Source organism: Cenococcum geophilum (assembly GCF_001692895.1).
Source record: "Cenococcum geophilum 1.58 unplaced genomic scaffold K441scaffold_32, whole genome shotgun sequence".
NCBI classification, from domain to species: domain Eukaryota; kingdom Fungi; phylum Ascomycota; class Dothideomycetes; order Gloniales; family Gloniaceae; genus Cenococcum; species Cenococcum geophilum.
The window spans coordinates 628,115-692,491 of NW_027137590.1; the positions used below are offsets into that span (position 1 = coordinate 628,115).

The 64,377-nt window shown below is 46.8% G+C and overlaps 22 protein-coding genes across 22 annotated transcripts in view; 6 read left to right on the forward strand and 16 right to left on the reverse strand.

Moving 5' to 3' along the window:
- The window catches only part of K441DRAFT_706704 (acyl-CoA dehydrogenase/oxidase C-terminal), a gene marked incomplete at its 3' end in the record, with an annotated part of 6,029 nt that extends 1,726 nt beyond the window's left edge, over positions 1–4,303 (forward strand). Inside the window, exons 2-3 of the mRNA XM_067653680.1 lie at positions 1–583; positions 4,231–4,303. The exon at positions 1–583 is cut by the window's left edge and continues 1,230 nt beyond it. Coding sequence (XP_067501903.1) covers positions 1–583; positions 4,231–4,303 — 656 coding nt within the window. The remainder of the gene's footprint in view (positions 584–4,230) is intronic.
- Positions 4,304–10,104: 5,801 nt separating this feature from the next.
- Positions 10,105–10,511, reverse strand: K441DRAFT_663038 (uncharacterized protein; the record flags this gene model as incomplete). The annotated part of the gene is made up of 2 exons (XM_067649136.1): positions 10,105–10,368; positions 10,409–10,511. A coding segment is annotated over one exon (195 nt), but the record flags the coding sequence as incomplete, so codon positions are not given.
- A 2,336-nt stretch (positions 10,512–12,847) lies between these two features.
- On the reverse strand, positions 12,848–13,848 carry K441DRAFT_663039 (uncharacterized protein). The gene is made up of 2 exons (XM_067649137.1): positions 12,981–13,848; positions 12,848–12,936 (listed from the first exon to the last, which is right to left on the reverse strand). The coding sequence occupies exon 1, from the start codon at positions 13,628–13,630 to the stop codon at positions 13,337–13,339; it is 294 nt and encodes a 97-aa protein (XP_067501905.1). The 5' UTR covers positions 13,631–13,848; the 3' UTR covers positions 12,848–12,936; positions 12,981–13,336.
- A 708-nt stretch (positions 13,849–14,556) lies between these two features.
- Positions 14,557–18,239, reverse strand: K441DRAFT_639978 (kinesin-domain-containing protein). The gene is made up of 4 exons (XM_067646598.1): positions 17,956–18,239; positions 17,665–17,901; positions 17,380–17,614; positions 14,557–17,330 (listed from the first exon to the last, which is right to left on the reverse strand). Exons 1-4 carry the CDS (start codon positions 18,153–18,155, stop codon positions 15,009–15,011), a joined length of 2,994 nt encoding a protein of 997 aa, XP_067501906.1. The 5' UTR covers positions 18,156–18,239; the 3' UTR covers positions 14,557–15,008.
- Positions 18,240–19,077: 838 nt separating this feature from the next.
- Positions 19,078–20,185, forward strand: K441DRAFT_726782 (uncharacterized protein; the record flags this gene model as incomplete). The annotated part of the gene is made up of 1 exon (XM_067654150.1): positions 19,078–20,185. One exon carries the CDS (start codon positions 19,078–19,080, stop codon positions 19,810–19,812), a length of 735 nt encoding a protein of 244 aa, XP_067501907.1. The 3' UTR covers positions 19,813–20,185.
- A 1,289-nt stretch (positions 20,186–21,474) lies between these two features.
- On the reverse strand, positions 21,475–22,066 carry K441DRAFT_663041 (uncharacterized protein). The gene is made up of 3 exons (XM_067649138.1): positions 21,933–22,066; positions 21,672–21,896; positions 21,475–21,603 (listed from the first exon to the last, which is right to left on the reverse strand). Exons 1-2 carry the CDS (start codon positions 22,045–22,047, stop codon positions 21,805–21,807), a joined length of 207 nt encoding a protein of 68 aa, XP_067501908.1. The 5' UTR covers positions 22,048–22,066; the 3' UTR covers positions 21,475–21,603; positions 21,672–21,804.
- Positions 22,067–22,546: 480 nt separating this feature from the next.
- On the reverse strand, positions 22,547–22,762 carry K441DRAFT_463819 (ankyrin; the record flags this gene model as incomplete). The annotated part of the gene is made up of 1 exon (XM_067641801.1): positions 22,547–22,762. A coding segment is annotated over one exon (216 nt), but the record flags the coding sequence as incomplete, so codon positions are not given.
- A 459-nt stretch (positions 22,763–23,221) lies between these two features.
- K441DRAFT_463459 (ankyrin) lies at positions 23,222–23,431 on the reverse strand (the record flags this gene model as incomplete). The annotated part of the gene is made up of 1 exon (XM_067641796.1): positions 23,222–23,431. A coding segment is annotated over one exon (210 nt), but the record flags the coding sequence as incomplete, so codon positions are not given.
- A 581-nt stretch (positions 23,432–24,012) lies between these two features.
- On the reverse strand, positions 24,013–24,253 carry K441DRAFT_639984 (ankyrin repeat protein; the record flags this gene model as incomplete). The annotated part of the gene is made up of 1 exon (XM_067646599.1): positions 24,013–24,253. A coding segment is annotated over one exon (240 nt), but the record flags the coding sequence as incomplete, so codon positions are not given.
- An 897-nt stretch (positions 24,254–25,150) lies between these two features.
- Positions 25,151–25,483, reverse strand: K441DRAFT_678946 (uncharacterized protein; the record flags this gene model as incomplete). The annotated part of the gene is made up of 1 exon (XM_067651209.1): positions 25,151–25,483. One exon carries the CDS (start codon positions 25,481–25,483, stop codon positions 25,151–25,153), a length of 333 nt encoding a protein of 110 aa, XP_067501912.1.
- Positions 25,484–25,585: 102 nt separating this feature from the next.
- On the reverse strand, positions 25,586–27,646 carry K441DRAFT_639987 (HET-domain-containing protein; the record flags this gene model as incomplete). The annotated part of the gene is made up of 2 exons (XM_067646600.1): positions 25,586–26,448; positions 26,497–27,646. 2 exons carry the CDS (start codon positions 27,644–27,646, stop codon positions 25,700–25,702), a joined length of 1,899 nt encoding a protein of 632 aa, XP_067501913.1. The 3' UTR covers positions 25,586–25,699.
- Positions 27,647–34,283: 6,637 nt separating this feature from the next.
- K441DRAFT_639990 (PMSR-domain-containing protein) lies at positions 34,284–35,591 on the forward strand. The gene is made up of 3 exons (XM_067646601.1): positions 34,284–34,834; positions 34,899–35,189; positions 35,244–35,591. Exons 1-3 carry the CDS (start codon positions 34,588–34,590, stop codon positions 35,303–35,305), a joined length of 600 nt encoding a protein of 199 aa, XP_067501914.1. The 5' UTR covers positions 34,284–34,587; the 3' UTR covers positions 35,306–35,591.
- Positions 35,490–36,322, reverse strand: K441DRAFT_726804 (uncharacterized protein). The gene is made up of 3 exons (XM_067654151.1): positions 36,237–36,322; positions 36,015–36,142; positions 35,490–35,893 (listed from the first exon to the last, which is right to left on the reverse strand). The coding sequence occupies exons 2-3, from the start codon at positions 36,024–36,026 to the stop codon at positions 35,675–35,677; spliced, it is 231 nt and encodes a 76-aa protein (XP_067501915.1). The 5' UTR covers positions 36,027–36,142; positions 36,237–36,322; the 3' UTR covers positions 35,490–35,674.
- Positions 36,323–37,571: 1,249 nt separating this feature from the next.
- On the reverse strand, positions 37,572–39,409 carry K441DRAFT_688354 (amidase signature enzyme; the record flags this gene model as incomplete). The annotated part of the gene is made up of 4 exons (XM_067652177.1): positions 37,572–37,838; positions 37,885–38,870; positions 38,920–39,323; positions 39,372–39,409. The coding sequence occupies 4 exons, from the start codon at positions 39,407–39,409 to the stop codon at positions 37,572–37,574; spliced, it is 1,695 nt and encodes a 564-aa protein (XP_067501916.1).
- Positions 39,410–40,356: 947 nt separating this feature from the next.
- On the forward strand, positions 40,357–41,392 carry K441DRAFT_181460 (uncharacterized protein). Its single transcript, XM_067640375.1, has 3 exons — positions 40,357–40,787; positions 40,841–41,178; positions 41,237–41,392. Exons 1-3 carry the CDS (start codon positions 40,617–40,619, stop codon positions 41,322–41,324), a joined length of 597 nt encoding a protein of 198 aa, XP_067501917.1. The 5' UTR covers positions 40,357–40,616; the 3' UTR covers positions 41,325–41,392.
- Positions 41,393–42,041: 649 nt separating this feature from the next.
- On the forward strand, positions 42,042–43,928 carry K441DRAFT_688356 (MFS general substrate transporter; the record flags this gene model as incomplete). Its single annotated transcript, XM_067652178.1, has 4 exons — positions 42,042–42,216; positions 42,269–42,431; positions 42,492–43,538; positions 43,607–43,928. The coding sequence occupies 4 exons, from the start codon at positions 42,042–42,044 to the stop codon at positions 43,926–43,928; spliced, it is 1,707 nt and encodes a 568-aa protein (XP_067501918.1).
- Positions 43,929–44,404: 476 nt separating this feature from the next.
- K441DRAFT_663047 (uncharacterized protein) lies at positions 44,405–45,982 on the reverse strand. The gene is made up of 3 exons (XM_067649139.1): positions 45,655–45,982; positions 45,248–45,600; positions 44,405–45,162 (listed from the first exon to the last, which is right to left on the reverse strand). The coding sequence occupies exons 1-3, from the start codon at positions 45,726–45,728 to the stop codon at positions 44,483–44,485; spliced, it is 1,107 nt and encodes a 368-aa protein (XP_067501919.1). The 5' UTR covers positions 45,729–45,982; the 3' UTR covers positions 44,405–44,482.
- An 89-nt stretch (positions 45,983–46,071) lies between these two features.
- Positions 46,072–48,310, reverse strand: K441DRAFT_181518 (inosine-5'-monophosphate dehydrogenase-like protein). Its single transcript, XM_067640376.1, has 3 exons — positions 47,969–48,310; positions 47,599–47,907; positions 46,072–47,387 (listed from the first exon to the last, which is right to left on the reverse strand). The coding sequence occupies exons 1-3, from the start codon at positions 48,153–48,155 to the stop codon at positions 46,246–46,248; spliced, it is 1,638 nt and encodes a 545-aa protein (XP_067501920.1). The 5' UTR covers positions 48,156–48,310; the 3' UTR covers positions 46,072–46,245.
- Positions 48,311–48,413: 103 nt separating this feature from the next.
- On the forward strand, positions 48,414–54,413 carry K441DRAFT_640001 (ras GTPase activating protein-like protein). Its single transcript, XM_067646602.1, has 4 exons — positions 48,414–51,486; positions 51,539–52,681; positions 52,732–53,010; positions 53,069–54,413. Exons 1-4 carry the CDS (start codon positions 48,726–48,728, stop codon positions 54,010–54,012), a joined length of 5,127 nt encoding a protein of 1,708 aa, XP_067501921.1. The 5' UTR covers positions 48,414–48,725; the 3' UTR covers positions 54,013–54,413.
- Positions 54,261–55,887, reverse strand: K441DRAFT_181536 (uncharacterized protein). Its single transcript, XM_067640377.1, has 5 exons — positions 55,667–55,887; positions 55,318–55,518; positions 54,831–55,265; positions 54,522–54,758; positions 54,261–54,467 (listed from the first exon to the last, which is right to left on the reverse strand). Exons 1-4 carry the CDS (start codon positions 55,715–55,717, stop codon positions 54,564–54,566), a joined length of 882 nt encoding a protein of 293 aa, XP_067501922.1. The 5' UTR covers positions 55,718–55,887; the 3' UTR covers positions 54,261–54,467; positions 54,522–54,563.
- Positions 55,888–57,980: 2,093 nt separating this feature from the next.
- On the reverse strand, positions 57,981–58,705 carry K441DRAFT_181544 (uncharacterized protein). The gene has a single exon (XM_067640378.1). The coding sequence runs from the start codon at positions 58,515–58,517 to the stop codon at positions 58,107–58,109; it is 411 nt and encodes a 136-aa protein (XP_067501923.1). The 5' UTR covers positions 58,518–58,705; the 3' UTR covers positions 57,981–58,106.
- A 3,599-nt stretch (positions 58,706–62,304) lies between these two features.
- On the reverse strand, positions 62,305–64,333 carry K441DRAFT_570615 (uncharacterized protein; the record flags this gene model as incomplete). Its single annotated transcript, XM_067643931.1, has 3 exons — positions 62,305–63,610; positions 63,665–63,812; positions 63,880–64,333. 3 exons carry the CDS (start codon positions 64,331–64,333, stop codon positions 62,305–62,307), a joined length of 1,908 nt encoding a protein of 635 aa, XP_067501924.1.
- Positions 64,334–64,377: the final 44 nt, after the last annotated feature.

Here is a 64,377-nt window from a genome sequence, read left to right on the forward strand (position 1 = left end):
AAGCCCTCACCGCGCGCGCCGCCATCGCCGGGCTCGCCGAGTGCATGGAGGCGCTCGGGGGCGTCGGCTATCTGGAGAGCGAGGACGCGGCGTGGAATGTCGCGCGGCTGTTCCGCGACGCGAACGTGCTGAGTATCTGGGAGGGCACGACGAACGTGATGGCCGAGGACGTGGTGCGGGTTCTCACGGGGCGGGAGGGCGGGGCGGTGATGGGGGCGGTGGAGGGGTGGGTTGGGGCTGTGGTGAGGGAGTGGCGTGGGGAGTGGAGGGCTAGGAGGGAGACGGTGGAAAGGGTGTGGGAGGGGGTTAGAGGGATGGTTGGGGAGAAGGGGGCGGAGGAGTTGAAGGTTGGGGGGAGGGAGTTGGTGGGGGAGTTGGGGTGGCTTGTTGTGGCTGTTTTGACGGGGAGGGATGCGCGGCGGGATGGGGATGAGGTGGCGGGGGAGGTGGCGAGGAGGTGGTTTGAGAGGAGGGAGGCGGGAGCGGGGTTGGGTGGGGAGAAGAAGGATTGGAGGGTAGATGTGGAGTGGGATCGCAGGATCGTGTTTGGGGATTTCCTGGAGAAAGTGGAGAAAGCGAGGCTGTGAGCCTGGTAGAAGAATATTTACGCCGCTTTGATTAAGATATCTAATTCATGCACTATCTCTGCTATCCCTCTCGTCTTAAGTATGCTCACTATACACCAACACTTCTCGAAGCCTCAACTGTCGCTTCTCCTCTCCCATACCCATTCCTCCATATATCTGGCGGGGATCTGCTCCTAGCTACTCCCTCTGCCTAAGGGTGCGTTCGGTTGCAACTCCATATTCAATATGGAGGCTCCATATCGTAACCGAAATGGAGCTCAAATCTGAATGAGGTGAGTGTTCGGTAAATCTGACGACTTTTGAATATGGAGCTCCTCCATATCGGTAAGCGCGTCAAATTTGCAAGCTATACTGTATACAGTAGTTAAAATAAGGTTCTTGGCACCTTTTTAATATTGTCGATCGGTAGTCCGTGCACCGATTGTAAGGTAAGATTGAGGACTCTGTCTATTTAAACTATGAAGGAAAAAAACTATATATACATGAGGTAGTACCCCCCACAGGGGTCCCTAGAGAATCGGTGAAACTAGATTAAAACCAGGTCAAGACAAATCTAAAGCTGATGTCTGACAGTACCCGTCACGGTCAACACACCCCCCCAGCTTTGAGCTGTCCTGTAGGTTAAAGCTATATCACAAGTCTTGGTATGGTGTTAAGTTAAATTTACCTTTATTAATTTAGATCCTCTCCTTAATATTAACNAGGTTTAATTAATNAANAAATNTCTTATGCTTCTGCCTTAGCAGAGCTTTAGTTAGGCCGTCTGCTACCATTGCTATAGTAGGCGTCCAATTAATCTTAATTCAATCATCACGTACCTCTTAACGTAACCAGTAGTGGTGTATATCGATATATTAGAGCTTTGTAGATAGCTCTAGTCCGTCTTTTATAAGCAGTTAAATCGTCTATAGATTGTCGCAGTTAATCGTCTACCTGTTATCTAAGGTTAATCCGATTTCTTTAAAGAAGCAACTCTACTAGATTAATTCCGTGCCTATATATAATAGAGCTATAAGCTCTGCCTTAGTACTTAACTTTATTACTAATATCTGCTTAGTAGAGCGCCAGTTAATTAGTCCCCTAAATAGGGTAAATAGATATCCTTCCGTACTACATCTACTTATTAAGTTGTCTCCAAATACTATATTACTTACTCCCGTAAAGACTTAACTCCCTATACTATATCCTAAGTATTTAATCGCAAAAGTCCTTGTCTAATAGAGGTAGGCGATTACTTAATAAGCTACGGCGTTATAGAGGGGTAAGGGATTTCGTAGAAATTCCGATAGCTTGCTTAAAGCTTAAGCTATATTAGGTCTCGTAATATAGGTCGTATAGAGGAGTAATCTAATTATCCTTTAGTAGATATAGGTGTCTTAATTTAAAGCTTCCTCTAGGTTCGGTAAAAGCCTATTAGTGCTTATAGGTGTACTAACTAAGCGTATATTAGTTAAATAAAAGTCATTAGCGATCTTCTTAATATAGGAGTCTTAATAGAGCTATAGCTTCCTCTAACTCCTATCTCTTAGGACTTAAATTCCTAGGAACCAGAACAGTTCTCCTAGGTCCTTTATCTCGTATTTCTTTATAAGCGCAGTCTTAAAGCTTAGAAGCTCTAACTAGTTCCCCTTAGTACTTATAGCACAGATATTATCTATATAGAAGAACACAATCAGCCGATCGTTATAGTAGAGATATAGCTCTCCGCTAATAGGCTTTAACCCTAATTTAGTTAGTTCCTAACTTAAGTCGTTATACTAAAGGCGCGGCGATTATTAAAGTCTATAGAGAGCTCTACGTAGTAGTAGACATTTGCCCTTAATAGTGAATCCATCTAGACACTTAATATAGACTATTTCATTAATTAAGCTGTTCGCGAACGCGTTAACAGCGTCGCCCTGCTAAACGTCCAAATTAAATGCTGTAATAACTGCTGTAAGAGCCCTAAAGACCTTAGCTGCTAGAGTTGCTATATAGGTGTCCTTATATATTAACTCTTATAGATCGCCTCTTATATAAAGTCGTGCCTTAAACTTTATTAGATATCTATTAGTATCCATTTTATAGGTAAATCTCTAGGTAGTAGGCACTATTTTAACTAATAGAGTCTTATCTACAACCTTAAATGTTCTATAACCCTCTAGGTCAGTGTACTCTTTTATAGCAATAGTAAGGAAATCTTCCCTATACTAGTGTCTTATAAGCTCCTTCTAGTTCTTAGGCGGAGGTAGTAGCTTATCGCGATGGATTTTCTTATAATATTTTAGGCCTACGTAAAAGGCTGCCTAAAGCGCTTTAAAGCTATCTATCTCCTTAAGGTAAGTTAAATAAGCCATATATCGTTTAGGTAGCCTCTTTAATTATTTACCTTTTATAATATTATCTTCCTTAATAGCTGCGCCGTCTTTATCCTTTAAGTTATCCTCTATAGGTACGTATTTATAATACGGTTATTAACGGGTAAAGGGAGCTAAGGAGCTTAAGGATTCTTTAATAGGAATTAACTAAGGTTCTAGCGTCTCATCTAGGGTAGGAAGGGTAGGTAGAAAATCATCCTTTAAGGTTTATAAGCTTGCTATATCATTATCTTAATTAGTTACTTAGTCTTAATTTCTACTAGAATCTACTTATTAATTTCCACCGTTTTTTACTTAAATCTTATCTAAAATCTCGTCGTCCTTATCTAATGTTTTATTAAGCTCTTCCTAAAGCGTCCTATTAATATGCGACACATTAATTACCTCCAAAATTTAATTAGCGCGTTTTTGGAGCAGATTTACAAGATCTAGCTAACCGTCGTTATAGAGCAACTGCTTATTAAATGTCACGTCTCTTGTTTAAATTACCTTCTTTTCGCTAGGTATATAGACCCTAAAGATATTCGTTAACTAGTACCCAACTAGGTATCTAATATAAGCTCTTAGCTTAAGCTTTCAAGTGTATAGGAGGTTGTATTTAAGTAGGTAAGCTCTATAGCCATATATATATAGATAAGCTATATTTAGCTTTAATGGCGAGAGCCCTAGTACTAACTAAAGCTTCTTAAAAGGTATTATCTAGCTAAGCTAGGCGTTCGGTATCCGATTAATTAAATACGCTATAGCTCTAATAATCTCTAGCTAGAGCTCTTCTAGTAATTAAGCTTCAATTTACATATAACAAGACTTAATAATAATTACCCCCCTAGAACGTTTAGTAGAACTGTTTTAAGACTTTATATATAGAGCCAATTACTTTACTATAATTCCTTCTTAGTTTATCTATCACAGCGACTTAGTTAATCGAGGCACGAGCGCCGTAAAACGTATATAAGCCTGTATAATTGGTAGTCTATTGACCCGGATATTAAGATGAGGAGAAGAAGAAGGTCGTGGAAAGGACACGTCTATATATATAGAGCTAAGACGTAAGCGAACCCCCCTAACTAGGCCCTATCTAGGTTACGCGCGTTAGTGCTGTAATATTACCCCCCCCTTCAAAAAAGCTTGCCCTTAAGCTTTATTCTTAGGTGCTTATCTTCTACCTCTTATATAGTTGTAGTTATTTGCTGCAGGTGGGGCAGCAATAGTCGATGAGATGCTGTAGGCAGAGCAGCGAGTGTTAGTTAGAATGCTGCAGGCAGAGCAGCGAGGGTCGATTGTAGTGCTGCGGGCGTAGCAGTAGAAGTCAATTATGGTACTGCAGGCAGGAGCAGTAGTGGTCGAATTAAGGTTTAGCTGCAGGTAGGAGCAGCTGTGTTTGGGTAGTAGTACGGTACTAGCGGCGGTAACAATAGTGGTCGAGCATAGAGCTTATCTATCGGTTGTCTTGTAATAGTAGGTCGAACGTAAAGCTCGGGCTATCGATTGGTCTCGTTAACTGTGGCAGGGCAGTCATTTATTGTAGCAGTACAATGTAAGCGGAAGTCGTGGATCGCAGGTATAACGGTACGATCGTATAGTTAGAAGCAGAGTAATGCCAGCGTTAATAGTCCTGGTGATTTCATTCCTCGCAGCTCGTACAACTCAGTATTAGTCGGGGTCGTTCTTCGCAGCCAGTGTATAGCACTAGTCTTAGTATTAACCGATTTCGTTCCTCACAGTATACGTAGCTCAGTATCCATCAAAAAGGACTATTTAGGTAGTAGTATGGTGCAAGCGTCCGATAGAGACGTACGGTGGTCATTTAAAGGGTCGTCGTTCGATCGATCGACTGGTCGGTAGGTATACGCGTTTGGTTAACAGATATACGCGTTGCTCGGTCGGTTGACGAGATTGTATGGTCGGAAAGAGGTTACCGCTCAGCACGTGCTTCCCCATAGCATAGGCGGCCGTTTAGTAGAGAGAAAAGAAAAAAAGAAGAGAATATAAGGGAGGGTACCTATAAGTATAGGGATTCCATACCCAGCCACCACAGGACCACGGTAAGTGTGTCTACAATTATAGAACTTTAATAATTCCTACAATTGTAGGGCTTTAATAATAATAACAATGATTCCTACTTTGTCTCAGAGTATATATCTCCTGCCTTCTTTATTATAGGAGTTAGGCTCTCCTTTCTTCCTTTGCCTACTAGTATATAGGGCTCCGTTACCTATTAACTACCCTAGGCTATAGGGCTTCTTTAACCTAGGATATAACAGCCTGCGATCGGTTAAGGGATCTTAATATAATATTACAGCGACTTAGTTAATTGAGGCACAAGCGCCGTAGAATATATGCAAGCCTGTATAATTAGTAGTCTATTGACCCAGATATTAAGATAAGGAGAAGAAGAAGGTTGTGGAAAGGACACGTCTATATATATGGAGCTAAGACGTAAGCGAACCCCCCTAACTAGGCCCTATCTAGGTTACGCGCGTCAGTGCTGTAATATTATCTAACTATAGAAGTCGCCACCAAGGGAGGTCTCGCTATTAACTTAGATAACTACAATCTTCTAATTATATTAACGCTTCACCCTATTTAAATATCGTATAATTACTTATATTAACAATAACTTTCGGGCAAAGGTCTCTACCTTGTTTATTTGCAGAAATTCGTTATAGAAATATATCGTCCATTTATAACCGTTATACGCCACGATCTCCTAGAATAAGTCGATATGCACTTAGTAAAAGGGCCTCATTACCTTATTGGTAGGTACTCTTCTTAATACAATTTCGTGAGCCTTACTAACAGCACAGGATTTATATTCGATTATCGCTAGTCCTTAAAGCTTCGCACTACCTACCTCCTAAGGTAGATACTTAATCGCGTCGGGTCCTGTATGACCTAGTCTCTTATACTAGAGCCTTCCTACTACTTCTTAATTAGAAAGGGGGTCTTACAATTAGATTATAAATAAGGCTTTTGGCTTATTATATTTAACCGTGTTTTAGTTACAATATCGCCCGCAATAGGTGAATGTCTTATAATCGTCTTTATAATATAGTAGGTTCTTTTTATTATCCCACTATATATTCTTATTGTTAAACCTATTTAAATAGGCTAAATTCGTATAGAACGCTGGTACATATACTACATTAGCTAGTAGAATCCTCTTAAGGCCTACTGGCGTCTAGATTGTAACTGCTACTATCCCTATACCCTTAACTAGATCTAGGCCCGTTCCGGCGTATATAAAGTTATTACTTAGTTAGAGCTCGTCAACAAATCTTAATTAATTATTAATAACGTATATTATAGTTCCGTTATTAAGAATAACGCTATTATATAGCTTATAGTTAGAACCTGCGTTATAGGCGCCTACTTAGTATACGGCAAAGATACTATAGTTATCTTCCTTTTAACTTCCGTTTAGGTTCCGTACGGCTTCCTTTTATAAAGCTTCCTTACCTAAAGCCTCCTTCCTTATCTTCTTAATCTTTAACTTAGTCTAATCTAATACGCTTATAATCCTTTCCTTAACTTTTATAGCTGTAGCTTTATTAGATTTCCAATCCTTTAATTAAACCAATTTGTTAATATAAGGATAATCTAGAAACCAGTAAACATCTCCGCAGTAGTATATTGGGGTGTCTTTCTTCTTTAACGTCCTAGATAGTATAGTAGGGGCCTTATCCTTAGGAGTCTTATCCTTAGAAGCCTCGTCTTTATAAGATCCGTTAATTAACTCGCCCTAGAAGCCTACTATATTAGCGCTAAGTTAATCCCTTCTCTTTTAGGCAGTCTCTATTTATTAATAGTTCCGATATATTTTAACTAATTAATCTATAGATATTATCTGGTCACTAGCCCAGTTATATTTATTAAATTTAACCCTCTATGTTAAAGCCTAGTTTGGTAATGCTGGCTCTATAGCCAATAGAAAGTCTCTAATTACTTAGTTGCCGTTTATATCTGGTAATTTAATCTTTTTACAGTCGTTGTATATCTTCTCCTACTACTATAGCTAGGCCTTAAAGTTCTGGTTCTTTAGGCCCTTTTTAACCTTGGTATATTAAGTAGATAGGTATAGCTTACGTGCTATATTAGTAGGGGCAACCCTCTCCTTAAGAGCCACTAGGGTGTTATATACTAAGTCAATACCTAGTATATAGGTATTAAGGTTCCTAGCTACTATACTAGTAATATAGCTTTGTAGGGAGGTTAAAGCTGCCTTCTACTTCTTATATTCCTTCTCTACTGTCTTATACCTCTTACGGAGAATTTAAAGCTTATCCTTCTTGTCCTTAGAGAGAGCTGTATATAAGGTCGTTCCTATCTTTATATCTTAAGGCCTAGGAAAGACTGGTTTAAGTAAACGGGGCAACTGATCCTATTTAGTTAAGGGGTCGACGTATTCCTATACATCTCCTATTTAAGCTTAAAGCCTAATAAGGTTAATCTATTCATCCCAATCAGCTTAGTTCGATAATATTACCGTCGTGGTAATAGCTTAGGTAGCTTAAGAAGTTATATTAAAAGGTGCTTACAAGGACAAATAAAGTATTTAATAAGGGATAGGGTTAATTAAATCAACAGGTGCAATATGGCAAGTCACCCGGGCTCATAACTGTCGATCGGTAGTCTGTGCACCAATTGTAAGGTAAGATTGAGGACTCTGTCTATTCAAACTATAAAGGAAAAAAACTATATATACATGAGGTAGTACCCCCCACAGGGGTCCCTAGAGAATCGGTGAAACTAGATTGAAACCAGGTCGAGACAAATCTGAAGCTGATGTCTGACAGTACCCGTCACGGTCGACAAATATGTAGCTTCGAGCTCCCGTTATATATTCCATATTAATATGGAGCTCCCACATACGCGCCAGGGTGACAACTTTTCGTGATATGGCGACTCCACACGCCTTAACCGCAATACTGCTGTCGCATTTGCAAGCCTTATATGATATCATTACCTCAACCTTCGTGATCGCAGGCGCCGCTATAACTCTACTACGGCTCGTACGGGAGGTGGGCAAAGATGTAGGAAACGTCGATCGTAGAGAGGGCGTTGGCCGAGGAGGCTCCATTATTACACCAAAATAGGGAGTCGCGATAGAGGCCTGGTGTCAGAGAGGGGCTTATTGGAATCGCTCACCGACGTCAATTATGCATGCGAAGTCAAATATGGAGCCTTATCTGGAGCCTTAACCGAACAGTCGACTCAATTACATATTCAAAGGGTAGCCGCCACTAATTACAAAACGGGTGACACTAAAAGGCGCACGGATTGACAGATTATGAATATGGAGGCGATTTGCAACCGAACAGCGCCTAACTCGAAAATCTACTCTCCATTTTCTGCTACTCTGTCCGCGAAACCCAACGCTTTTCGGAGCCGCCAACAATCCTTAGAAGTCATGTCGTTTCTCTGCTCTCTAGAGCTTGACGCTTTTCCCCACCAAAATCTGCTAAAATACACCTTTTTGTACTATCTATAACTTAATAGTTATAATAGCTATTTATACAAAAAACCTGGTGACAAAACCCGTTCGGAGTGGAGGTTTCCTTTCTAGCCTATCCCAATAATATAATACAGGGATATCATGGATAAAGTTAGGGTGATGCTATTTGGACACCCCCTAATTGTTAGGTAGACACCCCCCGAATCAGGGTTGGCGCCTGCTTCAATAGGCTAAAATATCACGTGGGTTTAACTTGTTTACACCTGCATCGCGAAAATCAAGACTTTTAAAATGTGACTTTTATGACTGCAACACCTTAATTAAGTCTTAATTTCAACTATATAGTATATAGTAGAGTTCAAATTAAAGCTAGAATGCGCCGAAGGACCCCTCAGGAGGGCCTGCCTGAAAGGGTAAAGCCCTCCGACCGCTTAAAGCCTGTTGAATATTGCTGCCGATAGGTGGCAGCAGTATTTTGACTTCCACCACTAAGCCCACCACTAGAATTGACCTCAACCTGTTCCTGAGTCGACTGATTGAACTGCATAGTGCTCTGCGAGGCTGCGCGTGAACTTAATTAGGTGCTGCTGCCTCTGCTTAACGTTTGCGAACGGCCTCCGCGGGCACGCCGACGCCCGCGGATATTGCCGTAAAAGTTGTATTTTAAAGTGTGATTTTCGCGATGTAGATGCAAACAAGTTAAATTCACGTGATATTCTAGCCCATTGAGGCAGGCGCTGAACTTAATTCGGGGGGGTGTCTACCTAGCAATTAGGGTGTGTCCAAATAGTATCACCCTAAAGTTAATGCTACAAGGGGGCTACCTGAGCGGGCTGCCGCTCCCTCCCTGCAAGTTTTGTGGCATTTTAGTCGTATCCACACTGTTTTCGTAGGACATTACTATATTGCCACCAAACTTGCAGGGAGGGAGCGGGCCACCAGCGCTCCCTGCTAGCGTTGGCGTAGTTTTAGCCATATCGCGTATAGCTCATGAGTAGTAATCCTTAAATTACAAAGGTAAAGAAGCTGCCAGAATACGTAGGCAATATACTGCAGATGAAGGCCCTACAAAATACTGAATAAGCACCTGTTTTAATGTGGCAATGTGGCAATGTAAGCACTAGCAGGAGACGCTTGCAGGGAGCGCTGGTGGCCCGCTCATGTTACCCCCTTGTACACCATTTTGCCCGCGAAGCCCTACTGCACGCGTCCACGTCGCCGCGGGTGGAAACATCATCAGGAAATCCTTCCTTACGATGGCCAAGTGCAGAGGCGATGGTAGAGAGCCGTCGCAGCGCATGCAGCGCGCTGTCGTCGCGGTTCTGTGGTGTTGAGCCCGCGACGCGTACGAAGCATCGTACAAAGCATCGCCCCCAACATCACCAGGAGCCTCACTGCCCCCGCTTGAGGCTCCCGCTCTACTATCTAGGGGGGCAATCAATCAAGGGAAACTGGGATACGAAAACCACCCGACGTACGACTACCTAGCTCGTAGCTAGGGCCGAAACTGGCCTTATCAAGCCAGCGGATGCGGACGCGTCCTAGGCGTACGACAGGACACCCTTAGGCTTGCACTAGCTCTGAGATCGCAACGGCGAGGGCGTAGGGAACCTCTTCTTATAAGAACTTGTTAAGGTTAACGCGTCGCAGATACCTTGTACGAAACTTGTTAAGGCCCCAAGGCCACCGCGAAGAACTTGTTAAGGCCCTGCCTAGAGAACTCGTTAAGGCCCCTCTACGAGGGCCTATCTGGTATCCGGTACACTCAGGTGACTCAGAAGAGGGTCTTAATAGGCGTGGTGCGCGCGACCTGGAAGACAGCGACGCGGCGACGCGACAGCAACGCGACGGCGACGCGACGGCGACCAGACGGCTTAACGAGGTGGAAACACGGGCAAAGCTCTAGGCAGCGGAAACACAGGCCAGCTTCGACGGCCCCATGGCGTTCGACCAGGTGACTCACAGGAGGGTCTTAATAGGCGTGGTGCACGCAACCTGACGCATATATATATGGGGGAGGCTCTAAGGAAACACAGGCCAGTCGGACGAGGACTCGACAGTTAGAGACACAGGCCAGCTTATAAAAAGGGGGGACACAAGCTTGGTTAGTAGAATAGGGTAGAGTAGGTCGCCTGGCGGGACCTAGTCAGTGACCCGTTCTGCAAGACACGGTCGGCCTGTCATGAGGAGACTCTTACAGGCAACGCGAAACGGGAACTGGCAGTATTATAGGGTGTTGCGCCCCTATACTACTACTAGCCTCCCGCGGGGCGTAGTGCGTAGTAGCCACTGCTGGCTCTAGGGACCTCACCCCTTGACTGGGCTCTGACCCCTAGTGCACCTGGTAGGCAGGCAGGATCACGTCCTGGCCGGAGAGACTACTACGTGGCTCGAGAGAACGGATGCGCGTGTCGGTACACCAACAGACGGAACCGTTCGCTAGGACGGCACGCCGGTGAGATGTGCTTAAGGAGCAAACAGGAGTTACCCAGGCGGGAGAGGTTTTTGGCCGGGCCTTAACCGTAGAAGGTGTGTGAGGTGTCCAATAGATGTGACGAAGCCACTGGAAAACTGGGGTAGAGGCCTGGATAAGCAGGCATGTCGAACTCTACTATATTACTAGCACTACTAGCTAATATATAACTACCTGCGAAGACAGAGGCTCTGCAGACGGCACCGATCGCCGCTCCAGAGGACAGCAGAGATGTGCGAGGATGTCCAGGTGAATGGGGTGCTGGAGGTTAAACCGTATGCATGCCCGCCGTAGGTGGCTAAGCCCAACGTGGTAATATATAAGGACGAAGATTATACTTAAGCTATTATTAAAGACTATAAGCTAGGGTAGGTTAACATATACGTTAATGCATTAGTGCGTAATAGTAGGGCAGGAGTTGGTGTGTATGCTACGCCATCTAAAGCAACGCTTTCAAAAACGGTGGCGAGCTCTAATTAGGCCAACGCCCACCTTATAGAGCTTCTAGCAATCAGCAAGGCAGCCAACTAGCCGTGGGACCCTATGTGCACGGCTATTAACCAAGCAGGTTTTCTAATACCTGCATCTAGTATAAGAATATTCTCTAACTTATAATTAGCGTTACTGTTAGTATAAAGCTGGAGGGCTAGAGCCTACCAGGAAATAGTTATAGAAATCTTAAAGAAGCTTTAGCTAAATAATATTACGCTATATTAGATTTTAGGCCACTTAGGATTTGTGGGAAATAAGAAGGCTAATAAGCTTACTAAAGCAGCAATAAGATTAGAGAGCAAGGAGCCACCACAGAGAGATGGCCTCCTATGGTACCTTATAACGCAAGCATTAAAAAGAGCTAAGATAATAATAGGACCGCTTCTATTAGGAAGATCTAATACGGGCAAGTTTATAAGGAAGATTGATATAGCACTCTACTTTAGAAAGGCTGTAGGATTATACTAGCAGCTAATTAGCTTAAAAGCTGCCATTTTTATATAGCTACAGACCGGCAAGTTATTTCTAAAGGAATATCTCTACAAAATTAATGCATTAGAGACGGTGTTATGCGACTACAGGCTTATAGAGTTAATACAGCACTTTCTCTTCTTTTGTAGGAGGTGGGCGCAGCAGAGGATTAAACTAAGAGAGTAATATAGAGATTAATTTGGGGATCTATTATATGCATTAGGAGGCTACTTATATAGACGAGAAGGAGGCAGGAATATTAACGGCCTAATTAAGCGCTAGAAGCTAGATATTAGCGTAGTTAAAGCTACAATTAAATTTATAAAGGAGACTAGACGTTTATACCTAAGCGTATAAAATATAGAGAGCATAGAAGCTGATATTAATAAGCAAAGACTCTTAAGAATTCCTCTTCTAATTATCTAACCGAATATACCGCGAGCCTCCTCTATACGTACCTCTACTAGTATATTGCTAATTAAGAAGCGCACAACGCTAGAATAGCCCTACGGATACAAGGCATTAAAAACTACTTACTTAGGCTCGCCTCTAAACTCTAACTTTCTTTAATAGTAATACATTACTTTCCTTTATTTTTTCCTTAGTTAAGTATAGTGTTAGGTAATAGATATATAGTTCTTATAGTTGGCTTCTAAACTAGAGTAAGCATATTAATAGCAGGAAGTATTTAGTTAGCGCTTTATAACGGCCCATACCCTAGATAGTGTATGGCCATAATAGAATATATATATATACATACATACGTACACCATTTTAGTAACCGTTATCGTAACGCCATTTTATAAGTAGCCTCTAGTAGCATTCCGCTTTCATGCTGGATCCGCAACTAATCTAATCTTAATTCGTAACCGAATCCAATCTTAATTCGTAACCGCTCCCGCCTCGCCGGCATTGCTCCATCAGTTCCTACGCCGAGTTCCTCTAGAAGTGCATTCAGCGTAACAGAGTCCATCCGCCTAAGGGTGAGTTCGGTTGCAAAACTTTAGATTAGGTCTGAACTGAAAGTCCGGCAGAAAAGGACGCGTTCCTTCCTAATTTGGTACGTGTTTGTGGCTTTGTAAAAGCACGGGCGTGTGCAATCTGGAGGCTTCAGATTGAGACTGAATCCGATCTGGAACTCATACCTCTATATTGAACTGACACCAAGACCTTCAGTTTAGAAGTTTCATACGGTAAAGTTGCTAACTTTTAGTGCTCTTTTAGCGTGTAATTCTGGCGTTCTTCGAGCGGTGAGAGGAATATTAAAATTTTGAGGCTGTGTAGGCAAAATCACTCCGAATCAAAGGATTCTGAACTGAATCTGGGCCTCCAGATTGCAACCGAACGCACCCTAATTTCTCTAGAATTGTTGGGAAATCCCGCGATGGGAACGTTGGTTTCGGGATTATGCATTCTTAAGAGAGGTGATCGGGATGTTAATACACGGGAGTCTTGTAAGCGGACACTACTATTATGTTCTCTGTACAGTTAAATTAAACTGTTAGCATTGTATTTGCATGTCATTTAAGGGTGTATACGAAATATACGCCGTTTGCTGCCTTGTATCTATGACATCTAGTCTTCCGACTATGCCATCGAGTCTTTGCTCCACGCCATCAAATCTGCTCTCGAGCCCCTTGATAGCAGCAAGGATGGCGTCACCATTAATCTTCTCTAAATAGCCACGTTGACCTTGTTCGACTTGCTCCTGGTATTGACGCAAACGTTTGAAGTCAGGCGGTAAGCCAAGCGTAGCTTGAGGGGATGAGCTAACTTGAGAGGTTGAGCTAGACATAGTTGGAGAGGGTGTACAAGTATGATGATTGCGTAATGAGGATTATGTGGTATATAGCTCACATGTGAGGTTGTTGTGAAGTTGGTGAAAAGAGGACGGGTGGAGTGATATTCCGCAAGCGAGTTATCGACACAAGCGAGTTATCGACTTTTTGTAAGGCATATTGCCTGAGTTACAGGAAAGTCGATGGAAAAGAGGACGATATGGTAAAGAGTATGGCAATAGCCTCGTACAGAGATGAACTAATGAGGAGGGAAGGGCTGCAGGCCCGAAGAGCTTATAAGGATGTGCCAAGGGCTAGCCGAAGGCTAGCCTGGGCAGCCCCTGAGAGCTCCCGGGCCTAGTAAGGGATACCCCTTACACTTTTTTACATATTTTATAATAATATTTAACCACAACACAATAATAAATAAATGTTTTCTATATGGGCTTATTTATTGGCGTTTAGGGCATGTATGGGTGTTATATTGTAAAAAATTATATAAACTATCCCTTGACCTGTCAGCGTCCAACGAGTAAGTGGTCCGTGCGCAAACACTAGTTTTGAACAACGCGCGTATCTATATTGATTCCATCAATTAATTACCTACCACAATGTAAAATACGGTTCTACGGGAAGGATAAGTGCTAGCAACCTCATATCGAGCGACTTAACTCCTAAATTAAGTGTGTATATCAAATTACTATATAATCAAAAGCTTTATAATCCTCAATACGGGCGTTAAATTCAGCTCGATTGATTTGCTAGTTCTTATCGATAACCGTTGGACGCGAATTGACGGGTCAAGGGATATCTTGGTGGAGCCCTCTGCCGTATACTATTTAACTCTGCTGCTGCGGCAGAATTAATAGTTCAAAATTGACCGTTGCGACACGCGTTTAGGGCTAATGAGTATCTACCGTTTCTTTCTGAAGTTGGTAAAGGCATTGCATTATAAGTTATTTAAGAAATAAGATCTATCGCGTCGTGTATGCAAAAAGTCGATAACTCGCTTGTGGAATACGTTATAAAGTGCGGAATTACATAAGCTCGCAGAAATGCTCGCTCCCTAATGCGTCGCGACTTCGCAGGCACCAATCCCCCCATTGTTTACTGGGCGCATAGTACCTCAAAAGTCTCCGAGTTTTACCCATTTCCTACCAAAACTCACGAGGAGAGATAAAAGGACATAACATTCCAACCTGACTCCGAAAACCAATACTCCGCATCCCTAGGGCCTACGGAAGGAAAGATGCATTATGCAACCGGTGTACGCCACCAACACTTGCCAAAAGACACCAAGGTCAAGTCCAACACCAACAAAATAACTAGTGAATATGAACTAAACCAAACACGCTATCCAATAGCCCAGAGACACGGCTCGGAGCAGGATTAAAATCAGCGCCATACACCCTTCGAACCACCCATCAAGCTCCCGCGCGAGCTAGTAGGAGGGTTAACACTGCTCAACCTCACAGGCCCGCTCCTCAGTCCTGAGCTCTCCCTCACTCGGTCCTCACCAGTCCCAACAGTCGTCCGCCTCGCTGCGCCTTTTAGGATCGGCGCGGTGCGTGGGCTTAATACACTGGTCTTCCACTCGCCATCTCGCTCGCTCTTGACCATCCTCCGTGCATGGCTAGCAGTGAAGAGAGCGTTCTCGCTCGGCGGGCTGCACGATGTAGCCGTAGGGCTTCGGCGCCGATGGGTACGGCTCACGCCTGTAAATGAGCCCTGGCTGACTGATGATGTGCGTTTGATGGCTGAGCGAATCTTTCGGGCGTCGGACTGGTTAACACTCCATTTCTCTTCATCTGAGGACGATGAGTTGCCGCAGCTCTCTGATGGTGTGACATCCGATGAACTTGGGATATTTTCAATAATGTGTAGAGCAGATCGATACGGGGCTGCATTGGTAGCCATTTCTCGTAGAGGGGAGTGTTCAGAGTCGGAAGAGAAGTTAGCAAGGGTTGGAGCAACGGGAGAACCGTCCGATTTCTTGGATAAGAAGCCGGTTTGGAATCTACTGGAGCGGGGTTTGATGTCAAGGGAGGCTTCTGGAGGTGTTGGGATGGGTGAGGAGTTGTTCGGATCGGGTACTGAGACGAGACTGGGCATCATAGGTGGCGGCAACTCCATGGAGGAACTTGTGGGAGTGGACTCGATTGGCTGCGGAGTTGCTTGGAATTCAGCAAGAGTGCCGTCCTCGGTGTCATCTCTCCATCGTACGCCACGCTTGAGACCTTTGATTGGCGAACTTTTCTTGGGCGTGAACTGGATCCCTTTCTTTGCGGCGCCCAACTTCCGCCTCCTTGGAGATGCTTTCACAGGCGAAGAAGTTAGATGGGGCGCGTCCACCAGAGTTGGCATAGCCACAGGACGCATTGGTGATGGACCCATGATGTTCACCGGTTTCCTCCTCTTGGGGGTACCATGGCGAGTTGGTGCGAATACTTCTGTAATAGGAAGGCCGCCATCAGGCTTGATCACTTGCGATGTAGCATCAGAGCAGGATGTCACAATCCTGGCAAGTAACTTCCTCGCCGCTTGAACCGCCTCTCCCTCATCCATTGTCATGATCTGGCTGAGAATTGCCACGGTCTCGAAGTGTGCTTGTAGGAGTACCTGGACGATAGCCGCATCGCCACCCTTCTCTTGTTCAAGAACACTTGTATAGGCTTCCCGATCCGCAATCGATTTTAGGAGCTCAGCCTCTCTTGTCAAACTGGCAACATCACTGCCATCGGTGGCGCCATCAACTTCTTGAAGCTGCCGAAGCCCAGTCTGCAGCGCTGTTTCGATGGCTCGTTCCCAGTTGTTCTTCGACATCCGCTGATGGTAATGTTGTCGGCTACCTTCAAGCTCCGTCTGGATCCCTAGTGCAGTCTTTCGCATAGCCAATAAGCCTCGTGGCGGGTCCTCATCTTCGCGTGTCTCGCACACAGTATCGAAACCCGCAATCCAAGCCGAAATCATAGAAATACGTCTCTCAATCTGCCTTAATTTCTTCATCATGCTTGTCCTCTCTTGTCGTTCTGCTGATGAATGTTCGTATGCAGCTCGTATGCGGATGATGCCTTCTCGAGCAATGCCTTCTCTCTTCTCGCTCTGCTTCTTGAACTTGGCGTAAGAGCTCCCTTCGCTGTCTTTTTGCTGCCTCATCAGCTCATCGATTAGAGCGCGTTGTTCATCAATCTTCTTGAGGTAGTCCTTAACGTGACGGTTAACGTTAAACACGTTCTTGGTAGCCTTCGTCTGGATATTCTTTGCCCGATTCGCATAACGAAGCGTATTTTGTGTCTCATCGAAGTGGGCACTTGATGGACTAACGCATACAATCATGACTGTGCGACAATTACCGCCGAGGGAAAACTTAAGTAACCGGGTGAGTTTTGAATTCCGGTACGGGATGTGGTTGCGCTTGTGTGGGTCGCACAATGCGTTGATACAACTTCCAAGTGCGAGAAGAGATTTGTTGATGTTAGCGCCTTCAAGTAACCTCTCTCCGCGGTTCTTCGTTGCGCTAGCACGCTCACTTCCTGCGAGATCTATTATACTTAGTGTTGCCATTGTGTGTGGTTCATTAACAGCTGCATTGCGGTCTTTGGATGACACATTGATCTGTAGAACGGCGTGAGATCGAGAGGAGGTAGCATTTGCTTCAGTTGGCGACATTGTTCGGTACTCGTTGCCTCGGACTATTATGTCCATGACTTCTTGTACCTAGCAAAGGTGTTAACCCACGTATCTCAACTTGAGAGAATGCGCTTACATTTTGAGGGCGGTGGCTGGAAAGGCCGGCGACTGAGACAGCTTGGTTCGCATCCTCGCGGAGCATCAGTCCTTGCTTGCTTCCACCTGGCACAAGTAGATCTCGTATAGTCTCGTTATATATTTCAAGGTAAGAAAGTGTGATTTCCGTGACCTTTTCTTCCTGCATTTCGCCTATCCGCTCGAATAACTCTTGCATTGTGAGAAAGATGATGCCAGGTTGTTGCGCGGTTCCGCTATTTCATCGTTAGCCGTGACCCATTCCCGAAGAGCTTCCTCGGCGTACGTAATTGTATGTGTCTTGCCGCAACCTGTAGCACCATACGCGAAGACTGTTGCATTGTAACCCTCTAATACGCTATCCAGAAGAGACCTTGTGGTGGCTTCATAAACATCCCCCTGTGTTGTGTTTTCGTCGAAGACACGGTCGAAAGCGAAGGTTTGATCTTTGACCCTTTTCCCTTGTGGCACTACCGATCTTGAGAATCGTTGTACCGGGTTATCTTCAGGTGGATCGAATATCCTATATCAATTGTTAGCTCTTAACCGTCCTAAGGGGGGCCGATTGGATCCCTACAAGCACTTCTCGTCGACAACTTTAATGACAGGCCGTATTCCCTTTTGATATAATTTTGGTGTAGGTGCAGCTGCAAGTGAGCCGTCTCCAAGAAATAGTGTATGGTCGTCGCATTTTGCTAATTGTGCTGCTTCTCTAATAGTGAACGGTCGGACTCGTACAGTGACGGAGATGGAGGACGCGCCGTCGATGGCGGCCATGTTTGGAAGAATTAGATTTCAGAAACACTAAGACTGCAAGAATGAGCTCTTAAATTATTCTGGGTGGTAGTCCTGAGAGAAGGCTGTTCTTTGGTTATGGAGAAGAAGTACAATGAGCTGTATGTTTTGATGGAGTTCTGTTGATTCTTAACCTGGTTTGGTAAAGCGCGCCAAGCCCCTGCAACCCTGAATCATGGCGATGTTTCAATCCCAACCAACGGAGTTGGCCACGACTAAATCGCCCCGTGAATAGACTATTATAGTGGGTTGCCTGAAGAAAACAATATGAATGCTCTAGTTTCCATCGAGACCACCGCTGGAGATCATACAACTACGTCGTGACGCCCCATCGTTGATGTAGGCGAGCTAGGAGACGACCATCGTGAGGCAAGATGGTAAACAACGAGCTTTGACGACTAATTCCCGGAAAAGATCCTACAGATTAGGACTTTTAGATTTTTTTTTATAAATTGCTTTCTTTGGTAGCGGTATGCTACTATCTCTCTTTCGTTCAACTTTCTTGCGTAGGTGCCTCTCCGCGACGAGCCCTCTTTGAGGGTGGGTTTTCCAAATAACGAAGGCTTTCGACGTGGGGAGATGACGAGCCTGCAAGCGGAGCGTTCACCTACTGGCCAATTTGGGTGAACAACCCTTTTCTCAACCTCTTCAAATATATTCCCACTTCGCACTATATGCTGCTTACTCTTTCCTGCTCACAACGCAAACGTCCAGCCCCTCATCTCATGGCCATAAAGACAACCTAAGCCTCAGAAAAACCATAGACATTCTTAATCTGTCAGATTTAGTACCACGAGAGGTTAAGGCCAATACTCCACTCCAGTGGCTGTGCGTAAGAATTGGTTCCAAGCCAACACTTTAAGACGACTAACTCGAGTATTGTAGGATTGCACCCACGCCGCATATGAGCGTTCAGATGAAATCTTATTACAAAGAGAGCTGCAAATCCGAAAGCGAGGATGGCCTGAAGAATATTTTAGTCAGTCAAGATGATCCAGCGGATAACAATAAGCAAGGAATCGATAATGACATTGTCGCGGTCACCGTTGGCACCGTTTTACACGATCCCACAATGTTCTATGTCCCCAAGCACCTCATTTGCAGCTACTCTTTCTTCTTCAAGCTTGTTTGCAGCCGTCCCATGACACCGTGGGTCCAGCATCGGGTCGAATTTCCTGAGGAAGACCCAGCTATCTTCTCAATCTTCGTCAAATGGCTCTATACCCGCACCATCAAAATTCCGGACTCAGTCAATAACATGATAAAGTATATCATTTCCATCTACACGCTCGCCGATCGTCTCCGAGCAACAGCACTGAAAAATTCCTTGATCGATTTACTCGTGGTTATTTACAGCGAAGAAGCAAACGTGCTAGACATATCCGATATCGCACTCATCTACGCCAACACATTCACTGGCTCAGGCCTCCGGCGTTGGGCTGTGGATGAATATCCTCGCTTACGAGAGAACATACAGCATGCATCCTGGGAAAACTATGGCAAGCAATGTCCGGAGTTCTTTTTCGATTTGGCGAAGGCTTCATTCAATGAACAAGCTCCGATACCAAACCCTGCTAGTGACCCCAGACGCTATCACGACCATGATGGAGTTACCCATGCCGGCTGTTGCAACTACTGAAAATTATGTGAGGCCAACACAGGAAAGTCTGTTGATCTATGAAGCGCAAAGAGTTATTTTTGGTCAGCTTCTGAATGTCTATTATGGCCTATGGAGAGTTTATTTTTGGAAATTGAGTGAGTTCGCACGACGGTTGAGAAAGCCGGATATGAATGAAGTGCATCTGCGAGTGTTGTGTTTGAATGATCGAATACCGAAGCTAGCTTAGGTTTTTGGCGCCGGATCTTGCATGACTGCTGAGCAATCCCTGTATTACGCCAAAGCCCTCCATGAGGACCATTCAGGAAGGACAAAAATATGCGATAAGTCAGCGTGCGTCTAGGTTTTTTGTTGGAGCGTTCTGCGCTACCAGATTACTTAGTTCCAATACTCCCAAATGACCCTCTAAATACTCAGAGGAAGCGCAAGTATCTCACTTCCGTCAAAATTCCAAAGCGTTCTTGAATAGCAACTCATACAACTCTGTGGTTGAGCGCAAAACAAGTTCCATCTGCCCTTCAGCCTACCTTCTAGTCTTAGTCAAGTACTCTGCATAGATGGAGCTTGAATTGAACAAAACTTCCGACTGTTGCATCTGGACCCGCACGCGGCGCATCGTTTCTAAAAGCAGAAGTCAGCGCCGGGGGGTCCACCACCCAAAGCAGTTCGTATTCCAACCGCCACTGCGAGCTTGTCTAGACGACAGCGGCAACCCCACAACACGCTGCCCTCGACACTCATAGATCAATAAATCCAGACTCGGCTGCATTGCGCAGCAACGGCAATGATCATCGCCACAAGCATCTCGGCCATCAAGGATATTTACATCAGAAACGGCCGGCTGACAAAGGGGACACATAGCATTCGTGGCGAGCAGCAGCGCAAACCAGGTACATGGAACCAGTGCATTCAGGAAGTGCACACACCATTTGTAAAAGCAGGTTCATATATATATAACGAATATGCACAAACAGCTGAAACTTTGGCTCACTTCAGCTGAGTCCCTGGCACCCCGGCGCAGTACACGCAGAGGCTGACTACCTTTTGACAAAGCCTCATCCCATCCCGCACCTACACCAAACCGAAACAGAAAACTTCCCGTTAGGTCATTGCACTCGCTTAGTTACTTGGTTAAAATTTCAAAATTCAGAAATTCCTGGATTCCCATCTATCCCTGCAGATCGCGATACATCCCCCCGTTTCGGGCCGGGTTTGAATTTATAAAGTACAAGTCTGCTAGTTGGCGTACACAATTTGTGTGGATCTGGCGTAAGGAGAGTCCGTGGTGAAAAGACTCGAGGATGACGAGTTTGTGCTGGTCAGGCGGACCTAGGAGTTGATGTTGAGCATGCCCTCGGCACCGCATGGTGACCAGATGATGGGTGTGCTATCGGCCGTATTGTACTTCAGGCAGTCACCGTCCACGGGGCCCACGAAATCGTATTCCGTGCAGGTCTGTCTATAGGCTGAATCCAAATCTCCTAGGGAATAGGAGAACTTTTTGCTCTGAGGATTTAGATTGAGGAATGCTTACCTGAGCGGTTTGACCGGAGAAGTGATAGGTCGACTTGAGCGCACCAGTGATGCCCTTATCAATGGCGGCATAGCCACGATAGTCGGTGCTGAAGACAGAGTACTGGAATCCACCAGGGTAGGTGATATCCACGTTGAGCTGGCAGTTCTCAGGGTTGCAAATCAATCAACTCAACTCGATTAAGGCCCTGAATCGGTTGAATTGAAAGCTTTGTAAGCAGAGAGTCCAGTTAATTGAATTAATTGAATCAATATTGAAGTCTTGGCACCTAGTTGCAACTGAATTCAATTGGAGTAGTTAGCAATTATCACGAGTCTTGGCATAGATTTGATGCGGGAGGACCTACCTGGTGACGCCCAAAATCGTTTCTAACTGCCCTTCCTGTCACCCGGCTCTCAATATAGGCCTATTACGAGTCTTGATATAGTGTTAACACACTCTCCTGCTGCATTATACTGTCTCTTTTATCGCCGGTCGCTTTAACTGCCCATAGGCCCACGACGTCCGCCCGCCGTTAGATGAGGAATATGGTAGCCAAGAAGACGCTTCCACTTAATTCCTTTATACTCTTCTTGTTAGGAATTGGTGGTAGACGCGTCAGCATTACCATCTAAGCTGTGATCTGAGACGCGCTGGAGGTCGGTAGGTGCGATAGGGTCAGAACGAGCTGTAGAAAGGATTGAGGTGTTCGTTTGGCCATCATCTGACGCGTTAGAAGCCATGGTAGTAATAGAATTAATATTGTTAATGGGCAAATCCGGTAGCAAAGTTCTTCTACTGGAGGCGATATAACGGTGTAAACATAGGGTAATGCTCGGGTAAACTTTTTTGATAAGGGAGACTAAGAAAAATAAGGTTTGGAGCATTATGACTTGTTAATATTTCTATAATATTAAAAGATTCAATATTTGTCAACCGATTCAATTCAATTGGGACTTCCAAATCGATTGAATTGAAAAGCCAGTAAACCCTCAATCGGTTGAATTGAGTGCCAAGATTCAATCGATTCAATTCAATATTGAAATCTTGTTAATTGACCTTGACGACCTAAAGATGGCTTTAGCCTGACGCTAACATAAGTGGCGTGCATTAACTACTAGCGGTGGCTTCTACGTCTACTCCCTTGACGACCTTAAGATGGTCGTTGTTTAATGCTGCGTTCAGTGGCGTCCGTCCACTACTATCGGTGGCTGCTACGTCTGCTCCCTTCTCCAAAAGCAGCTGGACGACTTCGAGATGGCCGTTATTTAACGCTGCGTTTAGTGGCGTTTGTTCACTACTGGCGGTGGCTACTACGTCTGCCCCCTTCTCTAAAAGCAGCCGGACGACTTCAAGATGGCCGTTATTTAACGCTGCGTTCAGTGGTGTCCATCCATTATTATTAGCGGCGGCCATATCTGCTCCTTTCTCCAGAAGAAGCCGGACGACCTCAAGATGGCCGTTATTTGATGCTGAGTTAAGTAGTGTCCATCCATTGTTATTGGCCACGGCCATATCTGCTCCCTTCTCTAGTAGTAGCTTAACAACCTCAAGATGGCCGTTGTTTAATACTAAGTTAAGTGGTGTCCATCTACTAGCATTAGTAGCGGCTGTGTCTGCTCCCTTCTCTAAAAGAAGCCGGACAACTTCAAGATAGCCGCTGTCTAACGCTAAGTTAAATAGTATCCATTTATTGTCACTGGCGACGGCTATATCTGCTCCCTTCTCTAAAAGAAGCCGGACGACTTCAAGATAGCCGCTGTATAACGCTAAGTTAAGTGATGTCCATTTATTGTCATTAGCGACGGCTGTGTCTACTCCCTTCTCTAAAAGAAGCCGGACGACTTCGAGATGGCCGCTATATAACGCTAAGTTAAGTGGTGTCCATTTATTGTCACTGGCGACGGCTATATCTACTCCTTTCTCCAGAAGAAGCCGGACGACTTCGAGATGGCCGCTGTATGACGCTAAGTTAAGCGGTGTCCATCCATTATTACTGGCGACGGCTATATCTGCTCCTTTCTCCAGAAGAAGCCGGACGACTTTAAAATAGCCACTACCTGACGCTAAGTTGAGTGGTGTCCATCTATCGTTATTGGCGACGGCTATATCTGCTCCTTTCTCCAGAAGAAGCCGGACGACTTCAAGATAGCCGCTGCCTGACGCTGAGTTAAGTGGTATCCATCCACCGCTATTGGCGACGGCTATATCTGCTCCTTTCTCCAGAAGAAGCCGGACGACTTCAAGATGGCCGCTATTTAACGCTAAATTAAGTAGTGTCCATCCATCGTCATTGGCGACGGCTATGTCTGCTCCTTTCTCCAGAAGAAGCCGGACGACTTTAAGATGGCCGCTGTCTAACGCTGAGTTGAGTGGTGTCTATCCACCGCCATTGGCGACGGCTATATCTGCTCCTTTCTTTAGAAGAAGCCGGACGACTTTAAGATGGCCGCTGCCTAACGCTGAGTTAAGTGGTGTCCATCCATCGTCATTGGCGACGGCTATATCTGCTCCTTTCTCTAGAAGAAGCCGGACGACTTTAAGATGGCCGCTGTATAACGCTGAGTTAAGTGGTGTCCATCCATTGTTACTGGCGACGGCTATATCTGCTCCTTTCTCCAGAAGAAGCCGGACGACTTTAAGATGGCCGCTGCCTGACGCTGAGTTGAGTGGTGTCCATCCACCGCCATTGGCGATGGCTATATCTGCTCCTTTCTCTAGAAGAAGTCGGACAACTTCAAGATGGCCGCTATCTGACGCTAAATTGAGTGGTGTCCATCCATCATCATTGGCGACGGCTATGTCTGCTCCTTTCTCCAGAAGAAGCTGGACGACTTCAAGATGGCCGCTGTCTAACGCTGAGTTGAGTGGTGTCCATCCACCGCCATTAACGACGGCTATATCTGCTCCTTTCTCTAGAAGAAGCCGGACGACTTTGAGATAGCCGCTGTCTGACGCTAAGTTAAGTGATGTCCATCCATCGTCATTGGCGACGGCTGTGTCTGCTCCTTTCTCTAGAAGAAGCCGGACGACCTCGATATGGCCGTTGTCTGACGCTGCGTGTAGTGGTGTCCACTTATATTTGTTTGTCGTTTCCTGTTCCGCTCTAGCTTCAATCAGTAAGTCGACATTCTCACAATCGCCATTCATGGCGGCTGTGTACAGTGGCGTTCGCCCCATAGAGTCTTTTAAGGTAAGGTTCACGCCCATACCGACAAGAGCCTTTACTATGTTTCTGTGTCCCCCAGCTATAGCGGCATTGATTGGAACGCCGAATTTCCCTCCATCTACATTAGGGTTTGCACCCCAATGAATTAACAGGTCGAACGCTAACTCATAACCTTTAAAACAAACTGCTTGTAGAGGGGTGCCGTATTCGCCTCCTACTGTGTTCAATTGTGTTTTATCCTTTGCCCAAATACATTCCATGCTGGTAGTAAGATCGAACAAAGCTGCATAATATAACGGGGTTGCTACAGCCCTTTTGTTTTCTTGACTTTCATCTGCCGTTGCCCCAGGGGACTCAATGTACGTTCTCTATTGATGAAAGCTCCCATTTTCAGGACGAAAAAACTCTCTCACCAGGCTGACTAGCTTAATATCGTCCTTTCCCCCTGCGGTGACATGCGAATTCTAATGTCTTGCAGCATAATCAATGAATGGATATTTGTGCTCATAGTTCTCTTGCGTTCCGGAGCACTGCCAGATGTCGCCGTAATTTAAATAGGCAAGACAAATCCCTGCAATGAACCTATGATGCTCAGCCTGACTAGGAATTCGATCAAAGCCTGAAGAGCTTTTGGATGGATCCACCGGACTTTGTGATAGGACAGAGACTAGAAATTCTCAAACTGATGGGTGGATTAGATGGATGGTTCCGGAACCAGCTCCATCACCAGATTCCTCCGCCTTAATTTCTACAAGAGCCCCGCAGATGTCGATAATCTCGCTGTTAATATAGTCGCCATCGATATTGTCGGGTAACTCGTCTAATTGGAGACTAGCGCCATCATCATTGGGCTCAACAATGAGAGCCTCGGTGATCTCGGATACGGTTAGAGGCCGTAAGGCGAAAGTTGTCCATCTCAGTATGGCCAAGGCACGGTTCTGTTCCTCGGGGGGGTGGCTTTGGATAGTTTTCCAGTTCCGCTCGTAGGTTTTGGTAAGTCCATTCGGCATGTTCTTCACGATATTCTGCAGTTGCTTTGCATTTTTACCACTCCGCAATTAATCTTGTTGCAGTTTAATCCACAAGAACATCCCTTCACACTTTTCAGCGAGCTGCCCCGCTAGGTTTTGCCTGAGATGGTCATCCTTGTTTGGTAGCTTCTTATAAATCACACTTTTAGACAAAAGTGATATGTCGTGTCGAACATCTTCCTTGGAGATTCTGCATTAAAGCATAACGTGACCTGCACCATGGACCATCTTTGGGGATAATTCTGCCTTTATGTCCGTTTCATCTCTACTTAAAATAAGAATTCTCGAGACAGTTCGCTTGGTTGCTTTCTTAAGCCTCTGCAGGAATTCGGTTCGAACATCGTCCAGCCGACTATATTCGTCAAATCCGTCAAGCACAAAAGTATAGTTACGGTTATGAGAGACGATGGATCTAAAGATGGACCAAATAGCAGACTCTGATGCTCTCTGCCCGGCTTCAGAGTGTCCTCGGACCAACTCCAGAATGTCTGAATCCAGCTCTGCTATTTGTGCGATCCAGGATCTGATAATGGAACCTGGTTCGCCGCCAGATTGAGCATGAGGAGAGGCGAAGAAGGACGCGACGGGAAACGATTGCATGCCTTTCAGGTGTTCAACCAAGCTTGCGCATAGTATCGTCTTGCCACGTCCGGCGGGCGCACAAATCCAAAATAGTCTAGCCGCTTTATCAGAAGAATCCGCTAAAATCCATGTTCGGTATGCAGGATGAGAAAAAATCCATTCACATGTCCCTTCGAGACGTGACGAGACTTGCTTGTCGTAATACTGGCTCATATTATATCGATTGTCAACTTTCTTAACGTCAAGCCAGTCGTTGACTGCGTTCTGCAATTGTAACCTCGTCTCACGTTGTATATCACTAAGCAGACGCTGGAAAGCCCTCTGGATGCTCATAGATCTACTCGGATCCTGGGTTTGCTCATCTAATTGTATAAGTGAGCGCCACTTATAATATAGGAAAGGTACCCTACCCTTCATATGGTCTTCTAGCTTAGTTGGTTGCCGCAATAAGTGAGACTCAATGTTGGTTAGAAGGGCGAGATTGTCAAGCGTGTGGTGCATCTCAACCTCGTTCGTAAGCTTCCCCCTTTGCCTGGAAGCCCAACCAAGTCCACCTCTTATGGACGTTAGTAGTGCCGCTTTATTCTTGTTCTTCGACTTCTCCCTGAACAAGCCAGGGATATCGGCGAACGATTCATCATGGNCTTCGGAGTCGTTGCGCAATTGTGACCGAGGGTCATGGATTTCTTTCCATTTTCCATCAGATATTCTAACTCCACTAGCCCATTCATTAGGCTTGAGCTTATCCCCCTCGAACTGAGCGACTGCGCGACGCAACTCGATTCCAAACTCTTTGTAGGCTTCGATCGACTCCGCCGGTGGTAGACCAGGCAGTTCATCCTTCAAAGACTCTTCGAACTCCTTCCGAAGCCGAACCAACGCCTTTTTCCGTCCTTCACCGTATATGAGTGGCATATGGATGTCGAAAATGCCTAATAGAGAGTATGCCGCGTCCTCTTCGCGTTTCGTCTCGCGTCTTTGTGCCCATGACATTCGCTCATCGAAACTGAGCTGAGATAAAGGGTGTCCTTGAAGAGCTTGAGTAGGAATGCCTGTTATCTCGTGGATTGCTTGCACAAGTGAATGTTTATCCCCAAGCCGCTCGCCCTTCATAGAAAAGAATTTGACAGATTTCGGAGCAAGAAGCTCTTGCAGTGTCCATCCCCGGGAAAACCATCTACTCTTCTGAAAGGACTGGTCGTTGCTGGCGAAGCCACTGATCGAAACATCAGACAGATAAACGTAGCATTCGGCCGCATCATGGTACCACCGGAACATGGAGTTGATGGCTTCTGAAAGCTCCGCGCTGCTTGACTTGTCGATGCAGCAAGTGTCGACCCAGAAGAACTTCAGGCCATCATGAGCAGCTTGCTTTCCGCAGAAGCGGATCTTGGTATAGCCTGCTTTGCTCTTGCCTGTACCGTCTACTATATCTTTAAAGGTAACCTCTTCGTAAACCGCACCCCAAGTATGCGAAAGAACAGCATATGGCGGAATGCTCTCGCCAACAATTTCGACCAGACTGAATTCGCCGGTATCTTCAAGCCGCAAAAGACGCATGAGGGGAGGATTGTTAGCGAGCGCTAGCTAAGGAAATAATTTGAGAAGATGTAGGCAAGACGTATATTGGTCGAGCAGTCAAAGAACTGCGACTGTGCTGGCTGGCAGATTCATGAAAGAACACTCGAAAAGGAGCGAGCTGGAGATAATGGTGGGGCAGGAGGCGGTGCAATGTGGCTGAGTAAGCGTGCTGAAGATGATTTGCACTTGATGCCGCCACCGCTAGCAGGGAGGATGGCCGACCCGCAACGACCACACCCTTGTAGCCGAAGTTTGTCTGGCCGGATACATACATACGGAGGATATTCATCTCGGACTTTCTTTTAATCGAATCCTAGTCTTTCGTTTAGCTAGTTCCCGCTGCAAGGCGGCCCCTGCGGCCCACCGAACGAAGCCCCGGAGCCCCGATGGCTGCTTCAACCCCTAAACGCATATCAGCAACACCACCTCTGGACCCGCCAGCAGCTCCACTAAGACGTACAAAGAAACCGAGCGCGAAGGTGCAAGAGGCCCAGCAGTCGCTAAGGACACGAGCCCAAATATTAGCACAGTTTAAACAGCAGACAACCGCACCACAAACTGGACTATAAGCTATATAGCATATACTGCCTCTATTCCCTACAGCAAGAGTCTCTACCTCACCTAAACGTAAAGGAGGAGGTATTAATTGTAACGAATTTTATCAACTTATTAAAAGCCTTAAAGAAACTATAGTATAGCAGAGCAATATTATTATAAACCAGAATAGCATTATTAAGAGCATTAGAAATAACCTTATAAACATTAAATTGGAATAGTAAAGCCTTAAAAAGCAAAACGCTAAACTTTAAAAGGCTATCTGGTCCTTACAAGCGTAACTAAATACTCCCTTAGCTCCAATATAATTATAGGTATTGGTAGCGGCCAGTAGAGGTACAATAGGGTTAGAAATAACCTTGCTATAAATAATAAGCGCTAGGAACCCTAAGGAACCCAATTAGCAGCTAGTAATAGATGTTAGCTAAGTAGGTTTAAAGGTAATAAAGAGGGTAGCTACTACTAAAGCAGTAAAGCAAACTATTGCGTAAGGTATAAAGGATATTAAGGGGCTTACGGGAGCTATACTTAAGGACTTCCGCGTATAGCGAATAAGCGACAGCGCGAGTATTATTAGATTCTTAGTGGAAAAAGATAAAGAAGCTGCGTTTAGGCAGACAACTGCTCAATAGCTCAAACCGCATATCCCTAAGGCGAGGCTTATTAAACCCAAGTAGTATACGGTTAAGGCGGACTAGGTTAAAGTACCTTTAGCAATAGACATTAATAGTAGAAAAGTAAGTAAGTCAGCTATAGAGCGCTTTAGGGTAGAGAATGGGGTAGAGGTATATATAATAAGATAGCTGGGATAACTAAGGCCGCGCGGCCAGCACGCGTCGGTGATTGTTAAAGTGGCAGTAAAGGAGGATGTAGAGAAGCTGCTTACGTTAGACAACGTGTTATTTAGGGAAGACGCGATTATTATATCACCATTTAAGGAGTGACGCACCCCTATAGTATGCTATAAATATAAAAGGTTTAGATATAGGGCTAGAGACTATACGCAACCTAACACATGCAAAATATATAGGCGGGAAGGCTATCTCTAGTGTAAGATGGTAAATCTACACTGCGTAAACTGCTAGGGTCCTTACCAAGCCTTATACCGTAAATACCTAGTATATAGGAAAGAGATAGACAGGATTCTTATATAACAGCGCTATAAATAGAGAACTCTAGATCCTCTAGGCGAATATAAAGAAGTATAAGAAGGCGCAGTATGCACTACACAATAATAAAGCGCTAGCGGACTTCCACTTTATTCTAGGCTAGAAGCCTTACTACTTTCTCTTAGATAGGGAAGTAGTGCTAGCTAGCTTAAATCCCCGGTGGATAAGGTTCGTCCTAATAGGCAGGCAGCAGCGGTATCCCCTAGTTAGGTTATATATCTAGGCATTTAGAGAGCTAGTAGCTATATAGCTGCAGGTAGATTTAGCAGATATTACGGCAGTAGTAGCGCACGTTAGCTAAAGGAGACTTATAATTATATCGGTATACATTCTAGATAGATATTTAAGAAGAACCAAGGAAGAGAACCTAGAGGAGCTCTTTAGTAGACTAGAGATAATTAATAGACTAATTTAGGGTAAACTATTACGCGACCCATATACCGAGGTAGTAATTATAGGTAACTTTAATCGGCATAATCCGCTATAGGGAGGAAGTTACATTAGTACTATATTAACGCAGGAAGAAAGCGCGCCAATTATTAACTTTATGGCGGACCGGTCACTCCAAAGCCTACTTTTAGTGGGAATACCTACGTTTAAAAGCGATATAGGGCGAACATTAATAATTAACCTTATACTTGCAACTCTGGGCCTAGTAAGTAAACTAGTAAAGTGCGCCATCTAGGAGTATAAGTATGGATTAGACTATAGAGTTATCTATACTAGCTTCTAGGTTAATATAAACACGTAGAAGAGCTAGAAGAGGCTGCTTATTAAGAATGCGAACTAGGACAAGATATAAGAAGACATGGAGCGATAAAAAGAAATGGGATTCCCTATAGAAGATATAGATGAAATAGTTAACTACCTTAATAGGTGGGTTAATAAAGCCCTTAAAGTACACTGCTAATGGGCCAAACTATTACCGTATATAAAAAGATAGTAGAACGAAAACCTTATAACGCTAAGGAAGTTATATATATACTAGAGGAATAGAAATAGCGCGATGTGGAGGTAAGGAAGGGATAACCCTAAGCTATATAATATCGCAGCAAGAGCGAAGAAGCTCTTTTATAGGACTATTCGGCGATATAGGAAGCTTTATTAGGACGAATTCCTTAGTAATAGTGACAATATATAGAAAGCGTNNAAATACCTTAATCCGNAGGCTATATCCGCNTTNGCTAGAATACCGCNAATTAAGAAGGATAGAGNATANGGAGANGTTATTACNGAGAACTATAATATTATAAGAGAACTACTCTAGGCATTCTTTCCGGTCTTACTACCGTGCAAATAAGAGGAGGAAGCTATAACTAGCTATAACTAATTACCGTAGGAGCCTATCGCTAAATATAAGGTTAAGGTAGCTATATTTAGGGCTAGCCTAGATAAGGCTCTTAAAAGGGACAGCCTACTAGCTAGGGTATGGCAAGAGCTATAGCCTATACTAAGTGGTAAGATTACTACTCTCTTTACCAAATCACTTAAGATAGGAAAGGTACCCTAGGAATAAAAGGTAGTAAAGATTATATTGCTACAAAAGTTAAAGCGGGGGGACTATATAGTAGTAAATAACTATAGGCTGATCTCCCTCCTCCCAACGCTAGAAAAAGCACTTAAATCGCTAGTAGTAGAGAGGATAGTATACTTAGTAGAGAAATATAGCCTACTACTTAAGACGCACTTTAAAGCTAAAAAGCAAAGGTTAATAATATATACGCTATTATATCTCTATAAGGACGTATTTAGAGTATAAAGAGGAAAGAAAACGCTGTTTTTAGTATTATTTAATATTAAGGGTGCGTATAATAATGTAGCCATAGAGCTGGAAATTAGGAGATTACGGCAGCGTTAGATACCTTAAACGATTATATAATAGGTATAGGACTTTTATACAAATTGTTAAGCCTATATCCTAGTTAACGGATATATATTAGAGGTACAGGCGCTCCTATAGGCGGGTCTCCTGTAGGGATTAGTACTAGCCCTAATACTCTTTCTATTCTTTAACGCGGATTTTATATAAAGCGCACCTAAAAATAGCAGCTTTATAGCCTTTATTAATAACTACTTAGTATAGGTTATAGGCCCTATAGCGGAGGAAAACACGTAGATTATCTAGGGCAAGATTATACCGATGCTTAAGAAATAGGAGAGGACTAGTAGAGCCCAATTTAAAGTAAAGAAAACGTTATTTATCTACCTTACTAGATATAAAGAAGTAGGTAGGGATGCTACTATACCGCTCTAATTTAAAGGAAAAGGGATCCCCTTAACTTAGGAAGTTAAAATCCTTAGGGTGATCCTTAATAAGGAGCTATAGTTTAAGGTACACCTAGCAGATAAGGTAGGCAAAGCTACTAAAATAGCGCTAGCGTTGCATAGATTAAAGGGACTGTAGTTTAAAAGCGTTAAGCAGCTAGCTAAGAGCTTAGTCCTACTAGTAGTAGACTATACGTCGCCAATATAGTACCCGCTTATAATATAAGAGTTAATATAGCTCCTTTAGTAGGCGCAGAGGATTATAGTATAAGCTATTATTAGGGGGTTCTGCTTTATCACCCTACTAATAGCGAAAGTAGAAGCTGGCTTACTCCCTCTTAAGTAAAGGCTGCGTAACCAGGCTATCGCGTTCTAGGTATTAATCTATAAACTAGGTAAATTATATCCTTATTAGATGATTTAAAGACAGAGGCTCTATAAATAGCACTAATCGCCGCTTTAGAGGACAGTAGAGATATATAAGGATATTTAGGTAAATGGGGTGCTAGAGGTTAAACTATATATATGCCCACCGTAGGTGGCTAAGCCTAACGTAGTAATATATAAGGACGAAGATTATACTTAAGCTATTATTAAAGACTATAAGCTAGGGCAGGTTAATATATACGTTAATATATTAGTGTGTAATAGTAGGGCAGGAGTTAGTATATATACTACGCCATCTAAAGCAATACTTTTAAAAATGGTAGTAAGCTTTAATTAGGCTAACGCCTACCTTATAGAGCTTCTAGTAATTAGTAAGGCAGCTAACTAGCTATAGAACCCTATATACACGGCTATTAATTAAGTAGGTTTTCTAATACCTATATCTAGTATAAGAATATTCTCCAACTTATAATTAGCGTTGCTATTAGTATAGAGCTAGAGGGCTAGAGCCTGCTAGGAAATAGTTATAGAGATCTTAAAGAAGCTTTAGCTGAATAATATTACGCTATACTAGATTTTAGGCTACTTAGGATTTATAGGAAATAAAAAGGCTAATAAGCTTACTAAAGCAGTAATAAGACTAGAGAGTAAGGAGCCACTATAGAGAGACGGCCTTTTATAGTACCTTATAATGTAAGCGTTAAAAAGAGCTAAAATAATAATAGGACCGCTTTTATTAGGAAGATTTAATATAGGTAAGTTTATAAGGAAGATTAATATAGCACTCTACCTTAGAAAGGCTATAGGATTATACTAGTAGCTAATTAGCTTAGAAGCTGCTATTCTTACGCAGCTATAGACTAGTAAGTTATTTCTAAAGGAATATCTCTATAAAATTAATATATTAGAGACGGCGTTATATAACTGCGGGCTTATAAAGTTAATATAGCACTTCCTCTTCTCTTATAGGAGGTAGGCGTAGTAAAGGATTAAACTAAGAGAGTAATATGGAGATTAATTTAGGGATCTATTATATATATTAGGAGGCTACTTATATAGATAAGAAGAAGGTAGGAATATTAACGGCTTAATTAAGCGCTGGAAGCTAGATATTAGCGTAGTTAAAGCTATAATTAAATTTATAAAGGAGACTGGATATTTATACCTAAGTGTATAAAATATAGAGAGTATAAAAGCCAATATTAATAAGTAAAGACTCTTAAGAATTCCTCCTTTAATTATTTAACCGAATATACCGCAAGCCTCCTCTATATATGCCTCTATTGGTACGTTACTAATTAAGAAGCGTATAACGCTAAAATAGCCCTATAGATATAAGGCATCGAAAACTACTTACTTAGGCTTACCTCTAAACTCTAACTTTCTTTAATAGTAACATATTACTTTCCTTTATTTTTTCCTTGGTTAAGCATAGTATTAGGTAATAGATATATAGTTTTTATAGTTGGCTTCTAAACTAGAGCAAGCATATTAATAGTAGGAAGTATTTAGTTAGCGCTCTGTAACGGCCTATACCCTAAATAGTGCATGGCTATAATAGAATATACATATATACATACATATATACGTAGCCGAAGTTTTAGCGCCTTGGCCGGCACTAGCGGAGCTTTTGGCAACACTCTCCGAGGTGTATCTAGGCCTGGCCTCTGCCGATCAATATATGGTATAACCTGGCAGGCGACTTTCAGCGAGGAGATATATATTGCGAATTGATTGTGTTGATTATCTGATGGGGCTTGATGCAAGTAAGCGCGCCGAGAAGCGGCTCGGATGATTTCTACGATTTGAAGCTTTCACACGACGTTACGAAATCCTGAGGCTGGTGTAAAACCAAGGCTCCAATATGAAAAGCAGGAGGAATGGTGTGGGAAGAGAGATGGATGGAAAAAGCTATCCGCATGACCGTCCTCAATTGCGAACGCACCCGGACCTTTCGCCTTCTTGTTGGCGGTCGACCTACAGGACGCGTCGAACAGCATTCAACAGCCAAGCATTATTCTTCTAAAGAGACGAAATTGTAAGAGGAGAGACATGCTGCTGCGAACGACAAGTAATTTGCGCATCCGAGGCAGGAAACAGAATTCTGATGAGTTCAAGCCGAGTGGGAGCACGATAGGATACGTCGAGCGCAGCCAGCTAGCTGACCTGTTACTGAGAAGCTGGATGAAGAGGTGATTCAGCTTGGCTTCCATAAGCAAGCGGTGCTGTATGATGAATCATGACGCTTAGTGAGGAGAGGATCTGGGTTGTGATGAAAGAAGGTATTTTCCTAGTTGGGAGATTTGGAAACAATCTGTGGCGCAAGCTGTGCCTCGGTGGCTTCAAATACCCCGCTGACGCAGACGATTCGCGATCTCGCCTACAACATCTGGAATTGCAAATGTGGATATAAGGGCTATCGAATGCGCTTCTTTCTCAACCACTACAATCACTCACATTCTTAAGTTTCAATTGTTTCCTTAAACACTGTTCAAAGTGAGACTTCTCGCGATTTTTATTCTCCTCGTGACAGCCTACAGCTCTATGCAATTTATCTCCCGCTTGATACGTCCATTCTCCTCCGGCATAATGAGCTCTCAAGTTCCTCCACCAGCAGCATTACCCGCCGGCGCCGAAAAGGCTACGGTTGCTGCGGGTTGCTTCTGGGGTGTTGAGCATATGTACCGAAAGGCATTTGACAACAAAGGCTTGCTAGATGCGAGGGTTGGATACATTGGTGGCGACAATAAGAACCCTAGCTATCGGTCCGTATGTAGCGGGCGGACAGGACGTGAGTACTTGAAAAATCACATGCCTGAAAGTGGGAACAGTTACTAATTAATTGAATGGTTTAGATGCCGAGGCTCTCCAAGTAATTTACGATCCCGAGAAAGTCACCTACCGCCAGCTCCTAGAATTCTTCTACAAGATGCACGACCCGACAACCCTCAACCGCCAAGGCCCTGATACTGGAACCCAATACCGTAGCGCCATTTTCTTCCATAACGAGGAGCAGGAGCGCATCGCCAAAGACATAACTGAGAAGGTAGAGAAGGAATGGTGGAAGAAGAACCTCACAACGGAGATAATTCCAGCTGGGGAGTGGTATGATGCCGAGACGTACCATCAGTTGTACTTGGACAAGAGTAAGATCATTCTGCATTATGGATACTTTATGGATAATGTGCTAACTTCTGTAGATCCTGGAGGATATGAATGTCCTTCTCATTTCCTGCGCAAATTTTCTCCTCTCTCTGAATAAAAAGTTGTTGTTTATTTTATATTTCATGATAGCATTCCAACACCTACGCAGAATTTAGGCTCCAAACTAAATAGTATATCCTCTATATCAATGATACGCTCCTCATATTGCTGTGGCTTCATTGAGCTTTGGGGCACATCAAACGTGATTCTCTAATTGTTATGCCAAAAATTCGTTTAATCCACTTGTTTTCCCTTGATTCAATGAACCATCCATAGCGTCTGCTATCACTAAATAAAAACTTCCTAAACTACGAAATTTCAGACGGCATTTGGTATCACTGCACCAAACCCTCTATAGCCTCAATTCATTGCACCTCGCTAACTAAGTATTCGCTCGCTCTAAAACCGCCAAAACGAACTCACCAATTCATGCTCTACGATGGTGGCAGTGTCTCAAAAGTCTGCGCAACCTCCTCCCACCCCCCTCATCCTTCCCAAAGATCTCTGCCACAACCGGGAACTCATGTCCCTTATTCGGCAAGCCCGTACGGAGGGTAATCTTATCATCTCCTAGAACAGTCTGATGATGATACGGATGCGCGGTGCGTGGTGCAGTTGGGGCAGTAGTAGCAGTAGACGGGTTTACCTAGCCAGCACATCAGCATCCAGTAAAGTTCCAAAATCACGAGATGGTTGGACGAGGGACGGGCGGATGTAGGGCCAGGAAGCATGAGGGATGGATGAACCAGGTGAACGAGGCCACTCACCCGACTCGCCATAGTACGTGAAGCTCTTCAGGGCCTCATCACCCTTGGTGAGCTTGAAATTCGCCTTCGGGATAATCTGATTCATCATGTACGCTGAGCCCGAAAGGGCCTTGCAGACATTGCAATGACTGCACCGCATCAGCTTCCCTTGCACGCCCATTCTCGGACTCCTGCCACAGGAACCGTATTCGCCAAATAGAGGAACGGGACCGCAGCGCCTACCAAAGAATATGGCTCGCCTGATCCTTCTCCAGCTTCGCCTCTCACCCCGTCTGCCCGCAGTAGCACTTGCCCTGATACGTCGTCATATCTTCTGTGGCCTTCAAGGTGCTCAAATCGCAAATCTAGAGTCCGCTTGATAGGGTTTAATTAGCAATTGACAACTTGTGAATGGATATCCACTGACTGTAGCTCCCTCGGACTTCTTATACACCTCATTCTGTCTTGTCACCCCCCCTCGTGCTCCTCTTCTTCCATCATGTCCGCGGTGGAGGCTAAGATCTCAGTATGACGGCATCGATCGACGCGTCGCTGCGCTAGGGTTCTGGGCAGGGCCTAGGCCAGCGACGCTTCTGCGGATTAGTGCAAGGCTTCCAAATACTTGTGGCTTTTCTTTTGATGTCGCGGTCCATGTAGTGGCACCGTCTTTGTGATCATTTTGGGTGGTGGTGCGTTTATTGGAAAGGTTTGGGAAGGGTCTCATTTGCTGGGCAGAGCTGCGTGCATATAATAGGTGAGAGAAGAGTCGTTTGATTGGAGTTGTTTAGTAAAGTTAGGAGATTATGGTGAGAGGTGCACGATGAATGTACCTAGCTGCAATTTGTTTTTCTCTTGCTGTTGACGTTGATATCGATCGATATATGGTAAAAAATAGAGTCGAAAGTTCACACGTGAGAAATAGGTCAACATAGATGCATTATCAACCGCTGATAAAAGGTATGTCTTGGCTGAGCGCTCTAGCAAATCGTTCTAAATGTTCTAGAGTAACAAAAGTCTCGAGTTTGCTGAACGGCCATACCCCTTCATGCTCACGAGACGTTTGTCTGACATTTAAATGAGACGCAATGTGACAGCATCACACGAAAATGGTTGTCTCCCGACAGACGCTATCAAACATGTTGTTGGTACACCTTAACACAACGTCTGTTCCCAGGAAACATGACACTGCCACCAGGTAGCGCCAACATCCAAGCTTATTTCTGGGAAATAGTAGTACCTTTGATCGCATACTAGGAATGAACAAAAAGCGCGCAATTCCAAATCAAGGGTCATGAAGTCTTGGACTAAGTTTGTGGGTATTAGTATGTACATGCATAGAATCTTCCTTGATAATATCTAGGAACACCTTCGGTCTTGATAGATTAGAATGTATCAGCTCGAGGAACTTATCTCATGTGTCATGTGAAACGCCTATTCGATCTTGCATATGTTGTGTGATGTCTGATGTCTTTTCGATCTTACATATGTTGTGTGATGTCCGATGTCTATCGATCTTGCATATGTTGTGTGATGTCCGATGTCCATTCGATCTTGCATATGCTGTGTGATGTCCAATGTCTATTCGACCTCCATCAATTGATACTTGCCTCCATTTTTTTCTAGAGCATCTTCGATTCTCTCCATGACGGCAAGCACTTTTTCTTCCTCTAACCGCTGACCAACGACTTGAACTGCAACAGGCAGGCCTTCCATCTTTGTCGCGTCGTAATGCATATAAGCACCCTTGGCTACGCCGTTTAGTTTCTTGAAATTGAATGATGCCGGGAGCTGATCTAGAACCTTGTCGACATGCGTAACGGGGATGATGCCACAAGTGTAGTCAAGCTGCGTGGTCAGTCACGAGGTCTGATCAAAGAATTCAACCACTTACCAGATTGAACAGAAACGTATAACCACAGCTGCTGACAGCATCTTTCATCCCATCATGCGGCAATGCGGGCGTCGCATTTGGCACTGTAATCATGAAATCCATCTTCGCCTCCTCCTGCCACCACGCATGCCATTTAGCTTTGAAGGCCTCTCGCTTACTCACAAGCTGCCAGTTCTCGAACGCACTCTTCTCATGCCAGTTCCTCAGCAACCCGGCCCAGATATCGTCCCCCCTCACATACTTGACCCAAAGGTAGTATAGGTACTTGATAGGACGTGGGAGTTCCATGTAGAATTTCATTTGAGCGGCGCCCGGGTCATTCCATTCGCCTGTGCGGAAGAAGGAGCTGAACATGCGGCAGCCGTCTGCGTTGAGAAGCTGAGAAGCGATGACAAGTGCCTCGTAGGGAGATGGGGGTGTGATGTCGAACACTTCGTGACCTTCGGAGGAGAGGGCAGAGGAAACTTGTTCAAGGGCGCGGGCGCAGGCCGGTGAGGGTGTAACGACACCGTCAGTCCTCATAACGCCTACTCTGAACTTCTTCCTCTCTTTGTATTCCGTCTCCACATTATCCCTCCACTCCAATGGATGCACAGTGTGGTCGTACTTCCAGGGTTTCATCCCGATCAAGCTTCGAGTGAAATATGTCAAGTCATTTAGGGTCCTCGCCATTGGGCTAAATACGCTAGGAATTCCCTCCTGCCCTGGCATGCTAGTGTTCATCCCCATCTTAGGCCATCTTCCAGTCGAGCAGCGTAGCGAGTAGCAGCCAGAGAAATGCGCGGGAGCTCGGACAGACCCAGCAACATCAGATCCAATGCCAATACGACTCCCTCCAAAAGCAAGCAGAGCTGCCTCTCCTCCAGTTGACCCTCCTGGAGAATATTTGTTGTTATGCGGATTTGTGCAGCGGCCCCATACATCGTTGGTAGATTCAAAGGAGAGTAGTGTTGTTGGTAGATTTGTCTTGACGAAGGGCACAGCGCCTGAAGGACATTAGAGCACTCTCATTGAGTGTAATGATGCGTGACCCACCGGCATCCTTCAGGATTTTCACCATAGCTCCATCATCAGCCCATGGCTTCCCAGTATTGCAAGAGTACCCAACGCTCGTATCAAATCCCTTGACCGCTATTGAGTCTTTCAACGAGACAGGTATACCAGCAAGCGGACCTTTGAGATTGATCTCTTTCTCTGCCCATTCCTCTGCTTCAGGAAACAGAATTTCTGTCACACAATTTGTCTTGTTTTGTGCCTCGATAGCCACCTTGCCATATGCTCTGAGAATATCAACGGGCTTGGTGATCTGCTTGTGGACATCTTGGACCAGCTCTTGGATAGGCTTCCCGAGTATTGTGCGTTCTTGCGGTGAAAGAGGATAGAGGTAGGCTCGAGGCAGGGTGGCAATCTTCGATGCTCGCTCTGCCTGCTTGCGCTGGCTGTGAAGCGATTAGTATGATCATGTGCACGAGAATAGTAATACATACCAGTCGCGACGGTGCTGTCGATAGTCTAAGACGCCCATTATTGTTGAACTGAAGGTCTAAGAGTTGGGAGAGCTGTAGAAAGGAGTGAAAATTCCATTGAGGATTTTCAAGCGTCCCCCATCCTACTCCGGCGGGGAAGCTCGATGCGCGAAGCTTTGACGGCTTTAAGCCGTTAATGTCGAGATCGCATGGACTTTCCTAAACGGGGTCCTACGACGTCCGGTGAGAGGGAGCATGTGAGGCGGGACACCTTGCAAATAGCCAAGATGCCTTGCAAACAGCCAAGATGCCTTCCAAACATTCTTCTCACTTCTCGAAAGCATCTGAAGCGTGCCAAATCTGACTTTGCTCGTTGCGAACGAACTAATTCTCAGCTTGTTTGAGTCAGTTAGCCCCCAACGATTAGCAGCACTGAGCAGCTGTGGGTTTGCTGTGCCAGCCTGCTCTCTTCTTCATGCGTGTTTCTTCAGCAACAAGTCTTCGTTCGACAATGGAAAAAACCAACACACGCACTAGGCTAGAGTTTCCTATGGAGCCTCACGATTTTCTAAGGATAGCTCCCGCGCGCGATGTTCGGCGCAAGGGGTGTAGTGGATCGCGGAGGTCGACGAAACATCCGGATCTTCAAATGTCGAGAACTCTCGACAACTCTTACCCAGCGAACAACAAGCTGGTCAATGCGGCTTGCCAGCATTTTGAGCCGCCTGAGATGCTTAGCATCTGAGTGGCTCCTCAAGATCTGCTGTTACCACTTGGCCAAGCGTTTCGTCATACTGTAGCCGCCCAGTCACGTCTGTGTCCTTGCGATCAAACTCTCGCCTAGATCGGATATTTTTCGACCATGGCAATAAACGACTCTGATTGGCAAGCCCAGCGACTGCTCGAGATACCATGAAACGAGCATTGATGCTAACAATAATAGAAATCGTTGAGTATTGTGATTGTCGTTTGATCTGTTGAGCAGCTATCTAGATATTTAAGTTGCCTAAGACGGCTCATGTCTTTCATTATCAACAACTACAACAACTAGCTCATCAAACCATCTCTTGACGAATTTCCTTCCGTCCTTCCTTATAGTCAGATCTTATTCTTTCAAAAGTCTTTTGCCAGTGTTTACATTCTCTATATCTGCCGGCAGATCACGATCCGTTCATTGCAACTTAAGCAGTCCTCTGACTATCAATCGTCTCAACTCCATCCCTTTACCACACATTTTTTAACCGTCAACTTTCAAAACCTTTCACTATGCCTATCCCAGCCTATGGAGCTGCTCCCCTCAGCCAGACCTTCCTCATTGTGCGAATCATGCAAGTTATTTCCATGATTACAATCGTTGGCATGACGGCCAACTTCGTTTCTGAAATTGTTTCAACGGGCATCGAGCCTCCTAAAGAATTTGTTGGCACACTTAGTGTGGTATGTTTGCATCTTCTGGACTTTCAGCTTCAATATACTAATAATTCTGATAGACCTGCATTGCCACTCTCTATTGTCTTGTCAGCATCGCCTTTTATTGGTCTGAAGCAAATCTTGGTCTTTTTGTCATGTCTGGCGTTGATTCTCTCCTCCTCATCGCCTTTATTGTAGTCGCGGTTACCGTTGGCAAGCCTCTGTCTTTTCTCAACTGCTACATGATTGGCGCTGCTTCCAAGGAAGCCGATGCGGCTTCAGCTTATGCCTTCACTATGTCTATTTCTCAGAACTTGAACACGATGGGCTCGAAGTTGGGCCTGGGCAACTGGGCTGGTGCTACCAAAGCGAACTGCTTTGAGACCAAGGCTGTCTGGGGTTTGAGCATTGCTCTTTGGTAGGTCTAACCTAAAGTCTTCCTCGGCTCCGCTCTGCAATTGCTAACTGTATCACAGCATTCTCTTCACCACCTCCTGCATTCTGCTCCCAACCTTGTTCTACAAGAACAAGAAGGCCGGTGCTCCCAAGTCCGTCGAGGTTTAAATTAGGCGAATTGGAGGATCAAGGAACCGCCAACCTACACAGACAAGATAGAGAAAAGGAGCGGCCAGTCAAGGGCACGCGACCACAATAGCAGATAAAAGCATCTGGAGGAGTTTTGGGTTTTGGGTACTGGTTTTAGTCGGTCATTACAGGGATTTTGGATTTTGTTGCGCGGACATTGACTGTCTCTAATCTAATGAAAATTCTGTGAATCATCGAAAAACTAGAAAGAAAAAAAGGTTGCGTGCTTTTTAATGATTTACCGTGCTAGCTGCACGTCGTGCTGACGCGAACGTGCGGAGTGAGGAAAAAAGAAAGAGAAAAAAACGATTGGCGGTGGCCCAAGCTCCCTAAGCTTCATGACTCGAAGCCCCGTTGGTTATCACGAGGGCGGTAGGATCGATACCAACCCTGCGGCTTTCGCAGTGAAGGGCCCGTGAGGCCCAGCCCTCTGTCCCCGCCCACAAACAAAGGTCATGTATATATCCACCCAGGCTTCAACTCCCCTCTACTTCTCCCATTGGTGTCCCTCAATTGTCTCCTCTGCATTCGTCATTTGCCCCCTTCCCCTCGTCAATTGCTAGAGCATTCGTCGTCCGAAAAGCCTCTTCTGCCATTCGCTACCATTTGGCCAGGACACACTAAAGTCACATTCCACGGCTGGTCTTACGCTGTAGCCGGTAAGCTGTTATAACATCTGCGGGGTCGCCTGCCATCATGTCGCTAGTCGAGCGTTTGAGCGCCATGGAGGAGTACGAGCCGTGGAGCAGAGAGCAGAGTCCCAGCGGCAGGCAGAGAAAGCTCAGTTTCAACCCTGTTGGGAGCTGGGTGCCACCCGCTGCGCACGAGGAGCCTGTGGGTGCCTTCGAGGTATCCAAGTCGAAGAGGTTATGTGAGTGTTTAGTGATCTTCACCACCGTGTCCGCATGCTGATGAAAAAACAGTGCAGGTGTTCTTCGCAGTGATATACTGTCTCTTCGCCGCTGGAATCGTCTTCGGCTATGCCGCCATTAAGCCCGTCCTTATAAAAGAACAGGTTTACCGCAAATACTGTACGCAGAAGGAGCTAGATAAGAATGTACGAGTATGTTATGAGCAGGAGATACGGTCAGTGCCTTCAATGCGTCGAGTAATGCAGGACAATGGCTGACACAACGCTTTGCATAGGCTCAATTTCATGTTCACCGTCGCCGCCGTCTCTACTAACGTCGTCGCGCTCCCTGTGGGTACAATCCTCGACTATTATGGGCCACGTGTGAGCGGTATAATCGGCTCTTTCTTCATTGCCATCGGCTGCCTCTTCTTCGCTTTCGCGTGGCAGCTCCCTTTCGATGGCTACATCTCAGGCTACCTATTCCTAGCCCTGGGAGGTCCCTTCATATTCATATCCTCCTTCCAGCTCAGCAATACCTTCCCTCAATACTCAGGATTGATTCTGGCACTTCTCACTGGTGCATTCGATACATCTAGTGCTATATTCCTCTTCTATAGATTAATCTATGAGGCCAGTGGCCGGACCTTCTGGCCCAAAAAGTTCTTTCTAGTTTATCTCGTCGTCCCAGTCTTCACCCTAATAGTCCAGCTCTTAGTCATGCCCTCAGCCTCCTACAAAACTGTTGGAGAGCTCGTCACACAGGCCGAAGACGAAGCACTTGACGAACATGAGTCCGACTCCGACATCGACGACCCAGAACTGGTCCGACAATTACGTGAGACGCGCCGCGTACATCGCGAGAGCATCATCAGCGAAATCACGTCGCTGCTAGGGAGCAAAGACGCGTCCGAGCAGACAAAGAAGGAAGAAAAGAAGAAAAATGTTTCAGGTGTCTGGGGTGCTCTTCATGGTCACACCGCGCTCGAGCAGATCAAGAGCCCGTGGTTCATCCTGATCACCCTCTTCACCGTAGTGCAGATGACACGCATCAACTACTTCGTCGCCACGATCCGGCCGCAGTACGAATACCTGCTCGGCGATTACACGAAGGCCGTCCAGATCAACAACTTCTTTGACGTCGCGCTCCCGCTCGGCGGCGTCATTTCCGTCCCCTTCATCGGCATGATCCTGGATCACACTAGCACGCCCTTCTGCCTCGCACTCCTGGTTACCGTCGCCACTATGATTGGCATCTTGGGCGTGATACCGCAAACCTGGGCCGCGTACACGAACGTGTGTCTATTCGTCATCTACCGCCCACTCTACTACACCACCGTTTCGTAAGCCCTCCTCTGCTCTTGTCTCCTCCCTCACACCCCAAAAACAACCAACTAACCCCACTCCGCAGCGACTACGCCGCCAAAGTCTTCGGCTTCGCCACCTTCGGCAAAGTCTACGGCCTGATCATCTGCCTGGCCGGCCTGTTCAACTTCTCGCAGTCTGCTCTCGACGCCATGACGCACCGCCTCTTCGCCAGCAACCCGGTCCCGGCCAACCTGCTCCTGCTCGGCCTGGCCCTCGTCATCGGCGTCGCGCTCGTCACGTACGTCTGGCGCAAGAGCCACAGTATCCATCGCGAGAACATCGAGGAGGAGGCCGAGGGCGCACGCGAGGTCCTCATGCCCGGCGTTATGGCCAATGGGAGCTATGGGGCATTGGGCAGGGATTAGAGTGATGCGGTTCGGTTGCGCATAAAGTGGGAAATGGGGAGGGAGAGGAGGTTTGTTTGCGGTGTTGGAGTTTGCATCGTCCAGCGCTGGTCATTGCAAGGCGTTCTTGGAACGTGCATTGCGCGTGCTTTTTGGATTGTTGTGTGCGTGCAGTATACCTTTTCGCAAAGACTGTGTCCTTCCGTTTTCTGTGGATCGAGATTGCATTTGGGTAGCTATCTATTTTTATATATGTGGTTTAGTTGCGAGATATGATGGTGGATATAGGGGGCATAGCGGGAAGAGGGAAGGATGGCAAAAGCGGGCGTTGGTTGTATATGATGGAAACGCTGTATATATCAAAATATATGTATGCATCGAATAAATTTGCCAAATGCAGTCTACGGAATCGGGTATCCATCTACTCTCCAAGTCTGCGATAGATCTACTATAACCCAGCGTAAAATTCACAAAGCCCACGCCACTAACCTTCCAATAGCGGCAGCGCAGATCTCCCGCATGCTCTATCCTCTCTATCCCTTCGCTACCCTCCCCTCCTCAACCCAACCCTATAACTACAACTTCCCCCTCTCCCACCCCTCCCCGAACACCTCCCCGGCCCTCTTAACATCCACATCCCGCGGCCCCTCCTTCTGAAACCTCGTCATAACAACCCACTCCCTAACGCCCCTCCTCTCCCGCCCCACCATCCCCGCCTCCTCCCCCGCCTGATCCAGCCTCAGCACCGTCATCGTCCCCTTCCCATCCCCATACTGCCCCGGACCTAACACAACAGGGCTAATACAGGCGTCCGCCCAGCTCGGCTCGGGCGTCCCACCCACCGCGCTCGGCGCCGCGAGGAACTCCTCCAGCGCTTCGCGCTCGGCGGCCAGCGCGGCGCGCGGCGGGATCGGGCATGTGGCGGAGGTGAGCGTCGTGCCGAGGTGGGGGGATAGCAGCGAGAGGAGGAAGAACTGGGGCGGGAAGAGGATTATGCGGTTCGAGCGCGCGAGGGAGAGCCATTTGGCTGCGGGGAGGAAGCGCGCGGCGGTGTGTTCGAGGCCGCCGTCGGGGGTCGGGGTTGGGATGACGACTTCGTCGGTTTCGGCGGAGAGGGAGCTGGCGCTGGGTCTGGAGCTGGAGCTGGAGCTGGAGCTAGTGGTGGGGAGGGGCAAGAAGTAGAGGTACATTTGCGTAGTAAAGCGTTTTGGGACGTTGGGGGGTGTGATCCAGCGCGTGAAGGGGATGAGGGCGTCTGGGAGGTGTTAGCACGCGGGGAGCAAGCTGGCTGCAATTGGGAGGTCGCCTCGAGAACAATGTTCGGGCATGGGCGTGCGCACCTGTGTCTGCTACCCCTCCCTTCTCTGCTAGCCACTCTGTAAACTTAACCTTCCCGCCATGCACTGCTTTCCTGCCCTCCTCCCGCTCCTTGTCCCCCAGCTCCGTTAGTAGCCTTCCCGTCTTCTTGTTCTTCGCCAGCAGAATCCCGCTCTCCTCAAAGGTCTCCCGGATCGCGGCTAGCCGGTACGCCTCACCGTCCTCATGTCGCAGCGGCGAGTCCGGCGCGGGGATCTCGCCGTCGTGCTTGGCGGAGAGGGTGCCGCCGGGGAAGACATGTGCGGAGGGGAAGGATGAGGATGTCCGCACGCGGTGGAGTAGCAGGATCTGGTTTGTCGGCGATATCAGGAGGACGCTGGCGTCTATCAGCATGTATCGGAGAGCTTTTGTTTGGGGGAAGCGGACGTACCTAGAGCTTGGTCGTGGAGACGGAGTCACCTTGGGAGGGTTCTTGAGCGGTGTGTGGTCACTAGCGCGACTCATAGCTCTGTGCCGAGTGTAGTATGCTTTATTTTGACAATATTTAGAACTCCTAGTAGGAGATGCTACGGTTCGGCGAGAGGCTGTAGAGAGCTGTCGCTTAGGTGGTAAAGAGGTTTTGAATGGCTTCAATTGAATGGATAGCAGTTTGCAAGCGTTGGATAGTTCATGACAAGTAATGCTGGTCTGGAGGAGGGTCTGGGAAAGGCGGAGCACCAGCATAGTCAGCCGACTTACGGTATTTGAATTGTTTGGAGGTGGCCATGTTGATGTTGAAGGTCCGACGCGGGGGATTAAACGTGCCAAGGTTGGAAGACATCGCCCATCTGACGGCATATTGCATGAGTCAAGGAGCATCGAGCATTGTCAATAGTTTATGAATACTACAGAATAATTTTCTCACAGTGGGTGAAGTTGGTATCATAACCGTCTAAGTGCATTTCTTCAAATCTCATCCAGGACATCAAAGTCAATTCCCAATACCACCAGCAACGCCAATCTAGTAGGCAAATATAAAATTTTAAGAATAGAGCTTCTTGTCGAAGCTGTGCAGGCCATGGACATTACCTTCAGCCTGTGCACTGACAGTTCTCAGCTCAAATCTAACGGTACCATCAGCAACACCTTGTCTAAGCTCATTAAGACTCTTCACGCCGATATCCTGGAGTGAATGCTGAACGCCAGCCATGAGATACGGAACAAATTTCGTGATGGATCCTCGGTCAAGCACAGATCCGGACACACCTTGAGCTACGAGGAGGCGGTCGCCCTCGGAGAAATACCGCGCAGTTCCAGCATTGCTGGACTTTGCGTTCTTGCTTCCAGCGCTAGCTTTCTTGTCTTCCATGGCATCAATACTGCCCATACCACGATATGCCTTGACGAGCTGACCCTCATGGCTGACAAAGTACTGGCCTGGAGACTCGGTGGTTCCAGCAAGGAGACCACCCATCATCACCGTTGTTGCACCCAGCGCAAGACCCTTGACAATGTGACCAACGTTTTGGATACCGCCATCAGCAATGCAAGGCACTCCGAAACGCTTGGCAAACTGCGTGACGTTGTAGACCGACGCAGCTTGAGGCCGGCCGACAGCCATAACTTCTTGAGTTATGCAAGCACTGCCGCTTCCCATACCTATACGCAGTCCGTCCACGCCAGCAGCAATAAGAGAGGCAGCTTGCTCGCGTGTGACAACGTTGCCACCAATAACATCGAGACCAGGATACTTCTCCTTAATGTACTTGATCATCTCAATTTGGTAGATGCTATTTCCTTGGCTGCTGTCAAGGATTACAATATCCAAGCCAGCATCAACTAGTTTCTGTAGTCTGTCCTTGTCTTCAGGACGGGTACCAATCGCGGCTGCCGAAATAAGTTGCTTAGAGTGTGGCAATTTGGAGGCAAGTGGATAATAAAGATTCTTCATAAGATCCGAGCGAGAGAGTAGCGCGACGAGATTGCCCTGATCATCAATAATTGGCAGTTTACCCTTCTTAGACCTGCTAAGAAGATCGTTGGCCTCCCTGAGAGTTATACCTTGACGAGCAGTCACCAGGTCGGTGGACATAACAGCTGTAACAGGGTCATCGAGTTCACCGTGGAACTGGATATCTCGAGGGGTGATTATGCCAACTAGTTTAGATCTTAGAGTGCCATTCTCTGTTATTTGACGGGTCAGCAAACGTTTACAGCAAAGTGGTTATGCAACTGAGACTCGAAATATGTTTTTCAGACAGAAATCTCCTTAAGTTCCACAGCACGACGATGTCGCTACGGATGAACGAAAGTTATAAAAGGGCATGAATTTAGTCATCACAAAATTTCACCCGCAAAAGGGTTTGAGAAGAATATAAGACCGGTGGTTTCTTACCTGTAACTGGGAAGCCTCCAAATCCCCACGTCTCCTTCAGTGCCTTGGCTTCTCCAACAGTTGTTTTTGGCGAAATAACCACTGGGTCAAGGATGAAGCCGTTCTCGAAACGCTTCACCTTGCGCACCATCTCTGCCTGCTCATCCGCGGAGCAATTATGGTGGATTACACCTAATCCACCTAGTAAAGCAATATGTATAGCCATGGAATGTTCGGTCACGGTGTCCATAGGGGAGGACAAGAAGGGAGTCTTAAGAGTAATTCGCTTGGTAACCGGCGTATCGAGGGTAACATCAGAAGCAGGAAAGCCTGTACAGAATAATGTTAGCTTGAGCTACACCGGTATTCCAGCTGCGCCCGAATGATATACCGATGTAGCCCGGCAGAACAAGGAAATCGTTGTAAGTGAGGCCCCCATTGGCGCGCGAATCTGTGAGAGTCTTGATATCGATGCCATCGCGCTCAGGGTATTCATTCTTAAGCACATCCAGAGCAGCGGCGTAATCCAGGACTTTGGTGTTAGAGTCCGCCATGGNGTCTCCGTTAAGGATAGCCATTATGGACTATAGAGAGAGGGCTTCTCGCAGAATACGAAGAAGCGAAGAAGGGTAGACTTAAAGAAACAGACGACAGTTCTTTGTAGGAAACTTGCCGACGGGGAGAAGAAGAGTCTTTTCCCAAGAGAAAAGAAGAGAAAAAGATTTCAAGTATGGCCCCGCGAAAGTTTTGTGCGGTAGCGCGCCTCCCCTGTCATTTTTCGGCGCTAATCGGCTTTGTTGCCCAGCGACGAAGAAACCCACAACAAACGAAGGAAACGCATCTCTACAACCGAGGCGGGGACTGCTCAATCTTCGTGTTTTCGACGGCGCTTTCAATCTTCACAATTCGCATTCCTCATCTCTTCGATTATCTGCAGCGCTAGCATCGCAGCACCCTATTTCGGAATTTTTGGAAAACTTCTGATCAATTCGATACTGCGAATTTGACGCGGATCCTTTTCATTTAACATCACGGCCCTAATATCGGCCTCTTGAGCCTCATTCACATAATTCCTCCCTAGCTCCCATCGATTCCGTACGACGTATGTCACGGCAGCTGATATTTGACGAAAACCTCACACACTTGTGATGGCCATGACCTACCAATACACTCCTCGCACGAAGCTGGGCCATCTAGCTACTTCACCAAGTCCTCTACGTCACGCGTCAAATGTCTCCTCTAACTCTTCGGCATACTCCAACTTATCAAATCCCTATCCGCCGAGCCGTACAAGCACGGTATCGTCAAATGGATCCAGCAACTACCAATATCCGGCCGTTGGGCATAAGCGTGGCCTGAGTGAAGCCACCGGGTTATCACATCCACGCACGGAAAGCTACTTCGGGTCTGAAGATGCCAATCCTTCTGGTACCTACAAAAGCATGCGACAATCATTAAGACCGCTTCCTCAGGCGCCGGCAAGCCCTCCAATTGCTTCTGAAAAGAGCGAATACCGGTCGCATAGTCCGTCTCCATCGAATAGCCCATCGCATAGCCGGTCACATAGCGTCGAACCTGTCAGATACTCTCAATACGATGGCTCTGTATCGCCTCCTCCGAAATCTCGCCCGCTTTCCATGGCTATTTCTCGATCGGATTCGATTCGCGCTCCTACCCACGATAGATCTGCACGCCATGGCGGAAACCCTTCTCATCTCGAGAGGCCGGACTTGCAGATGTTTGGCAAATCTTCCACTGGACATTTGAGGACGTTATCAAAGTTCGCAGAAAATGTTTCGGGAGATGACTTCACGATCGCATCTCCAGAGCAAGAAGTTGTCGGGTTACATGGGCGCAGGAGACTACAACGCACAATGTCAAGTCGAGGGAAGAAATCGCCATCGTCCGCGGGATGGGGAAACAGGAACTGGATGGACCAGCAACGCCAGTTTTTACAAGCGTACGAATATCTTTGTCATATTGGTGAAGCAAAAGAGTGGATAGAAGACATTATCAACAAACAAATTCCCCCGATTGTACAAATGGAAGAAGCACTCCGAGATGGTGTAACCTTAGCAGAGATTGTACAGGCCATAAACCCAGAGAGACCAGTCCGAATATTCCGGCATCCAAAACTTCAATTTCGACACTCTGACAACATTGCGCTGTTTTTCCGGTTCCTGGCCGAGGCTGAATTACCAGAGCTATTCCGATTCGAGCTTGTGGATCTCTATGAGAAAAAGAACATTCCTAAGGTCATCTACTGTATACACGCATTGTCATGGCTTCTTTTCCGAAAAGGCATTGTCGATTTTCGCATTGGAAATCTTGTTGGCCAGCTTCAATTCGAGGACCACGAACTCGAGGCAATGCAGAAAGGATTGGATAAGGCTGGTATTAGCATGCCTAACTTTTCCGGAATGGGAGCAAACTTTGGTGCGGAACCTGAGCCGGAGCCTGAAGAATCTGAAGAAGATCGCATCCACCGAGAACTTTCTGAAAATGAGGCTACGGTACTTGATCTACAGGCCCAGATTCGAGGGGCATTAGTTAGAATTCGCCTTGGAAACATGATGCAACAGCTTTGGGACGTGGAAGACAGCATCGTTGATTTACAGTCCGGGATAAGAGGTGACTGGGCTAGACAAATTATCCAATACCGGATGGATATGAGGCGTTTCGCAGTCAATCTTCAAAGTGCCGTGAGAGGATTTCTTGTACGATCAAGATTACGGGGAGAAGAAGAGTTCTGGAGAGACAAAGAAAAGGATGTTGTGATTGTCCAGAACCTCTTCCGAGCACGAAAAGCTAGAGCAGAAGTGCAGTATATAAAGTCAAAAATTCATCGACAAGAGAACGGTATCCGAAAGTTCCAAGCTGCGATCCGAGGAGCGTTGAAGAGAATGCAAGCCGGAGATCAATACGAGCAAACAAGAGAAGCAGAAGCCAGCGTTCAACACCTACAGGCCCTAATTCGAGGTGCCTTAATGCGACGGAAGATCGACCAACAATACGCCGAAATGAAAGAATCTGAATCCGGAATTGCTCTTCTTCAAGCTACTGCACGAGGAATGCTTCTACGCCAATCAATGCGAACGGATCAATCTAACCTGCGTCAACATGAATCAATGATCACTTTATTGCAGGCTTCTGCTAGAGGATTGCTTGCAAGAAGACAAAAAGCAGAGATCGAAGAAAAGTTGGTAAGCAGGAACCTCAATTGGTCCGACTTTCAGGCTCAAATTCGAGGCAACGCTCTGAGAAACTCCCTTCAGCAAGTGAAGGAAGCGCTCCAGGCAGGGTCGTCCCAAATCATTACCTTGCAAGCTGCATCAAGGGGCGCCCAGCTTCGCAAAGAAGTTGCAGCAACTCTGGAGGCATTAAATCAGCAAGAGAATTCCATTACTCTGTTGCAGTCCTCAGTGCGAGGCTTTCTCTCACGCCAGAGATATTTCTCTGATCTCAAAGCGTTGCAGGCACAGACTCCAACAATCATTGACCTCCAGTCAGCCTGTCGAGGTTTCACGGAGCGTCAACGGACGTATGAGCTCTTGTGTGAGCTCAATACTCACGAACCGGAGGTTGTTGATCTACAGAGTGCGGCTAGAGGAATGCTCCTCAGGATGGAGGTTGGCGCACTTCTAGCACAGCTTGAAGTTCATGAGGATGCCATTGTCGAGTTACAGGCTTTTGCAAGGAGAATGATCGTCCGGAGAAGATTTACGGAGAAGAGGAAGTTCTATCAGCAGAATATGGAAAAGGTCATCAAACTTCAGAGCTTTGTTCGCGGAAGGCAACAAGGCGAAGCATACAAGAGCTTGACAAGCGGCAAGAATCCTCCGGTCGGAACGATCAAGAACTTTGTTCATTTACTCAACGATAGTGATTTCGATTTTGATGAAGAGATTGGTAAGAGTACCCTTGTGCGCAATTTTATGATAGCATTGCTGATACAAGATAGAGTTTGAACGCCTACGGAAGACCGTCGTTCAACACGTACGTCAGAACGAAATGGCTGAGCAATATATCGATCAACTCGATATTAAAATTGCCCTTCTCGTAAAGAACAAGATTACCCTGGATGAAGTTGTTAAGCATCAAAGACATTTTGGTGGCCACGTCGCAACCCTGCTTGGCAGCAAAGATATTTCTTCCAAGGACCCATTTGACCTTAAGGCTCTGAACAAAAACTCCCGAAAGAAGCTTGAGCATTACCAAGAACTATTCTTCATTCTTCAGACCCAGTCACAATATCTGGCACGTCTGTTCAAGAGGATTAGAGAGCAAGGTCTAGCGGAAAAGGACTGCAAGCACATCGAGAAACTAATGATGGGCCTCTTCGGCCTCGCGCAGAAGCGGAGAGAGGAATATTACCTTCTGAAGCTTATGTCCAGATCCATAAAAGAAGAAGTTGATGGATGTGTAAATCTGCAGGAGTATCTTCGTGGAAACTTTTTCTGGTCAAGGATTTTCAATAGCTACGTTCGTTCTCCTCGGGATCGCAAATTCTTGAGGGCCCTCTTTGGCCCTTTGATCAAAGAAAATATCATGGAAAACGACGGCTTGGACCTAGAGAGTGATCCAATGCAGATTTACCGATCAGCGATCAACAACGAAGAGCTGCGGACTGGTCAACGAAGTCGAAGAATACCAGACATACCCCGCGAAGAAGCCATTCGGGATCCTGAGACGCGAGAAACATTTATTCGGCATCTCCAAGACCTGCGCGACATTTCGGACCAATTCTTTTCTGCTCTTGAGGATGTATTGCATAAGATGCCCTATGGTGTCCGCTTCATTGCGCAGCAGACTTTCGAGCTCCTCCACGCCAAATTCCCTTATGAGGCTGACCATAATCTCCTCCAAATTGTTGGTCACTGGATCTGGAAATCATACCTCCAACCGGCTTTGCTACAGCCTCAGCATTGGGGTGTGGTAGACCGTGGCCTGTCTCCACTCCACAACCGCAATTTGGGGGAAGTTGCCAAAGTCCTAAGTCAAGTCGCAGCCGGTAGGCTATTTGGAGGAGACAATGTCTATCTTCAACCGCTCAATAGCTACGTTACTGAAGCCATTGAACGGCTACATGAAATCTGGGCCAATCGTAAGTTTAATCGCAAGCATTACTATAACGAACACTAACATGCCTGACAGTTATCAACGTTCGCACTGCGGAAACTCAATTCGACATTGATGAATTTAATGATCTTTACGCTAGAACGAAACCCACCCTATATATCAAGCTTGCAGATATCTTCGCCATCCATAACCTTGTAGTCACCGACATTGCTACTCTCTGTCCTTCCCAAGACGACGTACTTCGAGAGGTCATCCGCGAGCTTGGCAGCGCAAAAAACAATGAAAACGAGATGTTACATGTGAGCTCCACAGAGATCACCTTGACTCTCAATCCGAAGCTGCATGACAAAGAAGGTATGTCGCTAAAGCCTTTTCTTCTCTAACTCCTTTATAGAAACTAATATGATATTAGACCCCGAAGCCGCTGTTAAAGCGCTCTTTATGGAAACCAAGCGCTACGTACTCTACATAATTCGCATCCAAAGCGGTTCCAACCTCATGGAGATCATGGTCCACCCAATTACCCCCGAAGACGAGGATCGCTGGGACGCCTTAGTCCGCGAAGAAATGGCCGTCCACAACACCCAACGCGCCAGCAAGCTCCGCAGCTCCGCAGCCTCCACCTACACAACCGACATGAGTTCAGCCACCCTCCTCGACATGGACTACCCTTCTCTAAAACGCCAGGCACTCGAGAACATCCTCACCCTCGAAAGCGCCGGCCGCATCAGCCGCCACAACCACTACCAAGACCTCCTTAACGCCATCGCCGTCGACATTCGTACCAAGCACCGACGGCGGGTGCAACGCGCCAAAGAACTCGAAGGCGTCCGCGCCACGCTCAGCGCACTGGACGAAAAAGCAATCTTCCTCGACCAGCAGCTCAAATCCTACAACGACTATGTCGAGCAAGCGATGGTGACGCTCCAGAACAAGAAAGGCAAGAAGCGCTTCCTACTACCCTTCACGAAGCAGTATAACCACGAGCGCGAGCTGCAGCGCTCCGGACGCGTGCCCAAGTTCGGCAGCTTCAAGTACTCGGCGCGCACGCTGGCGGAGAAGGGCGTGCTGGTCAGCTGGCACGGCTACGCGGAGCGCCAGTGGGACAAGCTGGACCTGACCATCTCGAGCAACCAGGTCGGCGTGTTCACGATCGAGGGCAGCATCGGCAGCATGATGATCCCCGGCGCGAGCGCCGAGGTGCCGCTAGATGGGCTGCTGCAGGCGCAGTTCGATAACCATCAGTTCATGAATCTGTTCGGGGAGGCGGGGAAGGAGAAGGGAGAGGGTGCGCTGCGGTTGAACGTTAATCTGTTTCTGCATCTGGTGTTTAAGAAATTCTATCGGGACGAGTAGGTGTAGGGACTCGGAAGAAGGCGCGCTTGTATCCGGGAGACAGGACAGGGCAGGGTGGATAAGGGGCGCGTTGGGTCTGCTTGGGTTCGTTGCGCATTGATTGGGTTGCGTCGTGCATTTTCTGGGTCTCTTGGGTTGGCGTTGGCACTGTGTTGGACTCTCCCGTTACTTTCTTTCTCTCGCCTTTTGTGGATCTGGATCTGGACTTGCACGGCCTTGCTGTGCGCTACTATATTCTTCTTGTGTGTTTGATGAGAGGATTGCATGGTTAGAAGATTGTATCTACAGAGAGCATAGCTTCTTTCTTCACGACTTAATGGATTTAAGATAGGAGGAGCATTGGGTGGTGTGGGTGGTGTAGGTGTAGCAATGGAGATGAGAATATGAGCAGCAGTTGTTATATCTTATATTGAAGTGCGATACTCTCCTAACGGGGTACATCTGAGGTGATGTCACTTGGTTGCCTCCAACCCGTCAACATACACTCTTTCCCCACTTGATGAACTTACCTGCCCTAGACATGCATTAACTACATGTTGGAACACACCTCATTAGCCATTAAAGTCTATCTCCATCTTGTTTGGGCGTTGCACCGTTGGCGACGTTATGGAAACCTCGCTAGCCTCTGCATTGCCACTCAACTCGCAACGTGCATCGTCTAGATCAATAGGTTGGTAGCCCCAAAGCGAGCAGTAGATAAAAACTCCCCACCCTAGTACGAAGCTACCCAAGTAAATAACCGCAATCTAGCAAAAACTGTTAGTTCATCTAGCGAAATGATATCTTTGGTCTTGAGTGGAAGGAATGGAGAGACTTGCATTTGATTGAGGTCCCCATGTTTCTCTTCGGAGCAAAGGCGTGCCCACAAGAACCGTCAATCCAATTAGATAACATAAGAACGAATATGCAGTAAACATCATAGGGCACTGCCAGGTGAATACCATCTTCCACCGCACCGTCCAATTTCCTAAGAATTGTTCATCGCGCGGTCTTTCGGAGTCAAAGGACTGAGACGGAGCCGGCAAAAGGAGTTGTGGGAGGTAGCGCTGAACCGCCTTGAGCGCCTGGGGTGATCTCGGGTCTTCTGGGAGTTCGTCGAGGAGGATGAGGACCTGGATTTGTTGTGCCGAAAGAAAGATCCCGCAGATGGAGAGTGTGAGCGAGGCGAACCACAGAGCGGAGGCAATCCAATGCCCGTCTGGGACTATGCTCCAGGAGAATGATGCGGTGATAATAGCAGTAATGGCGACGCACTACACATGATATCAGCTACTTGGGTCCGAATATTCTTGTTCTGAGATTTACTGCGATGGTAATAAACTCTAGTTCGTTCCTTTTTCGAGTCCGCCATCGGTTAATCAACGTGAGAACAACAGGAAGGCTATTTTGCTGCGATACATGCTTTGCTATCTCCTCAATGGGCTTGAGCGTGTTGAAATTGAAGAAGCGGTAGTAAAGAAGTGTGACAAGCCCGACGAGGAGACGCAGGGCACCTTGTGGGAGTGTCTATCAAGTTTTAGTGTCCACTAATGATAAGAAGAAACGGATCAAGATGGCCCTGAAATATACACAATAACCTGGAAATAGTAGGAAATCGTGTAAAATCTGTCAAAACCAGGTAATTGTTTCCAATCAAAACCGAAATGCTACTAACTATAGTAAACCACGCGGCGCGATTCCCAGCTTTGAAATTCGTTTGCGACATCGTATAATCGTCCAGGGCTTGTAAGCAATGTGTAGGAGCTAATTGGATTGTCTAGACTCTAAGAATGCCCCATGCATCGTTCGACAGCCTGCCGCTGTCTTCAGGATCTGCGTGCTTCTACCAAAATCTTTTACACCCAGAGGGAGAACTGGTAGAATATTTATTCGGTTTTAGGGCGTTCGCCTTCCCCTGGTAGCGTTCTACCATCTGGTGATCCGTGCACTGGCAAAATGATGATTGGACATCTCAATTTGATCCGATTGGTTCTATTGGCTTCGTTCTTATCGATAACCATGGGATGAATTTTACCGGCGAAGGGATATGACATCCGAATTGAGGCAGGCTGAAAGGGCCTGTCGTGGTTATCCCGAACGGGCTAGATGTAGTAAAATGACTCGTCTGATCAACATAAGGCCAGGGATCAAAGCCAATCAGCTCGACATACCCTGGCACAGTAGCTAGAGATCTTTCTTTTCGGCGCAAGCTGAAGAGCTGAAGTCCGTAGGCCAGAGACGGTTGCACATGACACGATCTCTTTAGGTGCTGTGGTTAGCGAAGCCACCTCCGCACTTTAGAATTTTGGTGTTTTAGGAGTAGTCGACAAAATACCTACCAGTATTTTAATGCGGCCGCCGCATTCCCTAAAGAGCGATTGCAGCTGGCATTTTGCATAGAGATCCAAAATTAATTGAATCATATACGCTTCAATTGCTGTGCGGCGCCTAGTGATGTACGCGTCGTTTCGTAGTCAGTATTTTGTAGAAGCACCGCCTGTCAAATTTCCCCGACTTTAGGCCAAAATCCGGCCAGGTCAGTATTGAACGAGTGAACATGAAATTGCAATTGCAGAAGCGTATACACGGAGTAAAGAATGTTGTAACGTTAGCAAAAGCAGTGGTCTTCATTTGGAGCTCGTGGGGTACCTTCTGAATAAAAGGGTGGCCCTACCATGAGTCAACGAATAGGCGGGATATGGCACATTAGATTATCGGTTGAGTGTAAGAGGACGATCTAAGGTTTTCGTCTCTGCTGAAAGAGGAAGGATTGGATCTCTCAGCAGATGACAAAGATGGAAAGGCGATTCTGCACTACGGTGCATTACACAGCTCACTTGACGAAAATATATTCAATACATCTCGAGCCTTGGAATGTTGAATGTTGAACTAGGATACGGCTGGAATAACGCCTCTGAAATATGCGGAAGAAGAATTGGATGCATTCCGAAAAGGTTATCTCATAAATCCGACGCTCCGCAGAAGATTCGGGCGACATAGAGTAATGCACAGACGCTGAAAAACTCCTGCAAACTCCTGCTAAGTCCTACGAACTCCTAACTTTAGCCCCCTATATACCCCTATTACCTATAAATCTTCTATAGAGCGTTTAAGAGCTAATAGGCGTCGCTTTAGTAGTAACTAAATATTTTAAATTACGTATCTTAACTTTAAATGGCTCTATAGAGGCCCTGCTGATAGTTATTAACGCTTTAATTAATATATTTTAATCTCTAGGTAAATGGAGTTGTGGTGTCGCTGTATCAGGAAATGGAGGCTTCCTTTCTGGGCAAGGTGCCCTAATTTTTAACCGTAGCTCCGCAAGACTGCCCTTGACCTCAACCATAAAAAGCCCTTTCCCTCGCTACTTTTCCTCTCATCCTCCATCTTTCTTCCCTCATGACGCTACGCCGCCCCTATTCTTACTGCTAGTCCCTGGCACGGTCGCATTGAGGCATTTCTGCCGTCCTGTTAGCGCTCATGCGTACGCAAGTACAGCCCGCTCATTCCTCTTCATTCCTCGTGTCTTAGACTAACAATAAATGCATTTCGGCCTTTCCGATGGGCGACTCTTCTTTCTACGACGATGCATGGACGGCCATAGCCTCCTATCCCAATTCCCTTCTCTGGTGCTGATGGCTTCAGTTGTTGTCAAGCTCTTTCAGCGCTGCTTCTGCCTGCTGAGCGCGTGCACGTCCTCACAATCCTGTTTTCTCTCTCTCTCACGCCCCTTCTTCTCTCGCACCTTAGATGACGCTCATTCGCAGCCGTCCCATGGAAGGGGGTTGGGGGAAGTCACCACTCACCGGCCGCGTCAGCACCGTCGTCTCATTCGATTCTGCCTGTATCCCTTACCAAGCTAGGGAGGGACAAGCGTGCCGCATCGCCCCCCTCAGGAGCTTGAGCCAGCTTACATTACACTCATTTTAGCTGGCCCACTTAGTTCAATCACGCGCTCTTTTCTTGCCTGGGATGCGTTATTAGTTGGACCACCCGCTCCAGCGTTTGCCAATAGCTGAAGCCGCCTGCATTACAACTGGCATACCTGCCAGGCTACTCAGCGGAAAACCAGCTGGAGATCACTGATCCGAGCGACCACGCCGTGCGGGGCTATGTTAGGCATCATTCATTTGAACGGAATTCGAACGGACATCGCACGGAGCTTCGCCTGGGTGGCCACGAATGCCTGGCGGTATGGTTGCATTGCCATGNATGTTTCGGGGATGCCGTTCGGTCTGCTGGTTCAGGGCTAAGGGGCCATCAGCTCCGGCTGCCTCACTATTTCCGGGGCGTTTGAACTCAGCGACAGAGCGGTGAAGGATCAACGATCCAGCCTTCCAAGCCATAGGGCTATGGTGGGAACCACATGGACCAAAACTGGAAAGTTGCAGCTTTTGGGCGCATGGTGGACCAGCGGCAGTGGCACGACTGCGAATGATCTCTGACACTAGCCAGCCAGCCACGTTAGGAGGGCAAGCATCACGCGGCGTCCCATGCAGTTTTTTGCCCAGCACATTCATGCACATGCACACGATCACGCGAGCGACAGGCGTATCTGTCACTGGGCGGTTAGCATTGGAGAGCCCCGCCCGCCACCAGCAAGGACACTGCCTCCTTCCGTCATAGATAGCTCGCAACGCGCGCGTATGAGAGGCTTCACATCCTGCTGATACAAGCGGCGCAGAAGATCAGCTGGATCGGCATTGTTGGGTAGTGAATGGACACGTCAGCGCTGCCCTTTACCAAGGAACGGGGGTGGAGAATCAACGCCACCAACCTCCTGATAAGGGGCTAGATGTGACGGCTGTGTCGGAGCTGAACATGCCAGCTCGGGCGAGCGAGAGCTAGCTGGGAAGGGAGGGTTGACATGCACTTAAAAAACCTGTGATTCTCCATCAAACCATGAAGCAATTGCAACTCTTACAGCAACAACAATGGCGACAGCAACGTTGGCACCATCTCAATTTTCGTTTCGTATCCCTCCCGAAATTTCACTTTAGAATAACAATTTCTACACTGGTCCGCCCAGAGAATCGACAGCTTCGTCTCAGCATTATACAATTACAGCCCCTGAGAAAAGCGCGAGCAGCAAACCCGAAAGAAGGAGCAGGGGAGTCCCTATCTTTCCCCCCAGAAACAATCCCGCGGCCTATCAAGCATGGATAGCCTTAGGCATGTTATTCTACATAGAACCTTAGCTTTGAGATTTCACCTAACAAACCGCCTGCAGACTCTGAATATGGCTACGAGAATGGCGATGATAATAGGGATGATGATGAGGACGAGGATGAAAATATCCACGGTGATGCAAATAGCAGTCAAGTCGCTGGAGGAAGCAGCCAAGGTAATTATCCCCAACAATCACCCGCCACTCTCCATCTTTCCCCAGCAGTTGTAAATATGGAGGTCTAACGACTAGCAGCGAATCCAATAGTTATCGGAGATGATACAGTTGATCTGGACTTAGAAGCTGAGGGCGACAAAGCCGATGATCAATGGACACCTCGCGAATTGGGTATGCGCTTCCCCTTTAATTTACAATGGTCTTGCTAACAATTAGTAGGTGACGGGAATAACGGCAGTGATGACGATGAAGACTGAGGAGCTGCCTTCGTTGGAGGCGCTGGAAGAGCACCTGTGCACACCTGCGCACAATCGTACCATACCCTCGGCGCTAGACGGCAATCAAACGGATAATTCAGCTGAGGAGCGTCGCATCGGAGCCGTCCCGCAGTTCAGGAGGGAGCTCAGGACGCCGGTAACCGCCAGTCAAGAGTCTTTAGGAGCCGAGAAGTCAAAAGCGGAGGTTTGATCAGCTCAAGCAACTAGACAACGCTGATTATATCTCCAATACTTCCGTTGGCGAGGGCGGCGAGAGCCTACGACCCGGGAAGCAGCGAAGATCGCCAGCTTCCCGGAGGACCTCGCCTCCCGGCCCTCCTACCCCTGACCCCAGTGGTGGCGATGACCGTATCAAGGAGCGAGCGGCCTCTGCTACACGGCCTACTAGTCCTTTACTTCAGCAATCTTCGTCTTCCTGTGATATTGGACCACCGTAAGACAAGGTTAACGGTTCAGGTGAAGAATGCGATCACAGCGATAACAACGAGGACGGCGAGAACGTTATGGACGAAGGCAAGGCCGGGAACTACAATGACGGAAGTGGTGACAGCGACGATACGGATGATGACGACGCTGGGGACGGCGACAGCAGCGATAGCAACGAGGTTAACGCAGGGCGACGAGGATCGCCAACTCCCATTAGCGGTCAATCAAAGACAAAGCGTTCTGCAAAGCGTCATCTCCAGCGATCTCGCCATTCCCCTTCAGTTTCATCCACGCACGCGTCCGGCCGTAAGCGGGTTGTATCCCACATACATAAATTATCACCTCTAAACCCGAAAACCGTTGCCTAGCTCCGCCTCTAGCTCCGACTCTAACAAAGCAATCCCGGGAGCCGCATCAAATGTTGATTCGGGAGAAATTCTGATCCGAGCAGTTTTCAGGCGCCAGGAAGACGGGTCGTATGCACTGGACACCCTCAACGATTCCGCTTACTGGACAACCTGGTTAAGCAGCCTTAAAAGCCAAAGTTTAGAGTAAAATTCACGGAAGAGGAAGACGCGCTGCTTATTAAGTTAGAGGAGGAACAGAATCTTTCAACAGCACCGAATATGGGTTCTTGTTTTAAATAATACGTTAATAATAAGGTTAATTTAAGCGACATAATTAAGTACTTAACACTTTACTAGATTAGTTAGGTGGGGTAAGGACCCCAGTTAAGAAGCAAGATAGGACTTCTAGCAGCTCAGACAGGAGGGAAGCCGGTTTCGCTAATGATTATACTTCGGGTTATGCTCCTGGGCTAGGTTACTCCCAGGCGCTGCAGCCGCACACTTTCTGCAGGCAGCATATTTCTGTACAGTCGCTAGCGAAACCGGCTTCCCCTCGAGTGTAGCTGCTGCAAACTTTTAACTCTACCCCACCTTATATATTCGGTAAATTGACCCTTCATTATCTACTAGGGCGCTGGGTTGAACCTGTACGAAATAGTGCACATCTGCGCGCATCCAGGATGCTGGACGAATACTTCATGTTCATTATACATGGAACTGCCGATTTGTAATAGCCCTGATACACTACTTCGCAATCAGACAGCTATACATTGTTATGCATTGTGATTTATATCTCTGTATAAGTCGGTATGATTTATAAACTAAGATAGCAATTTACGAGCTAGAAGGCGTCCGCTTAACTTGCCATTCATCCAACGTTTTAAGTGAAGAAACTGTATACGGATGATCTACTCCTAGTATCTTCTTCCGTAACTGGACGCACGCACGCATTAACTCCATAGCCTCATCATGACGGTCTTCATTTTTGAAAATCAAAGCAAGATTCTCCATGTTTATCAGTGTGTCAGGATGCTCTTGACCTAATACTCTAGAACATGCTTCCAACTCTTGCTTCTGTAGGTCTTCGGCCTCCTTCCACCGCCCTTGATTACTGTACGTCGACGCCAGGTTGGCCATGCTAGTCAGCGTGGAAGGATGCTCGTCCCCAAGCACCCTCTTTCTCGTCTCTATCACTTGCACAAATAGCTCTTCGGCCTCCTTCCACCGCCCTTGATTACTGTACGTCGACGCCAGGTTGTCCATGCTAATCAGCGTGGAAGGATGCTTCCGTCCAAGCACCCTCGAGCTCGCCTCCATTACTTGCCACCCCAGCTCTTCGGCCTCCTTCCACCGCCCTTGATTCCTATACGTCGACGCCAGGTTGGCCATGCTAGTCAGCGTGGAAGGATGCTCTTTGACCTAATACTCTAGAACATGCTTCCAACTCTTGCTTCTGTAGGTCTTCGGCCTCCTTCCACCGCCCTTGATTACTGTACGTCGACGCCAGGTTGTCCATGCTAATCAGCGTGGAAGGATGCTCGTCCCCAAGCACCCTCGAGCTCGTCTCCATCACTTGCACCCTCGCTCTTCGCCTCCTTCCACCCCGCCCTTGATTCCTATACGTCGACGCCAGGTTGGCCATGTCAGTCAGCGTGTCTGGATGCTCGTCCCCAAGTACCCTTAAGGCTTCGTCTCTATTACTTGCACCTCTAGCTCTTCGGGCCTCCTTCCACCGCCCTTGATTCCTGGTAACGTTGACGCCAGGTTGGCCATGCTAGTCAGCGTGTCTGGATGCTTCCACCGCCCTTGATCCATGTACGTCGACGCCAGGTTAGCCATGCTAGTCAGCGTGTCTGGATGCTCGTCCCCAAGCATCCTCTTTCTCGTCTCCATCACGTGCACCCCCAGCTCTTCGGCCTCATTCCACCGCCCTTGATTCCAAAACGTTCAACGCTAGATTGGCTATGCTGCTTAGCGTGTCTGGATGCTCTAGCCCCAACGCTTTTTCGTACCCCTCTAGCGCTCGCCGGTTCATCTCCTCTGCCGTGCTGTAGTTTCCTCTGTCATTAGCGTACCATGCAGCATTAAACAGGATCGAAGACCACTTTTCTAGGTGGGCCTCATTTGTCGGTCGATATGCAAGAACATTTTCTGCGTGTGGAAACAAATCTAGACACGTTTTCCAGTTCTCGTATCGCCCCACCGGGAAAGCCTCATCTATCACGTTAATATACTGCTCTTTCCATTTCTCTAGCTCGCTGTTTATCTCTAGCCATGCCCTCGTTGAGAACTGAACCAACCGATGCATCTCAAACACGTTCCCGTCTACGTTCATCCCGATTAACGAATAACTGCTTAGTATGTGTATGTCGTCTTCGAAGTCATCCTCCACGTCGTCTTCCTGGTAGCAATGATTAAGTAGTGATTCGGGAATCCCTTGACGGTCGAAGAGACTCATAAGCGATAGTAGCCGAGCAGCTGAAGGCTTATTTTGTCGGATATGTTCGAACGAGATCTGCCAGGTGGCGATGATAGAGTTCGATGCTCTACCGTCTCTGCGGGAATCTCCGACATCCATCTTAAGTAGACTTGCTCTTTCTTTGTCGCCCCTAAGATCTTGTAGATATCTAGAGACTGTGGTACGCGGTGCTCTTTGGCTGATGTATGCCGCGGCTTGGGTAATGGCAAGAGGCATGTAGTCGAGCGTCTGTAGCAGTTCCACCTCATCGTCCCTTTCCAAATCAGTGCCGAGTTTCTTTTGAAGGAGAGCTAGAGCATGGCCTTGGTCCATTGGGTTGACCTTTATAATGTCTGAGGTGCTTTCCGTCAATTTGTAAGCTAGCTCTCGGTTCCGAGAGGTGATGAGGATAGATCCACTTGGCGATTGAGGAAGGAAGTCCGACAAAGAGTTTGCTTGTGGGGCTGAACTGCTACTCCCGTCCTTACTTGCACTTCCATCTCCTTGATGGGAAAAGACGCTAGGATCGTCGGCATTGTCAACTATCATGACCCAGTGGCCATTCGCCTCGTCGCAAAGCCAGTTGCTAACGAGACGGAGTATATCGGCCTCCGGCTTATCCCAGCCAGGGATCTTTACTCGTTCGGCAACTTTCCTGTAGCCTTCTTCGAATCTGGCCGCGCTACTTGCGTGGACCCAAAAAACCCAGGTTTCCGGTGATCTCTCCCGTACTTGGTAGGAGTACTCAATAGCAAGTTGAGACTTCCTGCTTGCATCGTTAGTTTGGTCTATCTTCGAGTTCTTCTAGCTAGCAACGTACCCAACGCCTCCAAGGCCTACTAGCGCCGTTCGGGATGCTGGCTGGGAACATCTCTGATGTAATTCGGAGAGGATATCGCGATCCACAAAGTCTCGATCACGCCGAAAAGGGACTGTTGAGGATGGAGTTGGTCGTGGTGACGGGTTTTCTAATTAAGGAGTATTAGCTCGACTACCTACATCCTATATCTATAGTATATCGTTACAAAGACGTACGTATTGGAGGTTGTAATGTCGATGAGGTAGCGGCATGGTAGTATGTCAATGTCTGGATATAACCCTGCAGGTCCGTCCGTATCTTCCTGACTTTTCCATCCTGGCGAAGGCTCGAAACCGCCTTTCTACTTTTCTCTCTCCAAGAGTCACCTGATAGCGGCAATACTTTCCCAATCACAATATTAAGTAATCCTATCTGTGTTCGGCACCCATCGATGGCGGGGAGGAGAGCCTCTTTAGTTTCGTCCCGTACAGAGCCAGTCTGAATGGCAGTTTTGGTCTGTTCAAGGGTGTCGAGTAGCACCGGCAATTCGGCTTTGATATGTTGAAAAGTTTTTGGTATCTCGCCTACACTGGATTGGAACTCGTTGAGACGAAGCAAGACTCTGGAGCCAAAGTCGACGAGCTGGACGATACTGGCCACAACGCCAACGACGGCGAGGGCTTCTGCCATAGCGTTTTCGCCGTAGTAGATAAGAGTGCGAGAGATAAAGGTTT

What these genes read in the sequence shown, in the direction of transcription:
- K441DRAFT_663039 (XM_067649137.1), bottom strand. Translation starts at nt 13,630, where the DNA reads ATGTCTAGCTCAACCTCTCAAGTTAGCTCATCCCCTCAAGCTACGCTT.
- K441DRAFT_639978 (XM_067646598.1), bottom strand. Translation starts at nt 18,155, where the DNA reads ATGGCCGCCATCGACGGCGCGTCCTCCATCTCCGTCACTGTACGAGTC. An exon ending in GTTGTCGACGAGAAGTGCTT is followed by an intron (nt 17,902 to 17,955) that starts GTAGGGATCCAA and finishes CAATTGATATAG; the next exon opens with GATATTCGATCCACCTGAAG. An exon ending in GGCAAGACACATACAATTAC is followed by an intron (nt 17,615 to 17,664) that starts GTACGCCGAGGA and finishes ACGATGAAATAG; the next exon opens with CGGAACCGCGCAACAACCTG.
- K441DRAFT_663041 (XM_067649138.1), bottom strand. Translation starts at nt 22,047, where the DNA reads ATGGCTTCTAACGCGTCAGATGATGGCCAAACGAACACCTCAATCCTT. An exon ending in CTCAGATCACAGCTTAGATG is followed by an intron (nt 21,897 to 21,932) that starts GTAATGCTGACG and finishes ATTCCTAACAAG; the next exon opens with AAGAGTATAAAGGAATTAAG.
- K441DRAFT_639990 (XM_067646601.1), top strand. Translation starts at nt 34,588, where the DNA reads ATGCAATTTATCTCCCGCTTGATACGTCCATTCTCCTCCGGCATAATG. An exon ending in ATGTAGCGGGCGGACAGGAC is followed by an intron (nt 34,835 to 34,898) that starts GTGAGTACTTGA and finishes TGAATGGTTTAG; the next exon opens with ATGCCGAGGCTCTCCAAGTA. An exon ending in TCAGTTGTACTTGGACAAGA is followed by an intron (nt 35,190 to 35,243) that starts GTAAGATCATTC and finishes TAACTTCTGTAG; the next exon opens with ATCCTGGAGGATATGAATGT.
- K441DRAFT_181460 (XM_067640375.1), top strand. Translation starts at nt 40,617, where the DNA reads ATGCCTATCCCAGCCTATGGAGCTGCTCCCCTCAGCCAGACCTTCCTC. An exon ending in TTGTTGGCACACTTAGTGTG is followed by an intron (nt 40,788 to 40,840) that starts GTATGTTTGCAT and finishes TAATTCTGATAG; the next exon opens with ACCTGCATTGCCACTCTCTA. An exon ending in GGTTTGAGCATTGCTCTTTG is followed by an intron (nt 41,179 to 41,236) that starts GTAGGTCTAACC and finishes ACTGTATCACAG; the next exon opens with CATTCTCTTCACCACCTCCT.
- K441DRAFT_663047 (XM_067649139.1), bottom strand. Translation starts at nt 45,728, where the DNA reads ATGAGTCGCGCTAGTGACCACACACCGCTCAAGAACCCTCCCAAGGTG. An exon ending in TCTCCACGACCAAGCTCTAG is followed by an intron (nt 45,601 to 45,654) that starts GTACGTCCGCTT and finishes GATAGACGCCAG; the next exon opens with CGTCCTCCTGATATCGCCGA. An exon ending in GGGAGGGGTAGCAGACACAG is followed by an intron (nt 45,163 to 45,247) that starts GTGCGCACGCCC and finishes AACACCTCCCAG; the next exon opens with ACGCCCTCATCCCCTTCACG.
- K441DRAFT_640001 (XM_067646602.1), top strand. Translation starts at nt 48,726, where the DNA reads ATGGCCATGACCTACCAATACACTCCTCGCACGAAGCTGGGCCATCTA. An exon ending in ACATGAAATCTGGGCCAATC is followed by an intron (nt 52,682 to 52,731) that starts GTAAGTTTAATC and finishes CATGCCTGACAG; the next exon opens with TTATCAACGTTCGCACTGCG. An exon ending in GAAGCTGCATGACAAAGAAG is followed by an intron (nt 53,011 to 53,068) that starts GTATGTCGCTAA and finishes ATATGATATTAG; the next exon opens with ACCCCGAAGCCGCTGTTAAA.
- K441DRAFT_181536 (XM_067640377.1), bottom strand. Translation starts at nt 55,717, where the DNA reads ATGTCGCAAACGAATTTCAAAGCTGGGAATCGCGCCGCGTGGTTTACT. An exon ending in GCGCCGCGTGGTTTACTATA is followed by an intron (nt 55,519 to 55,666) that starts GTTAGTAGCATT and finishes AAAACTTGATAG; the next exon opens with ACACTCCCACAAGGTGCCCT. An exon ending in TAGAGTTTATTACCATCGCA is followed by an intron (nt 55,266 to 55,317) that starts GTAAATCTCAGA and finishes TATCATGTGTAG; the next exon opens with TGCGTCGCCATTACTGCTAT.